Here is a 72,089-nt window from a genome sequence, read left to right as displayed (position 1 = left end):
TGCATTTACTTTCAAATTAACAATGTACCATCTGTATCATTTGCACTAAAATCATGCTCTTGGTCCACATCCCCATCCATCTGTTGTGTACACCCTGAAACACAAATCACTGCGATGTAAAAATGTTTCTGTGTCAGATGCCAGGCATAAAATAGCACAAGGCATCGCAAGGAAATATGTTTCTTGTGTGTCCGCTTCTACAGTTGACATGTTGATGGTACATGTGTGGATGTTCACAACATTGCTGTCTTGCGCAATATGGTAAAATCATGCAGGACTGTTACTAAAACGGATCATAAAGTTTTCTAAGAACACAGATAAAAGAGACCAAGGCATGTCATTATACTTATTCGTTGTGTTTGTGTGCGGATCAAGCTTGTTTTGAGGAGACATCACAGGGAATATTGTAATACAGATGACTCATCTTTTTGTGATATTGAGATTGCAGTATTCAGAGTGTTCCATAGCTGTTTGTGACATGCACTCATGCTTCTCCTCCTAACGATATGCTTCTTTCTTTATGGCGATACTGGAAGCAGAATGTGTGATACTATGATGGTGCTGCCTCTAGTTTCCCTTTAGTTCTACGTTGACAGCCAGCATGTTTAGAGAAGATTTCAAGCTTGACCTGTTAATGGATATCCGGCCTCCCTTTCCTCTGTGGTTTTGCTGCTTTAGGGTAATTAAAACATGATTTGATTTAAAGAGACCACCGGCTCACTCCTGCACCTATGTAAAAAAAAAAAAAGGTTAATAATGCGAAAATAAAATGATACCCGGTTTCCCTTTCAAGGAAGCAGTGTTCTTCAAGTTCCATTAAACTAACTTCAGTTTTCCTTTCCTGTGTTAACATATCTTCTATTAAAACAGGATTTTTGTCTTACTATTATGAGTTTACATCTCAAAATTCAGATATATATATTTTTTTCAGAATTGCAATGCACAGTATAAACTCTGAATTGCAAGATATAGACATGCAAATTTAGGAAAAAAGTCAGAAATGCAAGATAAAAAGTTGCAATGGCCTTTTTTATTTATTTTCCTAGAGAGCATTTGATGGGCACATTTTTTTTAGTACAGAATGTATATACACAGTACAGACCAAAAGTTTGGACACACCTTCTCATTCAAAGAGTTTTCTTTATTTTCATGATTATGAAAATTGTAGAGTCACAATGAAGGCATCAAGGGCTATTTGACCAAGAAGGAGAGTGATGGGGTGCTGCGCCAGATGACCTGGCTTCCACAGTCACCGGACCTGAACCCAATCCAGATGGTTTAGGCAACAAGTGCTAAGCATCTCTCGGGGAACTCGTTCAAGACTGTTGGAAGACCATTTCAGGGGACTACCTCTTGAAGCTCATCAAGAGAATGCCAAGAGTGTGCAAAGCAGTAATCAAAGCAAAAGGTGGCTACTTTGAAGAACCTAAAATATGACATATTTTCAGTTGTTTCACACTTTTTTGTTAAGTATATAATTATTATGTTGGCTTGGCAACAAGCCAACATACTGTTATGCTATTTAAACTTCTTCTTTTTTTTCTTATTATTATTTTTCTGACAGAAATTCTGTACGCTACTCCTCCTAGGGCTTTAAAGCCACGAGCCCCAAACTCGGCAGACACCTGCGGGATAGAGCGGTGCTGGTTGCTATATCTTTTCAGACTGATCAGACTTAAAGTTTTTTTTTTATTAATTTTTAAATGTAAAAAGTCATTACCCATAGACTTCCATTGTCTGAGAAAAATCGCGCCCCTACTGGTTGCAATACCCGGAGTTTTGTTTACTTTCACTTTTACATTGGTTAAAAATACAAGTAAATAATACAATTTCCCTCAAACTGACAAGCTAAACCAACATATCTGATTATTACAGGGGTCAGGGCTCATTAATAATTTATTTCTGGGCAGAGACCAGTCAGACGAGAGCAGAATCACGGCTGGTCAGCTGCTGGAGGCATTGTCTCTTACGGAGCTCACAACGAGCGAATTTATTCTTATTTAAGACCTTTTAAAACGGCGATTGCACGCAATCCACACGTTAGAGCACACCAAGAGCTAAATTCAGATGTTTCTGAACTGTTTAAAGTAATAACATGATATATTCGCGGCAGCCAAATGTCCGCGAGCTCGCGATTTCTCTGAACACTTGAAGTCCACATGACAGCCGCGTTTCGGGGCGAGATCGGACAAATAAATAGGCTACACATTTCATTCACACTGACAAGCTAAACCAACATATGTTATTATTACCGGGTCAGATCTCATTTATAAATTATGTCTCTGGCCAAAGAACAGAGAGAAAGACAAGAGAGAAATGAGCGCTTCCAAAAATAATATCACAGCGAATTTCACTAATCCACCCATTAGAACACAACAAGAGCAGAATTCAGGTGTTTTTGAACTGTTTATGTGTGCAAAATGAAATATAATTTGACAGAGTGATACAGCTTATGAATACTGGAAGGAAAAAAAGTCACGACAGCCTTTTAACTCTGGAGTCAATTAACGCATATACACGTTTTGAGTCATTTTCTCCTGATAACCCCGAAATTTACTTAAATTACACTTTCAGTTTTAATCATACAGATAAGAGCAATACATCAATCGAATCTGTAAAGGGTCTACTTTTTTTTGGATACAATCATAATAAAAACAAAACTTTGTGCACTTATAAAATAAAGATAACAAACAAAGTGCAGCCTTGGTCTGCGCTGATCTTCATTTACAAACACGTCATTAAAATGAACTGTAACTCCATGAATACTCAACGAAGAGACATGAGAGATATATCTATAGAAAGTGTGGTGTATTTTGCCGGTTCTCTCAAGGATCAAACTCAGTCAGGGATTTTTCTCTCAGAAGAAAAGACTTTATTTTAAGCAAAACAAAGTCGAGAGCTCGTTGCAAGGAGTTCTGACGATATGCTCGGTTGCATCTCATTATATACCCTATACAGGGCGTATCCAAATAGTAAAACTTTTCCTTTAGATTACACTTTACTTAAGTCCATAGGGAGGGGAGGTCCTTAATGTATGTCTAACCATATGTTATTCATTAGCCCTGTACATTCCTGCATGTAAGCATATTCCTTTCTATCCATTTCCTATAGGATTATAATGGAAAAACAACTAGCAACAAAAATGGCTAGATTCACATTGATTATTCTGGATTGATTAAAATCTTACTAATAAAAATCTTCCACATATTCTCCCCTTTGAGACTTAATAAGTCTCACATTTGATTATTTTTATCCAGAGTGCTACTCCATAATCCAGTCATATTATTTACACTACCTAGTGACTAAATAAGTCACATTGTATTATCACCAGTGACTAGATTATGAAATTCCACTCTGAGGGATTACTGGACCAAACATCTCTCTCCTAATTTGACAAGGAATGAGTAAAAGATCCAGTCTCCCTAACCCCTCTTTAATAGTAGACATTGTTAAAAGCATGAATATGCAATTGGTTCAGCATATGCCTGGTTCTCACAGTTTGTATAAAAGGCATAAAAATACATACACATACAAATACAAATCACATCACACATTGAATATCACAAGATTATAAGAGTTGATCTTCAGCTTAGATACCTTATGTATAAATTTCCCATTATTTTGATATCTTTGAATTTAATTTGCTTAACTGTGGCTTTGACTAGTGACCTCAATATAGGAAGTATACAGTAAAATAGTAAATATCCTGTCATTAATGCCATTCCTAAAAACTTTCCCTATTTAGTTATAAACTATGCTCCACATGCTCCTAACTGTAAATCAAACCAGTCTTACATTTTATTATCTTTTCCAACATTTTCTTTATCTACCATTCTTAGCCTTTTCAATTTGATCAGTTCTTCATTAAATGCTCCCTTCTATAAATACAGCATTTTCCCCAAACATAACACATACTTTTCCTTCTTCAATTTTCTATTTTGCTCCTTTCATTCTATTTGTTGCATCCAATTGCTCTATTTTCCCTTCTATCCTTCCTACATCCATATTTCCCTTCTCATAACCTTCAAATTCTTCATCTACCATTACTTAACATTCTCTTTTCAATTTTTCTTTTCTATTTGTTGGCTCATATCTGCTCCCAAGTATTTTGATCTCAGTAGCAGTCCCATCACTCTCTCATTCCATCTTCACCAGGGAGACTCTTTGCGAGTCGTTGCAATGGTCTTTCCCTCGTTGGCAAGGGTGGGTCGTTACTAGCACGCCCTTCATCCCTCACTTCATGCTGTGTGGAGTTGTTGAAGCTGGTTGGCGTATTTTAAGGTTAGAGATGTGAACTCAGGTGTCACTCTGTAACCGTTTTTCTGATTCATGCAAGGCTCTCGAGATCATTTCTGCACCCTCACTGGTTCTCTTTGATGGGGCGAAGCATTCCTTGGTCTTACTGGAACTGCTGTCACCTGTAAATGGAAAACTTAAGAATTTTTTGTTAGTGTTATCAAGCATGCTAATTTGTTCATCTTGCCAGTCGTCCTTCTTGGTGTGACCTGTGGAAATGTAATGTGGGTTGAGGGCTGTCTTGGCCCCTTTTTGAGTTTTCACAAATCCAGTGCTGTCTTTACTATTTTTTAATTCCTTTCAATTTTATTCTCAACAATTTGCTTATTTAGTTATCTTTTTATTTTGTAAACTGAGTTCCACTATATCACTGGATAATTTATCTATGTTGCTCAGTAGCATAGGTCTTTTGACCTGGAAAACACTCAACCCACTGTATTTATTTTAACAGTCAGAAAGATAATATTTCATCCTTTTGACACAATCAGGTCCATCATGATATGCTGAAAAGGAAGTTAGATGTGGGGTGGACAGAGCAAGCTTGCTTTGCTCTGCCTTCCCATGTTATACGCTGCGCATGTGTGGCACTGTTTTTCTTTCTGCCACAACAAAGACCTTGGTACTGACCAGGAAACTTAACCAAATACATTCATGGTCATTATTTTACTGGGCATAAATTTGCCCTGTGGGCCCACATTCAAATTTGTATACAGCTGTTTGGGCAAATTGATTGAATTGCCTCAGTGTCTCGTCAGACACTCTCTTTCATGCCATACAACACCATCATTCATACTTTTTCACACACTTTCACTCCCCCTTTTTTTTTTTTTTTTTTTTTTTTTTTTTTTTTAATTGCCAAAAACTTTTGTTTTCTTTCTTTCCTTCCTTTTTCAAAATCTCATAGATTAATTTGTTTAGAATATTAGGCCTAGGCATTGGGCATTTGAGAGAGCCAATTATCATTTCTCAAATGTCATGTGTTTGTCTAATTTAAAGTTTAGTCAAATACTTTTTTGTTATTGCTCATGAGCGACTCTGAGAAGAGGATTGGAGATCTCTGTAAATCTTGGATCCATGGCCATCTACATTTCCATTTTGTTATCCCCAGTGATGACAGTATATGTGATTACATGGTTTTGGATCTTTGGAATAATCTTTTATTCATTATTATTTTATTCAGTTTTACCTTAGAAAATTACCTTAAAACAAAATGGAGTGACCAATATTTCTATTTTTTCAAACATATATATTTTTTCTATTGTTCATCAAGATACCCTTTTTTATTCATTTATTTATTCTCTTCTTTCCCAAACTGCTCAGCATTGTTGTCAAGTATTCAGTTGTGCTTTTCCCCTAGTTGTTTTATGAAACTGTCTTACTATGCCCAATCCAGCTCCATGTTTATCTGATTGGTGAGTCAAGTACTCACTTCTGTCTGTCAAAATTATTTTTTCTTTAAGACATGAGGCTGGACTGGTACCTATTGAAAAGCAGATTGAGAGAGTTAGTTAAAACACAGAATTTAAGGAAGTGCTGTGAGACCAGTGAATAATGAAGATTAAAACATAGTAAATAAAATAATTAATAAAGTAATTAACATTTGAAGCAGTCTCTATGTGTTCATTGAATCTGCAGGACCTGTGCATTGAAGGCATGGAAGTCCTTCTGATGACATCATCAGGCCTGGGCTGTTGTACTGGGTCATCAGTCTGTGATGGCACTCAAAGACCTGATGTTGTGGTGTACGGTCTCCGTTGTTTTTCTGCTTCTTCTCAGTCTGGCTTCTGGTTGCTTTCTGCCAGAGTTTTGCATTTCATAATGTTCTTTTCAACCTCAGGAAAAGTCTCAAGTGAAAGATTCACCTTTTCCTGCTTGGATTCAGTCTTCTCCTTGCTGAAGTGTGTTCTTCTCTTTCAGGAGGGGAGGGGAACATCCATCAGCCCCTCCCTCTTCTTCTCTCTGCAGCTGTGTTTGCTGCTTTGCCATTCCTCGACAGACTCCATTTCATTGCTTTCCTTTGTCAAGGCACTGTTCCAGAAATCATCTGAAAGTTTAACACTCAGAGACTGCATTAATCAAATGCACCTATGTAACTTCTGACCAAATTGTTTCTGAGCAATCAGCTCTTTTTCTAATTTTCACTTTTCAACCTCTTCTTTCAGTGGTCCCTTAATAAAAACAAAATCATCTGGTTGAAAACAGCAGTTCTCTTATTCTTTGTTAGTAAAGCAAGTTCTTCATTGCAGGAAAATAGCAAGCATTTTTCTTCTTTGCAAAATGCAGAAATCAGCTACCTTTATTATCTAAATATACTGCAATAAAATAAAATAAACCTTCCTTTTATAACAGTCAGACATGCATATGGTAAAATAAAGACTTCAATCATCATTTTTCTTCTATATTTCCATAAATGATTCAGAATAATCTGGTATTGGTGAATTAATGTTTCCTAACCAACATAAAATAATGCCTATTATTGTAAATAAAATAATTAAATTTAATTCTTTAAGCAACTAGTTTCCTTCCTATTGTAAAATGCCTATAGCTTTTGAATCAAAATGTCTATTAACTTGGTCACCCAATCTTGCTTTCATTCCACATTGCACAAGTTATTTATTTTATTTTTTACATTTACACAAGCTCAATCTCTGAAACTCTGTAATGGATTAACTTTCATACTGTGTACCAGGGATAACAAGATACAAATTCTAGATGTTTTCACGTATTAAAAAAAAGTTTTAAGCACGTGCATCTTTTAAATTAATCTATTCAGACAAGTTATTAAATAATAAATGCATATCTTATTTTAATTAATTTATTATTATATCTATATTCCACCATATCTGCCATCTCTATATTAGTCCATTTCTTGGAACATTTGTATTTATTTTTCTCTAAAACAACCTTCCTTCAGTTAACTTCATTGTTTTAGGGCTCCTGCACTTATCCTTTCTCAACACCAGTCTCTGTAACCTGATCACTCTCAAGTGATGGTCCAGGAGGGGAGAGCACCTCTTGCTCCACCCATGTAATACAACTTTACTGTGGAAAAGTCCTCCTTTGTTCTCACTCCCACTGCACTGGGCTCAGAAAATTTTCTCCCCTTTCACACAGACATCCAAAATGCAAAAATCTATTATAGATCTTGGTTCAAACTTTATTGATGCTATTTTCCTAAACCCATTCACACTTGCTACACTCTTTATTGAGCCAGAGTGCTTATTCTTGCATACTTTTTCCCTTTATCTAAGGGATAATCACACATTAATTGTCCTTTTATTATCAAGGCTCATAATACATTCATCCCTCTCAAGTGGATACTAGCTGCGTCCAACTCCACCCAGCCACCCTGAAGTGACGGTCCAGGAATGGTGCGCAACTTTTACCCACCCAACACGGAATTTCTTTGTTCACACATTCATTCAGTCCGGACACAGATACATTCACACAACAAAACACAGCTCTTCCTAGAGCTCGCTCTACCTAGAGCGTCCTTAAGGGCCCATCTATTCAGTCCTTCGAGAATTTCACTTATACATTCTCAAAGCGGTATCCATGGGACTTTTCCTCGCGATTCCTTAACTAATCTGCTTATCCGTTTATCACTGTCCTACCTGGCACAGCTATCCAATAAACACAGACCACAGCATGCCATGTCTTTCTGCCTACACCATATTTGTCTTAAATCGAGGTTGCCTTTCAAGGCCTTCCCATTAATAACCCAAATATGTGCATGCAGTTATTTCTTCTGGAGTAAAACCCCTTTTTCAATTTAGATATCATATTATTTTTCTAAATTTGGAAGAGCAGATTTTAAGTGTCCTTACCACTCAGAGCTGACCAGTCAACAACACACACTAATTATATAAGCAAAAATGCTTACCTTATTCTATGGTGGCCACCACTGTGTGTGTGTTGCTCATCAGTCAGCTCAAGAGCAGTCGTCCACTCTGCTCCTTTCCAGTCCCATCTGGGGTGCCAAATCTGTGGTGTATTTTGCCGGTTCTCTCAAGGATCAAACTCAGTCAGGGATTTTTCTCTCAGAAGAAAAGACTTTATTTTAAGCAAAACAAAGTCGAGAGCTCGTTGCAAGGAGTTCTGACGATATGCTCGGTTGCATCTCATTATATACCCTATACAGGGCGTATCCAAATAGTAAAACTTTTCCTTTAGATTACACTTTACTTAAGTCCATAGGGAGGGGAGGTCCTTAATGTATGTCTAACCATATGTTATTCATTAGCCCTGTACATTCCTGCATGTAAGCATATTCCTTTCTATCCATTTCCTATAGGATTATAATGGAAAAACAACTAGCAACAAAAATGGCTAGATTCACATTGATTATTCTGGATTGATTAAAATCTTACTAATAAAAATCTTCCACAAAAGCTTGACATGTCTACTTTTAAACCAAACAAGTGCTGCCGAACAAATATTCTGTGATAAAGTAATCCATATCAAAACAACGCGATGTCCTTTTTTCACGTCTAATGTGTATGGAAGGCCAAGAGGGTCAAATACACGTGAATTTTAACGTGTCTCTGTAAAGGGTCTACTTTTTTTGGATACAAACATAGTAACAACAAAACTTTGTGCACTTATAAAATAAAGATAACAAACAAGGTGTGCTGTCTGCAGCATTGGTCTGCACTGATCTTCATTTACAAACACGTCATTAAAATGAACTGTAACTCCATGAATACTCAACGAAGAGACATGAAGGATATATCTATAGAAAACTTGACATGACTACTTTTAAACTAAACAAGTGCCGCCGAAAACAGATATTCTGTGATAAAGTAATCCATATCAAAACAACGCGATGTCCTTTTTTCACGTTTAATGTGTATGGAAGGCCAAGAGGGTCAAATACACGTGAATTTTAACGCGTCAACAACACGTTAAATACGTGTATTTCATGCGTAGACAACACGTATTTAATATTATTTATTTATCGGCGCTGCTCAACATGGTAAAGTCATTTATATATTTTTTAAATAGCTTCTTAAAATACTATATTACTCCGATATTATATCCAATATTGTTTAACGGTTAAATACGTGTTGTTTACACGTGAAAAATCAGCGGGTATTTAACGTGTATTTCACGTTGAAATACACGTGAAATACACTTGAAGTACACGTTAAAAATCAGTTTGAAGAGGTCAATGTCATTGGCTGCTGAGGACTTGGGTCAAACCACTTCTGTGAGCTTAGAGGGGTGTACCATTCATAGACAGGCAACCACCATTTAACATGCTATAGATCAGCTTATTCAGCCTTATTATTTAGTCTTTTTTCTTTTCTGTTTAGTATAGCCTATAGAAATAATATATTTAAGTTTCAGTTTTATGAAATATTTATTTTATAATAAATATTAATTAAAATTTTGTGGTGATAGTATAAAGTTTATAAAAGTTACAGTATTTTGTAATGAAACAGGACTTTTTGTTTAGCTCTTGACTCGCCAAAGTATTCTATATATAGTGTCCCTTCTTTAATTTTTCAGTAATGTGTGATAACTTAAAATATGTTGTCAGTACTATTAAAATAAGATTACATTGAATGGTATTTAGGAGATTATGGTTTTTGCATGACTTATTTCGCATTCTGCTAGACAACCCTGTCGTAGCTGTTATCATAGCCTAGGCTTTTTATTAAAAAAAGAAAACAGCAAGGGACCATGGAAAAAGACTGTTGCAGGTGTATTTTTTTATGGTATTATTATTTTTATTTTTTTGCAGCCGGGCAACTCAAGAATGTTGGGCACACAAGTACTGTGGCTCTTTTGCCCCATGGCCAAGATGGCCAAGCCAACATCAAAGTTAGTTCACTAACTTTTAATTCTAGTTCCATATATAATTCCACATGTGGTAATTCATAGTTTTGATGCCTTCAGTGTGAATCTACAATTTTCATAGTCATGAAAATAAAGAAAACTCTTTGAATGAGAAGGTGTGTCAAAATTTTTGGTCTATACTGTATATATTTTGAGAAAGTTTGCATATTTAATGTGTACATCTGAAAAAAGTTCATTTTATCAATGCTTTGAAAGAGAGTTCCAAAAGATTTGGGTTCAGTAAGGTTTTTTACTGTTATTGGAAACATTGTATGCTTATCAAGACTGCATTTATTTGATAAAAATACAGTAAAAACAGTAATATTGTGAAATTTAAAATAACTGTTTTCTATTTTAATACATCTTAAAAAAATTATTTACAAGTGATTTTAATATGCTGATTTTCTGCTCAAGAAACATTTCTTATTATCATCTATCTTCATCAATAATGTTGATGAACACAGAAGTGATAATTTGTTTTCAGAATCTATGATGTAGATGGGTCAAAGATGTTAAGATGTCAAAAAAAAGTGATTTTGTGTCCATAGAAAGCACATTAAATGTAAGTAAAATGTCTACTTTTAAGGTTTCAAATAAGTTTTTTGAGAATAAAATGTAAACATTTGGTTGAAATAATGTTCATTCAGTGTAACAGTGCAAAAATTCAAACAACATGCTTATTCTGACATGTACATACTAAAATATCTAAAAGAGTAATGGAGCATACTAAATTTTATTGTGTTTTAAATTAGTAAAAAATTCTTACTGACAAATGGGCAAAACCTAGGATAGTGGCAAATGTTAAAAATGTAAAATTACAACTCATTAGTATTTGAGGTAAAAGTAATTAGTCTTGTAATATGTCATAAATTGATTTTTGTTGTAAATATGCCTGACAAGATTGTTACACTGAATGACATTTTACTGGGTGTCTTCTGTAAATCAGGGGAAAATGTATTATATTTATTTTTTGCTCAGAAAAACAAGAACAAAATTGCAATTAAATAAAACAGAAAACTTTTTGCATTATTTGGGGGGGGGACTACAACAGTTGAAATTAGTATTACACTTTTTTATGCTTAAACACTTTTTCATCTTTGACCCACATACAAAATTTAAATACTTTTGTTTAAAATTTAAATACTTTAATTGAAATCTTTTGTAATATTATACAAGTTTTCACAGTCACTATAGATCATTTGAATGCATCATTGCTAAATAAAATTATTAATTTATTTCAGAAATATGTACAACTTTTGAATGGTAGAGTACAGCAGATCCTGATCTTACCAAGTGAGATATGTTCCTGGGACAACATCTTTGTTGACCCTGGAACAACATTTGATTAACCAATCAGATTTGAAGAACCCGTTAATAGATTTTGTGACGTTTACGCGTACAATCACTGTTGGGTGCTTGTACATCAGTGTCATTCATCTATAATTTCCTCTGATTTTAAGGATCACTCATGGTTAAGTATAGGTTTAGGTGTAGGGATATCGTCAAGACATATTTTTGAGTAAAACGTTGTTCCAGGGTCAACAAGATATGTTGACCTAGGTACACATCTAACTCAGCAATATCAGGACGTGCGTATAGTACACTAGGCAGCCTAAAACCTATTGCACCCAGACTAAAAGCCCAAAAAAATTTGAAATTTTATTTCATTAGATCTTTAAAATACATAAAGTGAAGTGACATTCAGCCAAGTATGGTGACCCATACTCAGAATTTGTGCTCTGCATTTAACCCATCCGAAATGCACACACACACACCCGGAGCAGTGGGCAGCCATTTATGCTGCGGCGCCTGGGGAGCAGTTGAGGGTTCGATGCCTTGCTCAAGGGCACCTAAGTCATGGTATTGGAGGTGGAGAGAGAGCTGTTCATGCACTACCCCCACCCACAATTCCGTCCGGCCTGAGACTAGAACTCACAACCCTTCGATTGGGAGTCCAACCCTCTAACCATTAGGCCACGACTTCCCCTAAAATACATAAAGTGAAGTGACATTCAGCCAAGTATGGTGACCCATACTCAGAATTTGTGCTCTGCATTTAACCCATCCGAAATAACCAGGGTGATTAAAAAATAAATAAATACACAACAGCATTAAATCTAAAACAGAAAGCAATCAATTGCATGACAAAAGAGGGAGCAGCCAAATAAGATAGTGTTGAATTATTTGATCTGACTGGAGGAGAATTGGACAAGAGTGAGAGCTGAACGCTTCAGTCCCCTTTCGGCTCTCATGCAGCTATCTTTGATAGCAGACCTGCTTATTCCTGCTGGGCATGTCGGCAGGTGAGAATCCAGCCAAACCGAATGGTTGTCCTGAGCCCGTGTGGATTATCAAAGACCAAACAGTGCTTCTAGAAAACAGTGTATCTGGGTTGGATACATTTATAAGCAGATAAAAAACCTTTGATGACAAACATGTGCGTCAGCACAGAGTGTTTCAGGGGGTCTTTCAGAATCAGTAAAGCACACATGCATTCACTGTTACACGCACCACACAAATGCACCCTGTGACACGGGAAGAACCATAGTCTAAAAGGAGCGTGGGCACTGAGAAAAAGAAAAGGGGCTTCTTTATGAAGTTTGGGTGCAGTCTAATGGCTCTTATTGTGTGGCCTCCGCAGCACCTTACAGCTCAGGGCAACAATTACTGACTTTTCATTTGACTCTGACATGAATAAGGCTGTACCCGCCATCTTTATCCACTACTCCGAAAAGGAGTTGTTCAAACACAGTTGGAGCAAATGGTTCTACAACACACATTTATCTGTTTAATGTGTGGCATATAGTGTTCTATATTAGTGCTCTTGTACAAAAGCTTCATAGAGTGCTGCAGGGGTGATCATTTTTGTAGGCCAAAACTCGGATAGGAACTGGCATTTTAACACTTCTGTTTCCATCCTCCCAAAGTTAATGGGTTTTTGGTTACATTCCTGAAACAAGGTCTGTTGTTAACACAAGCATGAGATATTTTATTACAATTATTTTGTTAATAATCGCCATCTTACAAACTATTCTAACTCAAATTTCCAAGGTGATTGTTTTTAAAATAAAGACTGAATGTAAGATGTACAGTGATGTTGACATTGAAGTCATGTGGTGCATAGTTCATTTATAGCCTACGTTAAGCTTTTTTACGTTAGCAATTATATACAGGCTTTAATATTCATGAACAATTATAAATAAATAAATATATTTAGACATGCTCAGGTGTTTATATTATAATGATGAACAATATTTTCTTTCATAATCTAAAAGCTAATAAAAATAATCCTATTGGGTTTTTGTTGAGGGAACCTGGTACGTCATCACTGCAGCACTCTATTCAGTTCAGAAACACGACTCATTTGGAATTTTACAAAGACAAATGCCATATGAGGAAACACTTGTAAAAAAAAAAAAAAAAAACTTCTTCTCGAGATGTTGTTCATCAAGTGTTATTGGATTATGAGGGCTCAAACTGTACGGAAGATGCATCATCAAAGCGACGTACATGATGTCTGTTTCAGCCTAAAACGTGAAAAACAAAAGAATACTATTCACATTCCCACTTTTATCAGCAGAGGAAATGTGTTTTAGTCAGAAAGCACTTGCGCTGCCTAAGACGTCATAGCAACAGCTAAGGGTGTAAACCAAAGGCAGTGTGATGCTCTCTAACAAGATGTCACACACACATGTGTAATGCACACATACGCATGCACACGCAGATTAAACAGCCTCTTCTTCCCTTTTGCGAAAATAGCTGAATGATACTACAATTATAGTCTTACACCATTTAACAAACAGTGAGTTTGTGATATACTGTATATAATAAAATGTAAATGATAGCAATGTTTAGTTAGACCTACTTACATGAAATATCTTACATTATATTTCTGTCATAAATATTTTTTTTTTCGTTTACAATAAATATATATTTTTTTAATCAATTAAGAGTTTTAAGCGTTGAATAATACCAGCCAACTCTAAAATTTATCACTGTATATGTGACTCCCTCTCCTGGGTCCTACTCGCACCCACACCGAACGGTACTTAAACACAGGTCTTCGACATGGGAGATGTGCACACTAAGAAGGAGGCTAAAGACTACAACCACCAGCGTCAGTCGCTAATGCACCTCTTGAGATCAGGGGGGTGACGTTAACCTGCACAGCACCCACCGCTGGCCTCCGTTACACTCACCCCCTTAAACCTCAATCCCATCCGGGTCACGGCACCAATGTAACCCCCTCTCCTGGGTCCTACTCGCACCCACAGCGAGCGGTACTCGAACCTAGGTCTTTGGCATGGGAGGCGGGTGCACTAACAAGGATGCTAAAGACTTCAGCAACTAGCGTCAGTAGCTAATGGGCCACTTGAGATCAGGGGAGTGAGGTTAACCTGCACAGCACCCACCGCTGGCCTCCGTTACATATACACACAGACTGCGTCATTCTCCTTATGTAAGCAGGTGGTCTTTGTCTTGATGGGTGCATCCGTGTCTGTACCAAACCAGTTCTTCTGAGTTCTCTATAGGCTAGAGTCGTTCTCAGAAATGAATGCTACAATAGACAGTCTAGTAAGTTCCAACAAAAGAAAACAATGCCTTAAAAAATACATTTTGTGTCTTGCATTACATAATTCATTTTCCACCAAATCTTTCTCATGAATTGGAATGTGTACAAAAGATTGTGGGTACTTGGAGGAAGTGAAGGTTACACTTAATGCATCCTTCAAAATACAGTATATGAAGGACGTGAAACAGTGAAAGGCTGTCTCCCAAGAATTCTTCAAACTGAGTTGGGCTTCGTTGATGATTGATGATGAAGATGACAAGACATGTGGCTTTCTAGTTTGTAGCCTTCAGTCTGAGAAGCACCTGTTTTGACTGGTGGATCTTTCTATCTGTATTATGGGTAGTGTAGTTTATTACTTGTGTTTTTTTATTACTACTTCTTTCTTTCTTTCTTTCTTTTTAATGATGAAGACACTACATTAGTATACTTTTGAAGTTAATTAATTGTGACTGAGAAATAAATTAATCCAGAGCTGTTTACATCACATTCAAGGTATTTTTTTCCTTTTTTTAATTGTATTTTTTAAGTACACACGTAACGTGAAAATCAAACCCCATCATCTCTATTGCTCTACTGTTGGAGCTACAGGTTAGGTCTTTAAGAAGCACTCAAAAAGTAAACAGCTATTAGATCATAGATTGGATTCATATTTACAAGCATTTTAAGTGGACGGTATTGGCAAAGTAGATGGACCTCCTTCTCAGAATGCGATGACCCACTGCAATTTTCCAATCAAAGGACACACTATGTTTTCCAATGGTCGAAAATGTCTCTCGATCTACACCCTTTGGGCTCCCAGCTTCATTAAAAAGGAAATTGACATGAATCTGGAAATGCAACAGAAAGACATCAAAGCACCCACTCTGCAAAATGAGCAGCAAACTCCTCATTAGATATTCACAAATCTCCTAGGATACGGCCCCCCACACAATAACCACCAAGCAAGACTATTGCATGTATTGTAAATGCATGCAACAGTGACAAGAGCATCAGTCTGCATAAGAGGATCGGAAACCATCTCCAAGCTCCAACAAAGAATCAGTATTCCTCGAAATAAAATGGCTTGAGGGCTTGATTTGAGGGCATGCACTGTACTTTGAGTGCACATGAAGATATTTTATGCACATCTCTGTATTATATGAGAGCATTGATACATTAGTATAATCTCAGAGAATGGTCTGCATGTAGGAGACGAGACACAGGAAGAGGGCAAGAACAGGCGACATAGTGCTGCAGTGAGGTTTGTGCCAGTTCATTGCTGTCACAGCCCACACATTCGGCTGATACAATCGTTGAGACACCAAATGCCATGAGAATGTCAGGCTCGCTTTTTAAAGAGACGCTAAGCTCAGGAGCACGCAATCAAAAGCAACATCCAATATTCGACACCACAACAAGTCAGGGAAAGACCGCATGCTTAGAGCACAAGCATATTCATTTCATTGTTTTGGTCTGGAGATGAGTCGAGATTAGTCACAGTGAATTAGGCGTAAAGTTGATTAAAAATTGTGATAGAACATATGCACGGTCTTCACTAGCCAGGATAGACTAAGGGTGCTTAAACCAAGCTTGAGTACAATTACATAACTGGTGAAATATAGCATAGGTATATCACAGAAGATTTACAATATAATTTTAATTCAGAAAAAAAAAAAAAACATTAATTTGATGCAAAAGTGATGTAAAGCAAAAACATCTTTTGCGAAAGTAATTATATATATATATATATATATATATATATATATATATATATATATATATATATATATATATATATATATATATATATATATATATATATATATATATATATATATATATAATTTTATTTATTTATTGCTTTTTTACAAAGGAGGTGCAAAGCATCATGAGAGACCAAACATTGTATTAACTCTTTCTCTGCATTGATTAGTCTGCAATTAATTGCACGTAGTGGCTGATTCATAGATCAAACATTCTCTGGATAATGTATCACTGAATACCTCATTTAATCTTTGTGATATTTGTCTTTTTTTCTCTATTCACACTAGCATTACATGTTGCCACTGGAGATAAAAATGATCTTTGATTTCCATAATTATATCTGTGGGTCCCTTTGATCATGTTCCACCCATTGCTATTGTTCCCATCACTGTGGTGAAATCAAATGCAACAGAACAGGCCAACATCTGCTACTTACACTATTCTACCAGAAAAACGATATTTTAATAGCTTTTTGTTCGGTAATCAATTCTTAAGCAAAATGCTTTCAGGTTTATAATGATCTACGGAAAAAAAATATTACTACCAAAGGTGTTTTTATGATTTACAAAAGCAAATGGAGCTCAATATAATAATGTACAAATGTAAAATCAGATTTGGAAACAAACCAAAGGCATTATTATAAAATATAACTGCCAAGGTGTTGCTTTAAAAAAAATATATCACAAGATCTATTTCAGGCACTAGACAGCCTTTTCTTCACTCTGCTAGTTGCTCTCTGCAATCAAGTGGTCCCCAATCAATGCTTGTCTATTTCATTTTTGTTCTAGACTCCATAGAGAAGTCTAAGCTTGCTATTAGCTACAATTCTATTTTTTGACTGAGATTTGTTTTCTCAATTTGTTTTCTAAGTGGATTTTGCCACTCAGGTTTATGTAAATGCAGCAATGGCTTTGAAATAGGCATACTCTTAATTGGACTTAGCCTCAGAAAGGTCATTCTGTGAGCAGACACTCTAGCTGGAACCCAAATCCTGAAATGATTCATTACTTGCAATGGCAAAACATTTGAGTAATGGCAGAAGAAGAGAACTGTTGGAAATGAAGATTCAAAGGAACACACCAAAGCTAATAGAAGTGATATGTACATTTGAATCGTGTGAAAATCACTTGCATTTGAGTAGTACATGAAGAAACATTAATACTCAAGAAAAAATACCACCAGTGGTCATAAATTATGTCATTCATCTTTCTTTTAAATATGGTAAACATATCATTTCAAGAGATTTAAAAGAACAGTTCACCCAAAAATGAAAAGGCATTTTTAACTTTAAACCAGTGCTTCTAGCCAATATAGGAGTCCACTACAATCAATAATAATGCAAAAAAAAAAAAATCCATTCCCTGTTTAGACGAGATAACTTTTTCACTGGAGAGGCCAATCCTTTTTCCATGATTATTGTGATGTTGTTATAAGCTGTTTGGACTCTCATTCTGACGGCACCCCTTCACTGCAGAGGATCCATTGGTTAGAAAGTGATGTTCAATTTCTCAGTTTCAATGAAGAAATCTACATCTTGGATGGCCTGAGGGCCTGATATATATATACATACTTTTATATATATATACTTTTAAACAAGGACAAACATTCAAATAAAATATTTGATGGTTAATAGAAAACTTTAAACTTCAGGTTTTATGGGCCAAATCCAGATTTAGAAATTGCAATGCTTTAACACCGTGTGATTTTGTTTCTTGTGAAAAAAAGAGTGAGAGAAAGTGAGAAAGCTGGGGGGAGAAAGAGATCGAGAGAGATATAGGGAGAGGGAGAGAGAGAGAGAGAGAGAGAGAGTGATGGGGGTTATATTTACACAGAGGCGGCGCATCAGGTGCAATGTTAGATTTCTGAAAATGGAAACAGCTCCCAAGGGGTGAGAGAACTGAATCTTGGGCACTTTTATTATTTATTTTGTATCTAAGGCGTTGCATTGGGAAAAGATGCAGGAAGATTGCTGATGTCCCTGTAGTTCCCATGTTAATGAATGTGTCTAATCAACAGAGCCCAGGAACTTTTCTACTCCACAGCTATAAAGCGCATGCCTGAGGAATCCATGCCTTGAAAGCATGCTGTGATAGGCAAACTAGCGCTCTATGCTCACATAAAACAATGCCAATTCACAGCATGGCATGCCACTTTGTAAGCCAGAAAAGCAGTTCATTTACAAAAATACACCTTACTAACAAAATGCAGATTTATTGTCATTACCAGCAATGACATGCCAAAAGAGATTTTCTTATGTGCATTCTATAAAGCATGCTAAAATCTGATAACAGACAACAGTGGGCATTTCGTTGCATCTGTTTTCCACACCACCACCCACCCTTGGTTCTGTTGCTTAACAACACTCCTCACATGAGAGCTGCTTTATATGAAATGCATAGATTTTTCTTATTTCCCTATTATATCATGAAAAACTCAAAGAGAGGTGACCCCTCACATCAGACACTGAACCTCAGGTTACTGTCCACGGTTCTTCTCTCTGGAAGCTTATGTAAAGATAAACGAAGCATGATCATTTGGCGGGAGATGCTCCGAACTACACCATTAGCCAGCAGGATGAACACAAACATGGAGACTGGCAGCGCCCTGCAGTTTCATAACTAGCCTCTGTCTCAGACATGATGGTTGGGTAAATAATAATATTCCCCTAAGTGATCAGTGCCATCATCAGCAGATAAAAGTGGGACAGTGTGTGGGAAAATAACCATTAGAACCAAAAGAACCATCGTTTAAGAACCATTGTTTTACTCCAGTGGAGCAGTTTATCAGAAAGTAAATAGCCACAGGCCATGTGTGTTATTAAAAACATGAGGAAAGGAAAGACACGGGTCAATCCAAGACAAAATTCTTCCATTTTTATGAGGTTTTATCATGAAAGAGATTCAGTGTCACAATATTACTTGGAGTAATAGTTTCATATCTTTGTTATTATTATTATTATTATATTTTTTTCATATTTATTTATAATCTGAGACCATTCTCTCACCAGCACCACAAATTTTGTCGGTCTCAGTCCGAATATGATTCTGTGCTGTCTCATAGCAACCTAAAAATAGAACTGTCCCTATTATGCTATATATGACTGAAATGGTGGAACAAGTTATGGGTGTTTAATTGCAATGCAAAATCTGACAATAAACCGTGGGAATGCTGTCATTGTCTGTAAATAGATAGATAGATAGATAGATAGATAGATAGATAGATAGATAGATAGATAGATAGATAGATAGATAGATAGATAGATAGATAGATAGATAGATAGATAGATAGATAGATAGATAGATAGATAGATAGATTACAGAAACATCTAAGCTGGCTACTCATTAAATGTTGACACAGTCTAACTGGGTGGAAACGTTATCTTTACAATTATCGGTAACTCGTATGTGTATTCTTTAAATTGAGTATATATGTATGCGTTTATGTACATGTATATATGTACATTGTTGGGGGGAGGGGTGTTTTTGAAAATGTTTGTTTGTTTGTTTGTGCTGATTATGACAACATATGACAGGTTCACACCAGAACCGATTTATTTTTGTATATTCTGACGTCAGTCAGATTCACGTTTCATTCACGAAGTGAAAAGGGAGGAAGTTATTTATAACCTCATCGTCTTATAGTGTGATTCTTGGGTGCGCAAATAGGAATGTAGCGTTGGACTGGTCTCTTGCGTTTCAGTAACAAAAGCAGTAGGTCTGGAGCGTCCTTGTGGCTGCACGGTAGGACTAAACGTAAAATAGGACAGTTCTGTTGGGTCTGAACTAAATAACTACACGAGCTGTGGTGAGGAACTATACCTCTCCAAAGCTTGTAGAGAATATTGGAGAGCATTACAGTATTCTGCAATGATAAACCTGTGCGTCAACCAGGTAAGGACATTTTATGTGAATTTTTATTTTAACGTATCCTATTTAGGTGTCTAATTAACTTAGAAAAGCATTAAACATTTGGACTAAATGTCTTTCATATTTAATGATTATGATGCATTATGTTTGATCATATCACAGTGTTAAAGGATTTTCTTTAGGGAACTCGTAATCACACGCACAGAAATACTTTTTTAAATAATAGAAAATGCAGCGGAGTACGTAAAGAGCAAAGTTCTGCTTTACACAGAGGTGGATACAACTGCATATGGAATTGTAACTTATAAAATTATGAGAGAGAGAGTTTTATTCTCAAAAGCACGCATCGCGGATGTTTACTGCTCTTTCTCATGCGCTCAGGACCATGGACAGAGCCAAATCGCTAACGCTGTGGTTACATGAAAACGCAAATATCTGTAGTCTATATGTATCACGAAGCATATTTCAGTCATTATTAACACTAAACTAAAATGCATTATAAATACATTAATTCCGTTATACTATTTCCGTTTTTAAAATCACGTGCAGTTACCATTGGATTTATATGAATATACTGTGTGCATCGAGACAATTGAGGATGACTATTCATTCCAAAGCAACTGCTTTAAAAGCAGTCTATAAAATAAATCTACAGAAACTAATAATAATAATAATAATAATAATAATAAAAGCTAAAACTGAGATTATCATTTATTTAATAACGTCGTCTATATATTAAATTTAGATAAACAACACGCAAATTCAAAGTTCCATTCGCACCTGATCCACCTGTCAGTTCAGCCCCTCTTCCAAAAACTCATCCCTGCGCATTTAGGCTGCCCCCTGGTGGCTCTTCAAAACAAACAATCTAGTGATTTCATGCAGTGTTTATCTCTAAAATTTGATTTCATGCAGTATTTATCACTAAAATTTTAAGTGTTTGTGACATGGAAATGTCTCTGGGATCTGTTTGATGACTGTAGCAGCAGTCTGCTCTTGCCTTGCAGGACTGAGGCTGATTTGGGTCCAGTCTGGGGGATGGCTGACGTGCTGGAGCTCAGGACGGATGGGAACTCTCTGCTGAAAGCAGTGTGGCTTCGGCGTTTGCGCCTTACAAGGCTTCTCCTGGAAGGTGGAGCCTACATAAATGAAAGTAACGATCAAGGAGAGACACCACTCATGGTGGCCTGCATGTCCAAACACTCTGACCAGCAGAGTGTCAGCAAGGCTAAGCTTGTCAAGTACCTTCTGGACAACAAAGCTGACCCTAATATCCAAGACAAAGCTGGAAGGACAGCCCTTATGCACGCATGCAGCCACAGGGCAGGACATGAGGTGGTCTCACTTCTACTGACTAATGGGGCTGATCCAAGCCTGGAGGACCGTCATGGATCTTCTGCTTTAGTCTATGCTGTCAATGCAGATGATAAAGAAACCCTAAAAGTTCTCCTTGATGCCTGCAAAGCCAAAGGCAAGGAGGTCATCATCATTACCACTGACAAATCACCATCTGGAACCAAAACCACCAAGCAGTACCTGAATGTTCCTCCTTCTCCAGAGTTGGATGAGAGGACCTCTCCTGCACCTTGTGCCTCACCATCAGAGATAGATCTTCATGCATCGCCATCTCCCAGCAAAGCGGAGGAGCAAGACACTGTATTCAATTTTCAAACAAAATTTAAATCAGCTTCAAACACAGCAGCCAAACTTTCCAACGGACTTACTTCCCCCAGTAAGAAGCCTGTGAACCCCAAGAGGGCTCGTCTACCCCAGTTGAAGCGTCTACAATCAGAGCCTTGGGGTCTGATTGCCCCCTCCGTCTTGGTGGCGGCCAATGAAGAGAGCAAGAGAGCCAACTCAGATGAGGATGTTGTTGCAGGTGTCAATGGACTGAGCATGTCCAGAAGAGGCATTTTGTCTCGGCATAACAGTGTGGATGGAAAATATATCTTGTTTCCAATGGTGGGAGATCAGAGCACAAAAATCTTGCCAACTTCATCCCTTCCGACATCTTCCAAAGCCTCCTATGAGAGATCTCTAGCACAGCACCAGCCCCTCGCACGACGTAGCACTGTCCCCACGGAGCAGGAGGGCTCTGGAGGAAACTTGGGGCCAGTTAGCCTCAGAGACACAATGCACCGGAGGAGACTGGGGAATGAACACTACGACTCAGACTCCCAGCTGTACTCAGATTCCAGCATGCTAGACTCTCCTAAGACACCTCTGGAGAGAAGGAAGCTCAATACATCCCCTCTTGCTATGCTTACAGGTTCACGAGAGTCCTTGGACAGCAATCCCAGTACTTCCTCCCCAAGCACAGCCAGATGCAGAGCTCCTGGCCTACTGGAGCGGCGCGGCTCTGGAACGCTATTGCTGGATTACATATCCCACACCCGCCCAGGTCACCTTCCCCCATTAAACATCAACCCAAACCCTCCTATTCCAGATATAGGGGCAAGCAGCAAACCCTCATCCCCACTTGCAGCAGGTATCAGACCAATAGCTCCCGTAGCACCCAACTCACCAAAGAGAGGCAACCTCAGGACGAAGAAGAAGCTTGTGAGAAGGCACTCTATGCAAGTGGAACAGATGAAGCAGCTTTCAAACTTTGAAGAGCTCAACCATCAATCATGAAACTCAGTCTCTGTAGATGTAGCACCTTTAAGATCATAAATATATGTCTTGGATAATGCTGAATTTTAGGTAATTTGCAATGAATGTAGCCATTTAGGGCAAAGGGATATTGTATCAACAGGTTAATCTACTTGCTACTGTAGTTTCAATTAGCTCAATTCAATTCAATTAGTTTTTTTGAAAAAGCAACTGAAAACTAAATGAATGAAAGGGTTTGTTTAGATGTAATATATGATGTAACCTTATAGTGTAAGCTTAGACTGTCATTTCCTACCAACCACAGCACTCATTTTCAAAATAAATGTTAGTGGAAATGGGATTTACAACAGTCGCAAAAATACAACAAAGAAGTGTGCAATTTTCCATTCCGCAACAAAGGTAGTGTTTGTCCTCTTAAAGAGTAGGTGAGAGAGTGTGCTATTATTCTCTGGCGAATGAAGATTGAATTTGACAGCTTGACTACAGCTAGTTCTGAGCGCGGCTCTTCTGCTGCAAACACAAACAGAGACAGAAATATCTGTGTCTTCAAAGTCTAGACATCTCTCCATGAGATTCATTAAGGCAGACAGGAGAGTGAATGCAAAACCGTACTGTCAAAATGGAGCAGAGAGGTCACCAGATCATACCCATTAAAAGAAAGCATTCCATTGGCTCCTGATTATAAAGGGAAGTCCTGCAAGAAAAGCAAATCGGGTTGAGAATGGTAGCAAGAAAGAGGAGATGCAAGAGAATTTTTCTCTCATCACTATACATACAATATGTTAACTTTTTAATGTTGATGTTAATAATGCAGATGTATCATTACAATCATATCTTATCTAAATTCTATGAAATACTGACCATGTAAGCTAATTATAGGGGAATCTGTCTCTTGTAATTGATTACATCCAACATCAGTTGCAATAATACATGCAAAATTACAAGTGTAATTATGACTTACTCCTTAAAGCAAAGATGACTCATATAGTCGTAGAGCCCTTAGTTAACCTTGCTAGGTCGACAGTCTTTACATATATAAAGTGTCAGTTCGTTCCATGACGAGTTCAAGAGATTGAATGTTTGTAGCTAATTAGTGCATAGTGCCTTTAAGGGAGAGTAAAGGGTGGTCTGCATCACATATTCCTTTTAATACAATATTATTAAGCAGCATTTGAATCACAATATTAGAATCAGTATGAAATAAGTAAGAAATCACTTAACATGAAGTATAATGATGACAATAATTGGCAAATATGGCTAAGTAATACTTTGACCACAGCATATCATAATATATTTAGGGAAAGTCTGTAGCGGAACATGCCCTGTGATAAACCAATGACTATTGTACAGACAAATGTGAACATAAGTTTATCCATTTGTCAGCCAATGTTATGTGGTAGAACTAATGTGCCCATTTTACCTTTTTTCGTGCAAATGCGAAGTGCTTCAGATTCATTGCTGCTATAATGTTTAATAGCTACATTGACTGCACAAGGCTTTCAAATAATACATGTTCTGTAGTACTAGAGTTAGCTGGCTAACTCCTCACTCATTTTCTCTGAATTAAGACATTAAACATAAGCAATCAACAGATGCATTTAGGCTTTGGGTCTGTGATTATTAAATACACATATGACATAATTATATGGGTCTATAACAATAATAATTTATAACTGCTGGCACTCATGCAGTTCAATAGTAAAAAAACTGATTATTATATTGTTACATTTAAATGATTAATGAACCCCAAATAAGACCATGTGAAAAGATTTGATCACAACTGTCTTATATTAAAACTGTGAGGCATACTATTGGTTGCGCTCATGTTTACATTGTTTGATGCATAGTATTTTTGTATGTAGTATCTTGTATATTTTGAATAAATGTCTGTAACAATCTGTATAATCTGGTCTTTCGAATCACAAAGTCTGACATTTCGCATGAGTGTGAAAGCAGCTGTTATTTTGAGCAGGACAGAGCCATTGTTGCAGCATTCAGATCCATAGTCTCCGGTATGTGTCATTCTCCCACCCCTCACTGGTCATAAAAAAGAAGAAATATGTGGGTTAAATTGATTGTAAATGTCAAAGGTGTAACAACGAGAGAGACAGGACCCTTACCTGTAGTCAACTAGTTTCTTCTTCCAGATCTTATTCACTCTATAGAGTAGAAATCTTAAAGTGCAATGAAGGATTGTAGAGGGTCTTCTTCCAAAGGACAAGTATTTGTTCAGGTGTGAATGAATGAAACCAGGATGGAAACTGCACATGGAAAGCCAGAATAGATGTTACAAAAACAATACAGATCTGTTGTCTTGTCATCTTGAACCAAGACATGTTCACTGAAAGAACTGTCACTCACTAGCTCATTTTTGTTTTTTCTTGTTTATCCACATCATTCTCTTTTAACTCTGTTTACTCTGACTGCTGTGTGTTAAAAATCCCTGGATAACCTATGGTGTTAGGTTTAGCATTTATCATATGAGTAATTGTTAACTAAGCTGATTCCTTGGTTGTTTTTAGTGCTACTAAAGCAGTAATTCCATAAATAGGTTGTTGTGAAATAACTTACTAACTGTTGTTTATAAAACTAAACCGTGATGTTATAAACCACGATAAAAAGATGTTTGTTATGGATGACAAATGACTTCACTCAAAACAAATAATCTGTTATAGACAATTCACAATACTGGATGTGAAATCTTTGTATATTACATACTCATTACAAACTGAAATAGAAATCTTTCTATCAGCGTCACAAAAAATTTAAAAATGAGTTTTTAGTGTCCCCTGGTGGACATTCAGTAGCATCTCTCCTCTAAATGGATTATAAATTATAAAAATGATAAAAATGCATTATTTAAACACATTTTTAGTTTAAGACAGTATTTAAGCCTAAAACATTCAATACAAAAATATTTTGTTGTTATTTTTACTATAACATATTGTCTTATAAATACTATTGTCTATTGGCACATTGCTATTTCTGCCCTAAACTGTAACCACATGTTCTCATCAGTACCTCGTTGTTCCGCAGTTCAATATTATAAGTACAGAGGAGTAATTCAAAAGGGGACCTGTTCCAGCTGTGAAAATAATTAGGTCTATGCAGAGTGAGCAGACCAACACTGTAAACAATTCACTGTGAACTACACACATTTCAGACCTCTGAATGATAACAGAGGTAATATTGACATGTAGATCAGTGGAGCAATGTTTGCATGCTGAATTTTAGAAAATGAAATAGATAAGACTTAAATTACAACGATGCAGATGCAAACCGGAAAGGCTATGGAATTTCCTACTCCGTCTGTTCCCTTGTCAGAATCATGTGAAGTATTTGAGGAATTTAAATTTGAACTTCCTTCTCTCTCTCTAAGATTTTGGACATAATAGACTGTGAAATTGTGATTTATTTGTCACAGAGCCAGAGAACATTGATACTGTCAACACTGTCTAATTTCAGCAAGTATTGAGAGTGTTAATTAATGTTTGTGTGTGTGTGTGTGTGTAATCTTAAATATCTTACTTTTTTAATTATATAGGCTACATATATCAATTGCATAACACAGTATTTGATCTGAAACAGAACATAAAACGTATAAAATATTTGTCAACAACACTATTATTTAATTTAATTTAAAAGGATACAACAACTCAACCTTTAACGACTCAAGACAAACTTTTAGCACCTTGAAGTGACCTGCAGTAGCTCTATGACGCATGCGCAGAATTCCATCCTTTCACCCAGTATGGTAACCCAACCCGCCTAAAATTAGCGGGGCTGCTCAGCAAACAGACAACGGAATGTGAAGAGATTATCTGCCTGTTCTGTGTAGTTTAGATAGTCTTACTTATGCCAAAATCACTAATAAAACACTATCACTTTTTACATGCTGACAATCAATGAAAGTAATTCAGAAATTTTAAGTATTTTTTTATTTTTATTTTGAGAATTTAGAATATGGAGACATTTACCAAAAGTAAAAAAAATAAATAAAAAAAACTAGAAATATCCCCTGACGCCAGTGAAGGGTTAACTGAAAATGAAAGGGAACGTGCAAAATGTGCGTTATCAAAAGTCACCGGTTGGAACATCGATGTGTTGCTTATTGGAATGTGATTGGCCATTCACCGCATCGATGATTTTTAGTCCTTACCCCATGTAATGGTGACGTCGGCCCTAAAACGGAGGCGGAGAAGAGCAACGTTTATTGCCGTGTGCTCCGATTCATTCGACCCTTCTTTCAACCGGAGTGAAGTCGGGCAGCAAGCTCCAGTGTTCTCGGCAAGAAAAAAACAAAACAAACAAACAAACAAAAAAAAAAACATGGCAGGTTACCTGAAGGTCCTCAGCTCTCTCACTAGGGCTGCCGCCACTCTTTCTAAAACCCCCGCCGTTCTTGCTCCAGCTTCTTGCCAGAGTTTGCAACAGAGGAACTGTGAGTTTTCCGCTTCCACGATTGTCTATATTTGTGCCAATAAAGCTGCATTAAGCGTGACTTTAACACCGGTTAACACCTGATACGATGGGTTTTTACATTGAAATCTCCCTGCCACTTGCTTGTATCGGAAAACGCCGGCTGCAGATTGTCGTGTTTCTTTCAGTTTGCCAACTTGCATATTTCCATCTCTTCTAGGTTTCAGTAGCGCCACAGCACAGCGTTATTTTCTCGGTGACGTTGTAAGCGCAGAGCGGGAATCGCTCGGCCGCAGGCAGAAGTCGTGATCCTTTGTTCGCGTATACAATGTATTGTAAAAAAGGAGCAACATAAAACGGCGTGATAGCTGCATTTAAACCACTTGTTCTTATGTTACGTTTCTTAAAGGCAAATCCTGTCTTATTAACATCATAACACGTTTGAAAAATTCGACGGCTTTGTAAGAGTCATTTGAGTGTATTTTTGGCGTGTGAATCCTCTGAATGGGTTGCACACAAGGACTGCGGACTTCTGAAACCATTCGCGTTGAAAATACTGCTGCAAATGCAATTATAAACATGTAACTGAACAGCTTTGTGATGTGAAGTGATTCGGCAAGCAGTTATATGAGTGTTCATGTGGGGTTTTGTCTGTGTTTTGCTTGTACTGCGTTATGGATTAATTTCAAGGTCAGCCGGCCTGGTCTGTCTCTTATTTTACCGTTGATGAGTGCAGATCATGACAGTTAAGATGTACATGACCAACATCCACATTATCTGATTTATTAAACATGATATTTGACTATGAAACTATAGCACTTTTTTTTGCCCTATTTTTATATGCCCTACTTGTTATGGAGGCTGTATTGATTTATATGGCCTGTTTGAGCAACTGTACTAACGTTTGTACTTACTGATAGATTGTGGGTTGTCTTCTGAAACATGTATCTTAGGGTGTTACTTCCAAAGGCAGGGTTTCTGAAAGGCAGTGCCTCACGCACAGCTGTGAATGAAGTGGCTCATGTCCTGCCTGACACTAGCTGCTCCCCTGTGACAAGTAATCAGTTGTCATGGAGGATTGTCCAAATGTAGGTGGTTTACTTGGCATACACCAGCCCTCGTGTCCTCCAGGTCACCTTTTCTCTGAATGGGCTGGTTCTAATTAACACCAGGACTCATGCATCACATCCGAATGACTACATGTGATGATAGAACCAACCTTTTGTGCTTGAGGCATATCAAATTAAAACATTCATATTACCAAGTTTATAAGAAGGCGTGAGACTTTGGCAATGAATGGTGTTATTATGCCTAGTTCCCTTGGGCATTTTGGGTGATTATGGGCCCATCATTGAGTTTATAATATAGGCCTAGGTGAAGTGACAGCCACATTTTATGCGATGCATAGCAGTCTTGTATCATGCATGCATTTCAGGATGGCTTGACTGACTTCAGTTCAGGCACATGCCAAGCATGAGCTACTTGCATGTTCTTTCTCATTAAAGTCACAAGGTTGGATTCGACTTTTGCCAAGAGGTTTTATGGGTTGTAAAGAGAGTCGAGAAGCCCACACTTCTCATTTATTAACATTTGTGACATTTTCTTAAAAATAACTTACTTTGATCTAGCCTATTTTATTTACACTCTTAAAAAATGCTGGGTTAATCATTAAATTGTTTTTATTATTTTTTTTTACCCAAATGCTGGGTTCAGCTTATTGGGTCATTTTGAGTTATTTTTATATATATATATATATATATATATTTTTTTTTTTTTAATCCAGGTGCTGGGTAGTTTTTATTTTTTTGTAACTCAGTACAAATGTCAGTACAATCGATGAGCCCCCTCATATACCTACCAGCACTGGGACAGTGTAACCCCATTTTTGCAAATGAAATTAATTGTTGCATTGTTGCATCGATGCAGTAATAGACCATAATCGATTTTAGCCTCTGACATCATTCGAATACACGCTTGTCACGCAGGTATTAAAAATGCACACTCTATACTACAGTTATGTTTTCAGAACAGGACAAAACATCTGATATGTGGAAATAGATCTGTGCGTGCCGTGAATGCAGTCTGTTAAAGCTGCCAGTATGAAGATGCGTGACTTGTCGTCGCTTTGTTGTATTTTATGTCAAATTGAGAGTTAATTTAGAATTATTCAGTTTTTAAGGACAATCACAAGAAATGCCGGTCAGGGTTGCCAGGTTTTCGCAACAAAACCCACTCAATTGTTACACAAAACAAGCCCAGTCCCGTTTAGAAGGGGTTCCCCTGGTAAAATTAGCCTTTTTAGGGGCTAAATATCATGTTATTGGGGTCGCATTAACTCACGGACATGAAAAACAATATGCAGCAACAGTGTTAAAGTAGCCAAATTCTGTGGGAAATTCACGGACTTTGAAACATTGATGCCAGTTTCTCCTGTAGTAGGCGAAGCTAATGCGCAAACACAATCTCATTGGCTGGTGCTCATCTATTACCTGCCTGTTTTGATTTTAGCAAAACAGTGTGAGTGAATGCTGACAACGTGATTTTAATATTCATGAAACTAGCAGCTCATTAATCCTTAGTGAGTTGTTTATTGTTAGTATAGTAGTAATTATTGGTAGTAAAATATTTTATTAATAATTATTATCTGTTTACAGAAACCCTGAATGACCAACAATATCTTAAGTATCACACTAGTCCTAAGTTCATAAATGGTTACCAGGTTTTTGTTCTAGTTACTGTAGTTCTATCATTAAATGGTGCATCATAATATAATGCTTGATTGACTGATTAAGAAGCTAAGATTTAAAAAGCTGTGCCCTTTTTACAAAGATAAGCTGATTTGTTAGAATCATATATTCTAGGGATCCTCAAATCTGTACCACGAGATCCACTTCTCTTCAGAGTTTAGCTCTAATCCCAATCAAACACAACAGAGCATGGTAATAAATGTCTTCAGATCATTAAAAAAAATCACAGGTAGGTGAGATTGATCAGGGTTGGAGCTAAACTCTGCAGCGCGTAGTACCACTGGGTACAGTACTTCTTACTTCTAGTACCTCGTCTGAGGTTCCAAGTGATCCGTACCATTACCAAAACGGGCAGTGAAGGATTGAATGCAACTTGTTTGAACGAGCGCACCTTTATTAACAACTGAAAAGTGGCTGTTTCTTTGTCTGCAGATTTATTTTTAGTAACTCCATAGCTCAGCATCTTCATAAAATCTAGTCTAATTTAAGCCACTTTCTCTCTGGGTCACTCTTGAGCAGCTTTTGTATCGTCAGTTGAAAAGATTTTTTTTATATAAGATAATTTACTCAAATGATTTGTGAGGACTCCATGTGAACATACTTATCTCATGGATTTTTTTTTAACTATTGACCTTCAAGTTTGGAGCACAAGTGTATGCTTATGTTCGCAAATATGTCTGAAAATCAGAGGGTCATGTGGGAGTGATTGCTTGCTATGTGATATCTGACCACATGCTTTGCGTAGAGGCTTAGATACACTTGGGTTGACTTGCCTTTTCCTTTAATCCTTGTTAGCCTTCTACTCCTCTACTCATTGTGGATTTGGAATGATTTAAGTGTGTAAATGACACATTTTTAAATAAACGATGTCTTTGCTGCACCGCCAGTTTACTTGGAGTTACAGCAATTAAATATTGTTGCTCAAGGAGCCATGGTGCAGAGCATGTAACAAGACATTAAATATTTTTAACTAAATACTTAAACTCCTGCCAAAACGTTTTAAGGTCAGTATGCATGTATGCGTTTATTTTTATTTATTTATTTGAAAAAAAAATATTAAGTCAAAATGATCAAAAGTGAGCGTAAAGACATTTATGATATTGTGAAATACTTCTGTTTCAAATAAATGCTGCTTCAACACTGATTATAGTAAGAAATATTTCTTGGGCACCAAATCAACATATTAGAATGATTTGTGAAGGATCATGTGACACTGAAAACTGGAGTAATGATGCTGAAAATTCAGCTTTGTGACCACAGCAATACATTGATGTTGGAAACAGAAAAAAGTTGGCAGACCTAGGCTCCAAAAATGTGTTAAGAGACTATCACACAGGTGTCATTTCCAGCAGACTAACAAATTTCAATTAGGTTAAGCATTATTGCTTAAATGGTAGTTTAAAAGCTACTATTTGTGTTTAAATGGGTTTAGAAAAAGTTCTGAAAATAGGTCATATGGCACAAGGTGGGTTCTTGTGCACTGCCAGAGTATCATCCATTACCCATGGGATGAGATTTCAGAGAAATTTTAGAGGAAACATAAGCTATCTGCAGTGGTGGTGATAGCTTTGCTGAAAATACTCTCATGTATCTTTTATATAAGGCTCTTGCATTAGTATGTGTTGCATAAAACATGTCTTCATACGTCATGCTGCAATTCAACTTGAGTAAAAATGTTCACAGGGTCTGAACTTTGACTTGATGGACATGACCTGTGGCTGCTGAAATAGATTGAAGATGTAGTTTATGAAGTGTTACATCAGTGGTGTATGGCAAATTTGTTACCCACAGTGCTTATAAATGTGTTTATGGCAAGTTTTATTGACAGCATATTGTTTTTTATGAACTCTTTGACCTGTTTTTGACCACTTTGCGGAGTCTTTAGATGCAGTGGCTCTCTAGGAGCAGGATTTTGGCAAGTGTAACAGAGTCACTTGATTCCCTCCATGCCCCTCCCCGTCCTTCCTCTTCTTTGTCCCCACTTGAGAAAAGGGGCTTGTTTTAGTGGAAATCAGTGGCATAACAAAATAGTTTGAAACCCTAAAGGTGACATTCAGTACATGATATTGCTACATATTGGTTCTTTTAGCAGCAAGCCGGAGTGTGTGGTATGAGTAATTTTTATATATTTATCATTCCTTCATGGTTTGGAAATGCCCTAGGTAAAGCAATAACTGCATAAATCCTTAACATTTTGTGATAACTTTGCATTGATAATGGACAGCACAACCTAAAATGAATTAATGAAACTAATGAATTAAGACAGAAAAATACTAGAACTATTTATAAAGCATCTCTGAACTGTGCTCTAATTGGTCTTTTATCTATTAACCTTAATTTGCAATCAGCCAGTAAAGCTATAAAAGTGTACCAACCCAATAATCTTTAAAAATTAAACCTGGGCCAGTTTAATCCAGTAATCGGGCATTACAGCATGCCAAAGGTGGCACGTCTTTCTATCAGATGTTTAGATTATTAGCCATTATCAGGAATTGCAGTTCTTCAATGATTATTGCAGGTTACTTCAATGGATTTAAGAAAGGGTTTATGCTCATATTGTCCAAAACTTTGTCTAAGGTGTTTTTGAAGTTTAAAGGGTCCTACATATGTGAAATAACCATGGTCTAATGACTTTATTTTTTGTAACACTTGAGTTGAGATGAGTTGTACTGTCTAGTTCTAATAGGAAGTAACAAAAACCACAGTGCAAACTGTGAATATAAATATCAAGAAATTGTATAGTTCATAATAGGGATGTAACGATATTGACGATATCGCGCTATCGCGGTGGTAAACGTGTCTAGATATCGTCGTGGTTGGGTTACAATATTAAAAGGACAGGTCTCTGCCAAAAAGCAAGAGGAATAAACACAGTCCCGCGGAACAAATCATTGTTAACTACATATACCATGATCCTTTGCGCTGCGTCGTCACAGCAACCGTTGTTAAGCCAATAGGATTGCACGCTGTCCACACAAGCTCACAGCATGGCCGACAGCGATACTGGATGAAAACAACAAAACCGAAGTTGAGATCGTGCCAGCCCCTGCAGCTTTTAAATCAGATATCTGGAAACATTTTGGTTTCGCCGTGTCAAAAAACGCAAAAGGAGAGAAGGTGGTGGACAGACAATGGACTATGTGCAAGCACTGCCACAGTAAACTGCGATACAACACAGGAAACACAAGCAACATGAGTCAGTTTGGGGATCCCGAATCATTTGAATCAGTTCGGGAGTTCGTAGCGGGTTCGCGAATCATTTGAGTCAGTTCGGGAGTTCAAAGCGGGTTCGCGAATCATTTGAGTCAGTTTGGGGATCGAAAATCATTTGAATCAGTTCGGGAGTTCGGAGCGGGATCGCGAATCATTTGAGTCAGTTTGGGAGTTCGTAGCGGAAAAGAAAGTTTCTAAAGAAAAACTTGAACATTAGCTAAAGGATAGTTCAGTGTTTTTCTGAAGGCTTTTTGCCAGACTGTTAAGGATTATTTTTACTGTTTTTTTTTTCTTCTCCCTTGCAATGTAGATATTTTGATCTTTCTGATGAAAAACGTGAACATAAGCTAAATGATAGGTCAATGTTTTTTTTAAAGGCTTTTTGACTGACTATTTTATTTAAGTTTAAGTTATGTTCCTAAATACCAGTTTTAAAAGACTGCTTTTATTTGCCTTGCACATTTAAACCTGACTTAACTTGTTCTTTGTTTGCACTTTAAGTGAATTCCCTATTGTTTACAATTGTTCTAGTTGCTTCTTAACTTGAACATTGCACAGAAGAATCAGTTATGCAACCAAATATTATAATACAGAATATTGATGTTCCTGACTACAACTTGCACTTTAAAAGCACTATGTGATCAGGGGTTTATGTTGTCATGGATCCATAAATACAACAATAAATTACCTGTTGACTGGCAAAAGCAGAATAAATGTCAGTATTTTTTCGCTATTATCATCATAAACACTATCGTGAGCTATTTAACAATACCGTGAGCTTTTACACAATATCGCAATAAATATCGTACCGTGAGGTCAATATCGAAATTGTATCGTACCGTGAGATTTTGATATCATTACATCCCTAGTTCATAAGTAGGTCAACAGCCTACATATTTTTTTAATGATTTTTTTTTTTTTTTAGAGAAGTCTCATGCTCACAGAGTCTGTATTTATTTGATAGAAAAAAGCAATTAAATTATGATGTTGTGAAATATTATTTACATTTAAAATAGCTTTACTATTTAAATATATTATATAAATCAATGCCAACTGTGATGGCAAAAGAAAAAAAGACATTTAGCAGCCATTACTTCAGTGTCTCATGATCGTTCATATATCATTCTAAAATGCTGATTTGGTGCTCAATAATTTATTTAATTTTATTGTTACTGTTAAAAACAGTGCATAATATTTTTTTGGAAATAGTGATTCATTTTTTAGAATTCTATGAATAAAAGTTCAAAAGAACAGCATTTATTTAAAATTGAAAATGTTTGTGACAGTGTCGCTTTTGATCTATCTAATGCAACCTTGGTGAGTAAGAGTTCAAAATCTTACTGACATCAATCAAACCTTTGAACGGTAGTGTATGATGTGGTAAGAGATGATAATCTTAAGAATTGCCTTGTATTACAAAATTGGTTTAGATTATAGAGAGCAGTGTAACATACACTGTAATTTCACTGTTTTATGTATACCTATGACCATCCACAATGTTAACAAGATGATGCAGATGCATGCAACGTATTATTATTATTATTATTATTATTTTTTTTTTTTTTTTTATGAAAGACAATTTTTGAGTGTATAGACCCATATAGCATTTGTACATTCAACACAGGTACATGGCGGCAGTGGTATAGAGCAGGTGTTGATTTTTATATATCTGTGATGTGATGAATTATACATGGGTGTAGTTTATACACAAGCTCTTCCCTCCATAATACAGAGATTATCAGCATAAAAGTTGTCAGTGTCTGAATAAAATTACATTTTAGTGGTGGTGACCTCATGACTTTTTCTTGGGCAACCAGAACATGGCGTGCCTACAAGCAAACACTCGGTAGTCACTGGTGTGAATGGGGCTTTATATGTCTTTATTATCCTCCTCCTTGAGGAACCACTTATTTCCGGTTGTCTCATGAGTGGGAAGAAAGAGTCCCTTAAAGAAAAGAAAAACCGGCTCATGGAAAGATGTTTTTGTTCTATTTGACAGATGCTGATAAACGAATCAAGGTGTCGAAGCCGGTGGTGGAGATGGATGGAGATGAGATGACCAGGATCATCTGGGAGTTCATCAAAGAAAAGGTGCTTAAACGCCGAGTGTGTGAGTGAGTGAGTGAGTGAGAGAAATGGGGGTGAGGGGGGGGGGGGGCAGTGTCTGTCTGGTTTATTTTTAAAATGGTGACACACACACACACACACACACATACAGACGGACAGACAGAAACAGAATGCAGGAGGGAAAGCTGTAGAGGCCAAAGGAAAGAGAGAAACAGGAGAGTGAGAAGCCTAGACGGGCACAGACAGAACGAAAATTGGGTTAGACAAGAGTAGAAAGACAAAAGGAGATGGAAATTGGAAAGGGAATGTGACAGTGTCTCTTGGGAGAATTAAACCGATGAGGATGGAGTTGGAGGAGTGATTGGCATGTTACGCAGATCTTCTTTTTAAAAAGACAGTGTGGTAGGCTTACTGGGAGAGTGTTTACACATGAAGACTGGGGGATTACGGCTGCGTCACGCAGGGGCAGGGCCAGTGTTGAGGTCATTATCACTGACTGGACGTCTGCCTCCCTGAGAGAAATGGCAGATGGAAATTATTCTGCCAATTCTGTGGAGAATCAGAATGGGCTTACTATTTATAGCCAGGAAAACAATGATCGAAATCCCAAGATTATTATAACTGGTGTTTAGGCTCAATCAGAGTTTAAACGAACACACGTAGAGTCATTTATTGGGGAAGTGTAACATTTCTGCATCATTAAACTGAATATTAAGATGGGATAGGAGCAAGTAGTTTAGAAAAATTACATCACCCTTTTAGGATAAAATTACCAAATGACTTTCTTTACTGTATTTAATCTGTGTTGTTTGACTCTGTTTATACAAAATTGTTGTGTGCAGCTCATTCTGACCAATGTGGATGTGGAGCTGAAGTACTTTGACCTGGGTCTTCCTTACCGTGACCAGACTGATGACCAAGTCACAATCGACTCTGCATTAGCTACCCAAAAATACAATGTTGCTGTGAAATGTGCCACCATTACTCCTGATGAAGCTAGGGTCGAGGGTACGGCACACCTCAGAAACACTTTGTCTTGATATTTGCTCGATAATGATATGTATAGATATTAGGGATGTCAACGATTAATCGATGATCGATTAATTGTCGATAAGAGATGCAATCGATTAAGGCTGTCGATGGTCGGTTAACCGATTCAATGTTGGCCTGCGTGCGGCTCATGCGCACTCAACACGTGCGAGCGGCTGTGAGTGACGGTGACGATATATAAAAGCATCATCATTCATTCACAATGTACAAATTAAGCTTTTAATGTGATTTAAACTTTAAAGTACATTAAAATAGAAACAACATAAAAGTTCTTCAACATTAAATGCAATAGAAATGTAGTTACTAATCATTTCATCAGATAACTGTTTTATATCGTGCGCTTTGCAGGGCTGCGGGACACAGTGACAGGACAGGTAGTCTATTCATTCCTACAACTTGTTAATTCATTCCTACGAATTATTAATGTGGCAATTGTCCATATTTCATTAATTTTGTTCCCTAAATAACCCATGATTTAAGTGAAATAAGGGAACAAATTAATAAATCGAACGAATTCTTAATTCATGAAATCTTTAATTTCCCTTCCCATGTTTACCACAGTAAGAGATGCGAAAACAGTTATTAAAAGCGAAAGATAATAAAATAAACCTGGGAAATTAGAGGGTTAGACTATGAAGATTTAGGAAAAGAAACAATGCCTAAATATACTGAATTTGTGGAAATTCGTGACCAACCGGCAAACCAGAACAAAGCCGCGTAAATGAAGACTATGGGGTCCAAAAGCATGGTCGCGATCTAACATTTTCCAGTTAACCTATCATTCCTCTAATAAACAAAGCTTTTATACCACACTTGTCATAATCAGATATTATCATTTCTAAATAAATAATTGCTGGATTCAAAACAGCGATTAATAGGCGCTGTGACCGACACATTCCTGGAGCATTCACTGCTGTCACTAAACGATGACGCCGAGTATCGTTCACAAGTTTCTGCATGGACCTGACTAGGGCACAGGTTCTAAGCCCTGGGACAAAATGGGATGCTTTAAGGAAAATGTATAGCCTACTAAGTAATAGGCCCAACATAAAAATAACAATTTGTTTTCATGTTTTTTTTTTTTTTTTTTTAAATAGGCTATGGGAAATATATCCGACTTAAATAGGCTAATTAAGATTAACGGATTTAAAACAGAAGTGTGGGCGCTCCATAAGTTCACAAAAAAAAAAAAAAAAAGGATGACAACGCATTCTGTTTGTTTGCTTTATTTTACAAGAGCACAAATCTTCTGTTTTTATTGTGAGTGTGCACAAATGAAAGTAAACACTTTTGCGGAAAATATATATTTTTTTAATGTCTCAGCTGTTTCGATCGCGCCGGAGCCTGCTGCACACGTATATTCTAGCGATTCAAACTTACATCGCAGTCTGTTCATTATCAAAATAAAATGTCAACTAAACATTAAAAGGTTACACTGGTCAGTTTAAATAGACCGTAGTATACCGGTCCACTCTGCTGTTATGCCAAGGACGTTTTTGCTCATATGAAGAGGATCATCTTTTCCGTCTATATGCGAATGCGTGTTAAGTACAAGCCTAGTTTACATTATAAATAATAGTTTAACATTCAAATACATTGCGAATATGGAAACATTTCGCATGCACTGTCACGATCTAATGCGCTGTATGCCGGATTTTTAAAAATCTGACATTTTCTAGGACAGAATCCAGCAGGATCAAATTAATGTGAGCAACTGTGTTTTGGTGCAGCAGCGCCGATGTAGTTCACTTAATGTGCAGCGCAGTCACACGCGCTCCACATTTCGGATAATTTTATACAATAATGTCAGTTGAAAACATTGCAATTGTGCTTTAAAATACAACAATGAGCACCACAAAACCATTTAAAGATGCGCGTTCAGCGTTCTCCGTGCGGGATTGGAAACTGTCAACAAAGTAAAATGACCTCAAAAGTATGGCGCGCTCTCTTCATTTTATCAAATGATCATAATTGCATCTATTCATTTTAAAATCCTGCTACTAGCATATTATTCAGACTAAAACCTCTTTAATTCAAGTGAGAAAGCGTTTTGTGTGTGTGTGTGTGTGTGTGTGGCTTTTGCACATCCTGCCATACCGCTGACTGCGTGCCTGCAATAGACGCATTTTGCAGTATTATGGTTAACGATTAATCGATTAATTGATCGTTAATTTAAACGACGATCGATCATGGAAATAATCGAAATTTGACATCCCTAATAGATATATATATATATCTCATCCATGCTGTACAGTTTACCCATTTCGAAGTAATTAACATTAGCTGATAATTTATATTTTGACAACCTTAAATGCATTCTGTAAATCTTTGTCATCATTTACACTTGATAGAGTTCAAGCTGAAAAACATGTGGAAGAGCCCTAATGGAACAATAAGGAACATTCTGGGTGGCACTGTCTTCCGTGAGCCAATCATTTGCAAGAACATTCCCAGACTTGTTCCTGGCTGGACGCAGCCCATCACCATTGGTAGACATGCCCACGGTGACCAGGTTTGCTTTCTTGGATAATCTGGGTGTTTTTTTTATTTTTTTCCCCCAATGTGTTCTTATTTCTGCTGAATTGCAATCCTCTTGTTTCTTTACAGTACAAAGCAACAGACTTTGTTGTGAGCCAACCAGGCAAATTCAAATTAGTTTTCTCTCCAGCCGATGGAAGCAAAGCCAAAGAGTGGGATGTGTTCGATTTCCCTGGTGGTGGCTGTGGAATGGGAATGTACAACACTGACGAGGTCGGTGCACATATGCATAGAATTCATTTTTTTAACACTGATTGAGTATCAAGACATCATAAGCAATCATATAAAATAACTATTTTCTCATAATTGGTATTTAAGTATTAAAAGCATATATCTAAATTTAAATAACACGCATCCACAACAGTGTTCAAAATTTTGGGGTCAGTCTCTTTTTTTTTTTTCATAGTATTATTTTGTTTTAGCATGGAATAATTTAAATGATCAGAAGTAACAGTGACAACATTGTTCCATTTCAAATAAATGCTCTTCTTTTGAACTTTGTTCATCAAATTTTATATATATATATATATATATATATATATATTGTGACGAGTCAGCTGCCTCCTCCCTGATTGTCACCGGCACCCCGTCCTAAATCGCCGCCCTTCACCAGGCTCCCGACTGGAGTGGGTGTGTGAGAGGAGGGGCGCTGGACGAGTCAGGGCTGGCGGCGTGTGATGGGGCACACCTGATGTGAATGGAGCCTCATCCCCGCCGCTGTTTAAAAGCCCAACGCGCCTCTCCTCGGGAGACCGGTCTCTTCCCCGTGCATGCACACTGGTGTCCTCGTGGGTCCAGGAAGGGTGCGTTGAGGGACTCCCGCGCCACAAGAGACGTGAGCAGCCGGACCCGCGATCCGGAGGAGAACCGCACCCGTTTACACGGCCGACGGGCCAGGATGCCGGGCCGTCCATCCCCTACCAGCGCCGCGGCCGACGAGAGAGATGCGGCCGCTAGAGGAAGCCGCCGCCCCTCGCGCCCCGGACCAAGGAGGGGAGCGCGTGCGGCCGCCGGACTCCGCCCCTTACCTGGACCCTTCCTCCATGAACACTGCCCGACCCACACGAACCCCGCAGCACAACGAGGACACCAGATTCCCTGTTATTTTGGACACTTTCCCCTTTTGGCCACTTTTATTCCCTGTGTTTTATGATTTCTGTTAATAAAAGCCTCTCCGAGGCCTGACGCCACGCCCACTGTGTCTGTCTTGTGCTCCTCCCGTGACACTGGTGGAGAATGCGGGCAGGCGGAGCCTAGACAGCGCAGTTGGGAAACGTCTGGTGACGTCACTCCCTCTCGCTTGCAAACGTTCGTGAGAACCCAGACTGGGACGGAGGAAAACTGGGGACAGCCTCCCAGCCACACAAGGGGTAAGTGACTTTTCCATTGTCATTTTACCCTTTGGTTGGTTGAGGCTGTCACTAAAACCCGGTTTCTCTGTCCCTGTTCTGGTGCGCTGCGAGAGGGAGGACCGCCCGGAGAGGAATCCCCGCCCACTCCGACCGTTTGGAGTCTGGTTGAGGATGGTAGCACTCCCGTGTGGGTGGCGCTCTGGGGACGGGGATGTCGCTTGGGAGGGGGAATGTGACGAGTCAGCTGCCTCCTCCCTGATTGTCACCGGCACCCCGTCCTAAATCGCCGCCCTTCACCAGGCTCCCGACTGGAGTGGGTGTGTGAGAGGAGGGGCGCTGGACGAGTCAGGGCTGGCGGCGTGTGATGGGGCACACCTGATGTGAATGGAGCCTCATCCCCGCCGCTGTTTAAAAGCCCAACGCGCCTCTCCTCGGGAGACCGGTCTCTTCCCCGTGCATGCACACTGGTGTCCTCGTGGGTCCAGGAAGGGTGCGTTGAGGGACTCCCGCGCCACAAGAGACGTGAGCAGCCGGACCCGCGATCCGGAGGAGAACCGCACCCGTTTACACGGCCGACGGGCCAGGATGCCGGGCCGTCCATCCCCTACCAGCGCCGCGGCCGACGAGAGAGATGCGGCCGCTAGAGGAAGCCGCCGCCCCTCGCGCCCCGGACCAAGGAGGGGAGCGCGTGCGGCCGCCGGACTCCGCCCCTTACCTGGACCCTTCCTCCATGAACACTGCCCGACCCACACGAACCCCGCAGCACAACGAGGACACCAGATTCCCTGTTATTTTGGACACTTTCCCCTTTTGGCCACTTTTATTCCCTGTGTTTTATGATTTCTGTTAATAAAAGCCTCTCCGAGGCCTGACGCCACGCCCACTGTGTCTGTCTTGTGCTCCTCCCGTGACAATATATATATATATATATATATATATATATATATATATATATATATATATATATATATATATATACATATATATATATATATATATATATACACACACACACATATATATGTATGTATATGTATATCTATATGTATGTGTATATATATGCATATGCAGCACTTATTTTGCACAAAGAAATTCGGTCTGTGAACATGAGACTTTTTTTCAAATTAAAGTAATAAACTTATTAACTTTTGAATGGCAGTGTGTATGAAATAATTTAAACCAAAATTAAGTTCATTTTTGAACTATTTGATCGGTTAGAAATCATTTTTTGTGAATTCAAAAGTAAGTTGATTTAAAATCCACTAATCAAAAAAGACTTGTAAATACAGAAATTCATTGGTTAAAGGTTGTGGGACCTCTTGACTTTTGCCCTTCCTGAATTACAGTATCCAGCAGTGTTAAAGTGTTCACAGCATTAAAAAAAGCCTATTCTTAATTTTAACTGAAATAAATAAATAGGCAAATGGTAAATATGAATTTGAAAAATGTCTTTTTGTTTCTGTTAACGAGGTTATACTCTGGTGATCTATCTTGAAGGTGTAAAAATGAAACCTTAAATTAGATAATTTTTTAGACGGTCTCGTGTATTCCAAGTTTGTATAATTAGGGCCTTTTGATTCAAATTTTGTTATGTTCTACTCTTACACCTCTGGATGGATGAAGTCTAGATAAAAGATGACCTCGCTCAGCTCATGTACCTGCGGTGAAGCCTGATGTCCTGAAGTCTTTGTTTGTAGTCAGAGGAATGCTCTGTTTTGCCTTACAACAGATGATGTGTCTGCCTTCAGGCTGCTCCAGAGGTGGTGCTGCTAGTGGACTTTTTTTCCCCCTCAAAAGAGATTGACTGAATGAAGTGTCTGTTCATTGTAGGCTGCAAATTGATAGTGCTGAAATTCATTTTTTACACCATTTCCCCTTCACATTTGAAGTGAGTGATTTTTGCTCACCCTTCGGAACTATACAGCCAGCGTTTCCGAATCCTAGTTGAATTCCCCATTGTGAAAGTGGAACATCTATTTTTCCCGCCTGTGTGACATTCTGTCTTTCGTTTCTTTCTAACAGTCCATCACTGGCTTCGCTCACAGCTGCTTCCAGTATGCCATTCAGAAGAAATGGCCTCTCTACATGAGCACTAAGAACACCATCCTGAAGGCTTACGACGGCAGATTCAAGGACGTTTTCCAGGATATCTTTGAGAAGTGAGAAGAATCCGATTTATGGGTGTCTTTTATTTACGCACTTCCACCGTGTGTTTTCTATGAGCTTGTGTTGATGTGTAATTATGAGATTATTGCTTTGTGATGCTGTCAAAGCGGTGACATGTGAAACTATGCTTTTCTTCTAAAGCAGTTTCAATGCAAAATACTGAACCGTCTTTTTTGTATTCCATGATAGAAACTACAAGTCAGAGTTTGACAAGCTGAAGATCTGGTATGAGCACAGGCTTATCGATGACATGGTGGCTCAGGTGCTGAAGTCATCAGGCGCCTTTGTGTGGGCCTGCAAGAACTACGATGGAGATGTACAGTCTGACATCCTTGCTCAGGGTAAATAACAGAAAAATGTCTATTAAAAAAAAAAGTCAGCCTTATTATATTGTTTTATCATATTGCACCTAATTACAACATTATCTATTTTAGTAGTTTTTGGTTTTAGCACTTCAAGTTATAGATTAAGTCATTATCATACTCTAGATAATGAGTATGATAATTTCTAAACAAATGCGATTATGTAAACGGCAAAGTGAAAAATCATGTTACTGATTTTTAAATGTAAATAGTGCTCGTAAAGTATAAAGGAGGATATTTGAAATAATTGAATACCTGGTTAAAGGATGTTGAATATTGTCTGCAGGTTTCGGTTCTCTGGGGCTGATGACCTCCGTGCTGGTGTGTCCTGATGGAAAGACCATTGAGGCCGAGGCCGCTCACGGCACAGTAACCAGGCATTATCGTGAGCACCAGAAGGTTTTTGTTTGTTTCTTTGTATTTGATTATTTTGCTATGTTTCATAAACCACCTACAAACTTAGATTTGATACAGAAAATTTTAAATCGTAAAGAAAGAAAGAAAAACATTAAATTGAAAAATAAATGAAGTAAAGCAACCGGGAGGTTCCTCAAATTGATTTTTTTAGATGCCTTATGCCATCTTGTGGTGATAGGAAAAAATTACAGCCTTTAAACATTTTTTTTTTTTTTTTAAGAGCAGGTGCCCCTGAGTTAATATGTCTAAAAAGCTATGCTTATTAAAAGCTAAGTTATTGTTGCTGTATTTCAGAATTTTAATTTATTAATTATAAATACTGGATGTTTTGATTAATTACAAAATCCTTCAAATCCTTTCAGGCCCCAAGGATATTAAGCAGCACAACTGTTTTCAATGTTGATAATATTAAGAAATGTTTCTTGAGCATCAAACTATATATATATATATATATATATATATATATATATATATATATATATATATATATATATATATATATATATATATATATATATATATATTATATAACAATAAACATTATACAATGGCTGCATTAACTTGATAACAAAAACCATTATAAACAGAATTTAGAAATAAATATTAAATTTAAAAATATATTTGTAACTTTCCTTCAGAAATCATTATAATATGCTTGTTTGATGCTCGAACATTTCTTAATATTATCAGCGTTGAAAACAGTTGTGCTGCTTAATATCCTTGGGGACTGAAAGGATTTGAAGGATTTTGTAATTTATTAAATTAACTCTAGCTCCTCTATTTTTGTATTCTGTCTTTTTTATTATACATATAACAAAAGCAATAAAAGGCATCTAACACTAGCTTGCTCTTTTTTTTTTTTTTCCTATTCTATCTTTTTATTTATTTATTTATTTATTCCATGCTTTTGCTTTATTATGATTTAAAAAAAAAAAAAACTTGCTACGTGTACTGCATTAAGCTGAGACTTGTTATAGCACTTGAATATAATTGCTCTTTGTTGATTTAGATTTTTTTATTTTATTTTAATAAGGGACAAAGCACATTAATAATACATAAATATGTAAAATGTGCCAGATTTAGCAAACACTGGCTAATTTTCATTCGTAGTCCCTTTTAGCAGGTTGTTAAGGACAGGGCAAAAATATAAACAAAGAATATTTATACACCAAATAAAAAGAAGAAGAAAATAGTCAAGCAGGAGAAAAAAATAAACTATGGACTATGGAAACACAAAATTACGGACTACAATACCATATCCATAAATCACAATAAATGATCACAAATTTGATGGGTCAATAACCATATTTTCAGCTTTTTCGAGAAACCACAGTGTCCTCCTGTCAACTGTTTTAATTCTTTCAACTCTACTGAGAGTCTATTCCACTCGTGTTTCTCTAAAAGCAAAAGATAATTGACCAAAGGTAGTTTTTCCTTAATGGCACGTTACAATCACCTCTAATCTCTGATCTATGTAATCCTTAAAAACAGGTGGAGCAAAACCATTTAAGATCTTAAAAATAAGTTCCAAATCAGCAAACTTTCACAACTTAAAATAGAAAACTTAGTTAATATGATTGTGGAGCCTGTTCATGTACATGCAAAACAACATCATCCGCATACATCTGACAAAAGACATCTGGAGGACATGAAGTTGTTAAATTATTTACACACATACTAAACAATAATGGGCCTAAAATAAAATAGTGTAATTGGTAAAATAGTGTTTACTTGCTTTTACCTTGCTTTTATTGTATTTTATTTTTCTACTCTGTACAGAACTTTGGCCAACAAAGGTTGAATTTAAATGTGTTTTTAGAAATAAAATTGAATTGAATTAAAACCAAATTGCATAGGGTGAAGGTAAAAGGCACTATTTTTCAGATTGCTTCCATCGTCCTCATTTGTAAGTCACTTTGGATAAAACCGTCTGCTAAATGACTAAATGTAAATGTAATTATTATCGTTTTATAATGTACTATAATTCTAATATTTTGTAATTGATAAAATGTATTAAGTGTAAATATACAAAAAGCAGGGTATTAGATGTTTTTATTCAGTAATTTGGTGCAAATTCCAGTTTTAATTATGCATATGAAACGTCTACAGTGTGGGGCCTGAACGTGCTGCCAAAATTATAATAATGAATCATAATTTGTTTATCAGAATTATCATAGTTGATTTTTGACTTTTTTACACAGGGAAGGCCAACTAGCACTAACCCCATTGCCAGTATCTTTGCTTGGACCAGGGGACTGGAACACCGTGGCAAACTTGATGGAAACCCAGACCTGATCAAGTAAGCTCATTTATTACTGCCAGTCTTCTGTACTGTTTAATTGGCATAGTGTGGCAAGTTTAAGGGAAGTTTTATTTTCAATGTAGCAGCATTCCTCTCATATTGGTAATGTTTAAACCGAAGTGTAACTGTTAATGGTTGTCCATTGTTGTGCAGGTTCTCTCAGACTCTAGAGCGGGTGTGCGTTGAGACTGTGGAGAGCGGAGTGATGACCAAGGATCTGGCTGGATGCATTCACGGTCTCGCCAAGTAAGTCAGCATATTACTCAGAGCATATAAAAAATGAACCAAGTGTAATGTCTTTGACCTCCATTAAAGGACTAGCCCTAATGATAAAAGTGCTGACATCAGTTGCGTTTTTCTCCAGCTAATGTCTCTTATGTCATTAACATTTGTCTTTGTGTGACCACAGCTGTAAGCTGAACGAGCATTACGTCAACACCACAGACTTCCTGGATGCCATCAAGACGAACCTGGACAAGGCTCTGGGCAAATGAAGGACATCGGCCCGGAACACTGTGGAGAGTGTCTGTCTTTTTGTACCTCATTTTTAACGTAAAGGTCATGAATTCAACGTAACATGTGAAGGGAGGAGTATTAATAACATAGTGATGTTCCTAGCTTTTTTGTTAGACAATCCTACTGATGAGTGATCCCATCTCTTCCCGTACCTCCAGGGGTCTATTTTTGTAAACTGAAGTACTGTCTGGCAGATACTGTATAAAAACACAGGAGAAAAAGGAAGTTCAAGCGTCACGTGAGAAACCCTCTAATAAATCTCTGCCACCTGGATCCCTGCTCTTGTGTGATTCATCACAGTATACACACACACACACTCCACACGTTTAAAGGTAAATAAATGTATTAATTTATAATCATGTCCATAGCACAACGTTTAACATTTATCAACATCATATTCACATCAGTGTGCAACAAAAGAATTGAAAGCTTATACAAAACTAAAAATCCTGCCTAGCTTAAAGCTAACTGCCCAAAATGCAAGGACACAACCAGTTAAAACAATAAAAATGCACCAAATCTTATGTTACACATTAACATGAGTTGCCTAGCTAGATCGAGAATACATGGTGAATTTCCCCAATCATTCTCTGCTGGGTCTCGAGCCCTGTCACGTCGGACGACTGTCATTCATCACTCCTGAGCTCTGCGCAGGAATGATGGATGAGACACTCTCTTGCACACACAAGGGCAGTTAATATTTTTATCCAGTGTTTTTAGGGCATCCTCGTCAAAATTCAACCAGTATTGGTGACTTTGTGGAAGATGCAGTGCACGTTACAAGGTTTTAATGTCCAAAGAGATTAAAATGGATGTTAAATTGGATGAGGTTTGGAAGGTCATTTAAGCCACACCAAAAAACTGATGCTAGAAGATTACCACATTTTAAAAATGAAATTAATTTAGCCCACATGGTTAGCTAGTACATAGTACACCAAAGAATAAACTGCAAGCTAATAAGACATTTCTAATATTTATGAATGTGAAATATTTAACTGTTTTTATTTTTTGGCTGATGCATGGCTCTGTAAAATATGGAACGCTTTAAAGGGACAAATCTTAGTTTGTATTATTACATTCATCAAACAAAAGATGGAAAAAATATGTAATTTAGACAGCGGATTATTGTATTTTAGAGAAAATGGACCAAACAATGCTCTTGGGTAAATAATGCAATTACACTCAAATTGAACTAAACCCATGGCTTAGGCTCTATAATTTTTAACTTGAAATAAAGTCTGTCCATCTGGAGCGCTGGCAATGTATTTACACTAATGAATGCCAAGAACATTGAGCAATAAATACTATTTGCAATAATGTAAAAACAAAAATATCCAGAAGGCCATACAGTGATCAAATGCCATGGTCTGGCCTATTATTATTTATATATGCAATGAAAATCCATAACACGAGCTCAATCAATCCACTGTGAGCAACAAACTACAAATGCCCATCGAAAACCACAAACTGCTGAAAAATAATCTTTACAAAAAGTCACAGTATGCTTATCAACTAAATGCTGGGAAAGTTGGCATGTAATGAGAACTATTTGCACTTGGTCAGCTTTGGTTAAGTCCTATAAAGTGGTATCTAACTTGCTGGACAGTAAAACTACCAACAAAATTGGAGGGAGAGTTCACCCCGAAAAATTGACATTTTGTCAACATTTACTCACTCATTGTTCCTGTACGAATTTCTTTCTTCTGTTGAACAAACTATATTTTAAAGAATGTTGGTAACCAAACAGTTGCTGATAGCCACTGACTTCCATAGTATGGAAAGAATACAAATAAATACTAAGGATGTTAGTGGTTACCAGCACATTTTTGGTTATCATCATGAAGGTGAGTAAATGAGTACAAACTATTATTTTTGGGGGTGAACCAACCCATGCCTTCGAGCTTGTTTGTCTCTGTTTTAAAGATCTGTGTGTTGTCTGTATAGATTAAGTGCCTTCTTATATCTGTGCATATTTTTTTTCAATGCACCATTGAAAGTGACTTTTAAATGACATCCTTCTCAAGAATTGCTTGTTGAGGGGCAAAAGTGAAACTTATAAAAAAAAAAAAGATTAGCATCTACATACACAGTCCTTTATTCTTCAGGATGGTTTCTAATGTGTAATGACATTGTTAAAATGAAGTTTCAGTCTGCTATCACTTGTTTCACAGAGCCAAAATGGCTTCCAGTGCACATCCACTTCATGATGGCTATTTCCTCAGTGACTCATGTCAGAGCCAAGAGTACTACAGAAATGACCTCTACAGTCATTTTTCCTCTTAAACCATATTTTAGTGTCTCAGTCAGCTGCTTAAGTTGTGTTGTAGCGCGCAGCAACCTTAGTGTAGTTGTAGTAGCTCATTTTGGCGAGTTTCGCCAAATCTTGTGCATTGTTGCTGGCTAGATTCTCCCTCTCACTGTAATCAAAGCTTTCTTCTTCATAATCTTCCTGACCCTCCACATCAGGCAGAGCATCTGAGGAAGGAAATGGAGACACACATAATATAAGCCTGGCTAATAGCACAATTAGCTTTAACACTTTTAGATTTTTCAATATACACACAACGTGAATTCAGAGGGTTATACTTCATAATGATACTTTATCATTCAGTGAAATTAAATCATTGAAAAAAAAAACCTTTGAATCAGTCAAATGTATTTCAAAAGTCTTGGTATTCTTCTTTACACTTGGAGGACATACATAAGCCCCTTTCACACTGCCATTCCGGCAAATGTTACCGGGTCGCTAGATTTTGCACTTTCACACTGCCAGTGATGACCCGGGATATGTGCATGCTTTCACACACAGCCCGTAAAGATCCCGTAAGGACACGTGACATCAGCGCGTAACGTGTAATGTACGAGTCGAAAACACTAGGCACGTTATACTATCACCGAAGCAAGCGAACGATCTCTGCTTCAAAACGGAAAGTGAGGAACTAACTGATCTCTGCTTCATTACAGTTTGCACATATTTTTTCGTCGCGAACGTTGATCTTCTTTCAAAACAGCCGGTAAAAGAGTCGCACAATAACGTGCGTCATCACTTCGACACGGAATTCGATCTGGCTTTTGTTCACACAGCGCTCATCCCGGGTTGAATCTGGCAATGTTACTAGGTCCCCTACCCGGGTTCAATGTGGGAATCAATCCCGGGACGTGGTTGCTTTCACATAGAAGGCGACCCGGCAATGTTCCGGCAATATGACGGGTCCGACGTGCAGTGTGAAAGGGGCTATAGAAAAGCAAACTCCTACAAGCATCAGAACTTACTTCCGCCCTATAAGGCCACAGAGAGGCGGAGTCAACCAGTTCTATAAACCTCTAGGCTATACCAGTCTTGTCATTTCTCATTTTCTTTAACACTGAGAACAGCGAGAGTCACAGGTAAGTATAATCTGAGGTCAAATTTGCATATTGTTACCTTGTCCTTCAGTTGAGGTGTCCAGGATTCCATGTTTCACCTTCATGTGACGACTCAAGTTGCCCTTCAAATTAAACTTGCTGGAGCAGTAAGGACACTTGAAGGGTTTGCTACCGGCATGAAGGTGCATGTGACCCAGCAGGTTATACATTCTGTTGAAGGATTTCCCGCACACCTTCAGAAACCAATTCGGGAACTATTAGAGGTCTATAATGCGCAGCTATATCAGGCAGAAAAATACAGACTGTCTGGAGGACTCCAGCAGGGTTATACTAGCATGAAAGATTTCTTTGTACCCACCTTGCACTTAAAAGGTTTCACAGGCAAGTGGACAATCATGTGTGTTTTAAGAGTCTGCTTCTGAACAAAGGTCTTGAAGCAGACGTGGCACTGGAAAGGGCGCACACTGGTGTGAATCAGCATATGTCGCTTCAGGTTGGCAGACAGGGTGAATTCGCGAGAACAAACATCACATTTGTATTCCTTCATACCCTGAGAGACAAAGACAACAGCAATATATTTTACAGATGATTCCATTGCGACCATCACTTTAAAAGTAACTTTTGTAATTAGTGGTAGACTTTTTTTTTTCTTTTTCGTTTTTGAGAGTGGGTGGGAAAATGATTTATCACTGGCATCAACCGAATGAGGAAAAGTGGTTAGTTGTCATAAGCGCAGCTGAATCCATCAGTAGGGTGCCTGTCTTGCTTGCTCACTTGAATCTATAATACAGAGCAACAAATTCACACACACATACTTTATTCACTGTTGTTATCGCAATGCTGCAGGGTAAATAGATTTGTGTATGCAGTGCAGTGCGAGCTCCGATGCTCCACCAAGCTAAAACATTAACAAATGAAGAGGGTTAAACATTCTCTCGCCTTAACAATTTGATTATTCAATGAACACTTCCAGTGTATCAAGGGAATACTGCTGTCCTAACACACACAGAAACACTCTTTCCATTTAAGAATGTGATAAGATAAACAACAATTAATCTAAATCACTAAATGGCCATAAGTGTGTCCGTTACCCCTTTAGTTTGGCCCCTTAATTTCAGTGAGTACAGTTCTAGAGAATTATGTGCTTCCAACTTTGAGGTAATAGTTTGGGGAGGGCCATATTATTTGCACAGGTCAATAAATACACAGTACTGAGTCTGATGTGGAAAAACTTGACTATCCTACACACACACACACACACACACAAAACACAGACATGAACCCTAATAATCTCTGTTGAGGCAAATTAGAATGGCAAATTTGACCAGGCCACATCACCTCAAGATCAGTGCCTGATCTGTTTGTGTCTGAATGGGATCAATTTCCTGTTTGCATTCCCACATCTTGTAGAAAGCCTTTCCAGCAGATTTAGGAATGACCAGCTTCCTATTACTGGGATTTATAAACCACATACTGAAGCAATGTTCAGGTGTCCACTAACTTTTGGCCATATAGTGTACAGGAAACATCTAGTGTTCAGATACTGACAGTCTTTAACTCTAATAGCAATAAATCTAACAACAATGTTCAAACTACACAACTGTTGATGTAAACGCTGAAGAAATGACTAACTGCCGATGTGTTTTTTGTTTATAACCCTGCTGACCTGTGACGCATTCTGTTTACTGACACCGCAGTCATGACGAGATGAATCATACTCATGGAGAGTGAGAAATGAAACGAGGAAGTATCAGCTTGTGAGACACTTCACTACACAAAGCACACACAAAACAAATAGCTCATACTAGTGCAAGGGACATGGAAATGGGATGGGATGAGTTAATGGCAGGGTAGGAGGCGGATTGGATGGCTGGAAGGGACTGACAGAGACGGCTCCATTTACACAGAAACTTGTTGTGGCAATACCCGAGACACAACTGAAGATGATACACTAACCTACAGTTTTATGGAACATATAGTGGTGGAAAATGTCTGGAGGGGTCTGGATCTGAAAGCCACTGGGGAGTCAAGTCTAACAGGATTGTTGCAGGAAGATTACGAAAACTAATGAGGTTTAAGTACCTTGTGTTCGAGGGCCTGCTGTGTCAGTACCTTGTGTGTTAGCATGTGCTGCTTCAGGTGATGGATCTGCACGAACTCCATGCCGCACTCCGAGCAGACATAGGGACGCACATTCTGGTGCTTCATCAGATGGTTCTGGAGCTGGCTACGGTAGGCAAAGGACTTGTGACATTCGGTGCACTGAAAAGTCGTCGGGCCCTGGTGGCTGACCTGGTGGCGCTTGAGGTGGGCGTGAGTGGGGAACTCCATGCCACACTGCGTGCAGACATGACAGTGGCCGCTCTCATGCTTGGTCTCATGAGTACGTAGCTCACTGGGGTATGCAAATCCTCGGCCGCAGAAGCGACAGCTGTAAGGCTTGACGTCGCTATGCTGCAACATGTGCCGTTTAAGGTGACTTGTCTGGGTAAAGGCCTTCTTGCAGACAGTGCACTTGTGTGGCCGGGTCCCCTGGTGCGTTAGCAGATGCGTCTGAAGGTGGCTGGGCTGCTTGAAGAGCTTTCCACAATGCAGACACTCATGTGGTTTGATGCCATTGTGACCAAGGATGTGCGTTACCAAGTTATACTTTGAAGTGTAAGACTTCTCGCACATGCGGCACTTCCAGCGTTTCAGGCCTTCACCCACATCCACACAGTATGATTCGTCGATTTGCACATTAATATCTAGGCGGTCGATCTGCATTCGTCTACCCAAGGAGTTCTCACTCTCCGTCCACATCATGGTCTGGCCAGCCTCCTCATAGTCTCCCGGTAGGCCCATCTCAGCAGCCTCATACGCCGTCACACTGGACTCATAGTAGTGCCTCATTGCTGGGCTCACATCCTCCTCTGTGGTTTTCAGGTTCAGTGCTCTCTCCTCCACTTCCCCCTCCTCTTCTTCCTGTTCCTCCTCCTTTCCCTGTCCTTCCCCAGAAGACTCCACCAAACCTTTTCCATGCCCCACAGGGCTTTGGTGGGCTTGCGTCTGAGTGTCAGAGTCAACCTGTTGGCTGGCTGACTCCCTCGAGGGCTCAGGGTAGCCTTTGTTACACTGCTCTTCTTTCATTGGCACTCTTTGAGGCGTTAGGTCCAACACTTCTGGATCATTGTCAGTTTGCTGGGGATTCGAGAGATAACATGGGCTAGAGAAATCAGGCCTCTCTCCTTTAACCTGACTCTGTGTACCCAGAGACCTATCTGTGGACTCCTCTGGTTCTCCTTCAATCAAGGACCTCTTGATCCTCCCACAGGGCCCTGGACGCCTGCGTTCTGCCCCGCAGAGCCCTACTGGCCTCCTGTTCTCCCCCTGAGGCTCAGACAGATAGTCTCCATTGGCTCCAATAAGCTGATCTGCATATTCATACTCCATTGAGTCTGCGGGAGGAGCGGGGCCTTCACGTCCCTCTCCTGTGTAGAAACCATTTGGGGCAATTGTGGCTCCGAAGATTTCATTCTGTGATATGAGTCCCAGCACAGCAGCCTGGGCCAGGGACAGGACCACCACTGGGTCAGTCTGAGTACCGACATCCACTGCATGCTCCATCACTTTAGAATAGCAGCGAACCAGAGAAACTTCCTGCTCTTCCTGTCAATGGAGAAAACAACAGGTCTTAGCAATACTTCATAAAATCCGAATCAATGTAGAGTAAATCTGCCATTGCGAGTGTCAATACAGTACAGTCGTAGAAACAAAGTCTGGCTGAGGCTGTCATGGCAACAGTGTCGCTACAATAGCAATGAAGTCAGTGCAGGAGCATCACATCTACATGTGTCAGAACCACAAAGCTGACTGATGCGGGGCAACAAATAAGAGGTCTTTAAATAGTGTTTGTGGATTTGCTTTAGAAATTAAATAAATTACAGGCAATTTCTGGCAACATGGCAGCGATATTTTGTTTTAAATCGTTCCTTTACCAGACCTTTTTCTGTCAAATAGTGAAAATTCTCTTTAAAAACATAAATATATAATTTTTCATATTTTCACAGCAGTAAGCAAGAGACACAGCCTGATAATGCATTGCTTTTGTGTCCACCAGAGATAGCTTTAGATAGAAGAGATAAGACAGATCTGTTCGAGCGCCATGCTTCCTTCCTTTACAGTTTTTAAATGAACGCAGAGCACAAAGCGTGTCTGGGTCCGAGCGGGAAGCCTACATCCGTGGACTATCCACGGCATTTCCTGTGAGGTCAAGCCCTGCCACTGCTGACTATGAAAAGGATGGACAGTGAAGATTTAGATGTACCAGAAAGTCTAGTCAATATGCAGACTTCACAGATTGCCTAAAGCCAATGTGATCCAGTTACATGCAGCACGTATAAGAAAAATTGTTCTTTGAGGCTAAAAAAATCACTGTCATGTGCACACAAGTAAATGTATGTGTTCTCAGAAAGTCGTTAACACACATTATCACCTCTAACGAGCTGGTACCTTGATTTGTTCTTGAAAAAAGAAAGCTACACAATACAGATTTAAGCTTAAGCAAAAACAAGCATACACAAGGGAAAGAGGGAGGGAGAGACTGACAGCTGTTAAACAGAGGAAGAGAGACAGACAAGAAGAGACAGGGTAAGAAAAAGAGAAGTGGGTGGGGGGCAGAGAGAGAGAGAGGGAACAAGAAATGAGAAGGGGAACCTGGATGCCCTGATAACCATGTCATTTATAATTACTGCTTTTAAAGCAGTCAGACAGAGTGAGGGAGAAACAGACAGAAAATAAGAGCGAGTGAGTGCAGAAACAGGGGGATTGAGGAAGCAAGTGAAAGAAGGAAGAGAGAGGGAAGGGGGGACTGGGGGATGAGAGATAGACTGGGAGACTGGGTGAGGGAGAGGAGTGAGAAAAAAGAAAGATAAAGAGAGATAAAGAAAGAGTGAGAGGAAAAGAGGAGGGGGAGGGAGGGGCGGCAGGGGATGAGAGAAGGAAAGAAACTGAGTGAGTGAGAGAGAGTACAACACAGAGATAAAGAAAGAGGGAGGGGTTGTGGGGAGTGAAAGACTGAAACTAAGAATGAGATAGAAAAAGAGAGAAAAGATGAGGGTGAGAAATGAGAAAGAGTGTTAAGACAGAAAGACAAATGAAAGGGAGAGTCTGGTAAGATAGCAGCCGTGACTGTATGAGAAGAGCTGAAGTGAATGTAAAAATAGATTAAAAAAAAAACAAAAACAAACAAACACTAGATGGTGTAAAGAACAGCACAGAATGAACCTGTTTGTGTGTGTGTGTGTGTGAGAGAGAGAGAGAGAGAGAGAGAGAGAGTGAGTGAATGTGAGATATAGAAAACAGGAGAAACATACTGCATTGGAGGCAGAGAACATGAAGCTCGACTGAAAAAGAGAGAAAGGTTAAAGTATAAATTGCACTCTTGCAGTTTTCTGTGTGAGAGAAAAAAGTTATTTCATTTCCCCAGTTTAAAGTTGCAAACTTTAACACCGCAATTAACCAACAGTTCCATTCAATATATCAACACAAGCCGCTTCATGCAGCATGTATGTTTGGGTTGAGCACTCACCACATTACTCCTGGTGTGATGTTTGAGGTGTTTCAGGGACCTCATCCTTCAAGTGAAGTGAAAGGAGCAAAAAACACAGGCTCCTATTTATAGATGGAAGAAGCAAAGGGGGCGGAGCCAAGCTCATCCTCCTCCTACTGTTGCTGTTATCAGAACTGACTGTGCCTGCCTCTCTCACACACAAACCTGTTTCTTCCATTCTTTCTTTCTTTCTTTCTTTCTTTCTTTCTTTCCGTCTCTCTGCCCTCCCTTCCTCACACTCCCCCAACTCTTTCTCTTTTGTTTCTTTCTTTCTTTCGCTCTCTCTCGCGCATTCACTATCTCTCGTTCTCACGCACATAAGGCTTGGCCCCACAACAAACATATTTCGTACTAACAACAGCTCACTTCTCAACACACATACATCCTCTCTTCGCTTAAGAGATGATGGCAAACATGTTTCAAGCCACACACACACACACACACACACACAGAGTGATCTCTAATCACCGGCTCACTGGAGGTGTGTCTGTCGGTGTCAGACAGACAGTGAGTGAGATATGCTGAAATGTTTCCCGAGAGGAGTTCTACAGGTCTATTTATTTGCGCATCTCAAATAAATTAAGCCGCAAGACGCCCATGCGATGTCTGAGAACCAGTGTGCACACACACACACACAAAAAAAAGAGTGACAAAAGAAAGAAAATGAGAAAGAAAAGCAGTTTGGAAAGAGAGGGAGGGAGGGAGACAGACATGGGGGGAGAGAGAGAATAAGAGGAAGAGGGAGGGGGACTGAGACAGAGAGGTATAAAGAGTAAAGGGAAGGGAAGGGGGGTGAATGGAAGAGAAATAGAAAAAGAGAGAGCGACAGAGAGAAAAGAGGTGGGGGAGGGCAAGAGAAGAAGAGAATGCAGCAAAAAAGGAGGAAGAGAGGAACTGGGGGAGGGAGAGCAAAGCATAAGAAAAGATGAGGTCAAAGAAAAGAGAGAAAGACAGAAAGAGAGAAGAGGGAGGGGGGATGGGGACTGAAGGAGAGATGGAAAGAGAGAACGCAGTGAAAGAGAGAGTTTTAACAGCCTGAGAGAGAGATAGTAAGGAAAAAAAAAAGGGGGATGGTGGAGTGTGAAAATAAAAAAGAGGAGTCCATCAGCAAGAGAAAAAGAGGGGGAGTGGAAGAGTGGTGGTGGGGGGTGTGGGGGGGCAAGGGAAAAGAGAGGAGAAGGGAAAAACAGCAAGAAAAGATATTAACTATTAAAGTTCCGGTTGCTTCTGTCAGGAGCGCATGGTAGTCTATACCTGTCCACTCCACTGTCGGGTGTGTGCTGAGGTGTTCCCGCTCATCCTCGTTACGGAAAAGGTATGGGATTAGTCTAACACTTCCCATGAGCTTATTAACGCCGGGATATAGGCTGGCCGTCCCACAAAAGAGCCTCTATTATGGAATGGAACACACCTGAGTGAAGGACTGAAGGACTGTGCTGTATACCATCAGTGTGTGAGAAGAGAGTGGAGGACATTTTTCATCAGTGAGCGGGAAAGAGCAATCCATGAAAGAGAGAGAAAATCAAGCATTGTAGGAGAGTCAGTATATGTGCGTCTGAGTGAGAGAAAGATGTGTGTGTGCGTGTGAGAGATCGTGAGAGGAAAGGAGGGAGGGGAAAGAGAAAGGACAGGGAGAAAGAGACACAGAGAGAGAGAGAGATAGGGAGCGAAGGGAAACAGACAGAGATAAAGAGAGATTGAGGGAGGTTGTGAGTGAGGGGGAGAGATAGCAGGAAGTTGAGAGAAAATAGAAAGAGTGCAAGGGAAGAAACAAAGAGATAAGATGCAAAAGACAAAGAATCCACGTGGAAGAAGAAACGGCCAGGGACGTGTACATAAAACAACATAGAGCTGCCCGCCTGTGGGGAAAACGAAGAGAAGGAGACAAAAAAAGTTGGGAAAGAAAGAATATGCTGGCCGGAATACCCATCCAGGCCCATGGGTTTTTCTCCCTCCTTGTTTTCTCTCTCTCTCTTTTTTTTTAAATGGCTAACCTAACCTCATTTGCCCAGAAGTGTCAGACTTGTGTGAACCAGTCTTAACACACACTCTCACTAACTCACTCACTCGCTCGCTCACTCACTCACTCACTCACTCACTCACTCACTCACTCACTCACACACACATGAGGGGAAGAATACTTGATGAATAATAAACGCCTACTTGTTTCTTCTGCATGTGTGTGTCTGCGTGTGCTTCTCCACAGGTTTCTTTAGAGGGGTGTGTGATTTGGGAATCCATCTACAAGTTTAACCGGCAAGTGTGCATATGTGCACATCACGTGACACTTTTACTTACGGTTTGTGTTATTTCTTCTCCATCTGAAAAGGAGCAATAGGGAAATTGTGTCTGCATTGTTTTCTGCAGCAATGTGAACACAAGATCCTGAAGGAAGTGGGCTTGATCCGGTTGGTTTAGTGGCTGAGATCTGACTGGGATGTGTGTGCATGTGGTCTTTTTCAAATTTCAAAAGCCTAATGTGACCTGAACAGGGACTTTTACACTAGCCCACCGCAGGTGATGCAATGGGAAATATGAAACCCTCCACCAGAACATACGGACACCTCCTAACTCCAATGTAATGCAATGAAGGTAAAGGGGTGTAACAAAAAACACAGTGGTAATGGTTTTCAACTGAAAATGCAAGAAATAAAAAATAGAGAGTGGTGTAAACTGTGCCATTTATTTAATTATTATTATTTAATTTTTTTGCTGAAGTTGTCCTCTAGACAAGGAAAACTGACTATTAATTCAGTATATATACTAGGAATTTATATATGTGTATATATATATATGTGATATATATTAATGATATATGTATTAATATGTATATATATATAATTTATATTGTGTGTGTATATAATAAAATATACAAATGCACAATACAATTATGAAGTCTTATTTTGCTGCATATTATTAATTTTCTTTTTAAGAAAAGGTTTAACAGAATATTTGAATGTATGACAGTATTTGAAAGAGCTTATTATATATATATATATATATATATATATATATATATATATATATATATATATATATATATATATATATATATATATATATATATATATATATATGTTTTTTTTTTTGTTTGGCCGAGTTTAAATTTTTAGACATGGATAAGTTTGTTTTGACAAACTTCATTCTACACACCACAGAAATAATTCACTGTGCCATAAAACCCCCTAGAAAAATATTACTTTCTAAATGTTTGCTCTCTCTCTCTCTCTATATATATATATATATAATGACATGACAAAAAACTGCAGTTTGCTAGATTTCATGCTGTCATTATATTCTAAACATATCTCCATGATAAATGATTTTTTTTTCAAAAGACTTTAATAGAACAAAACAAACATGAATTAGCACAAAGCCTGTTTTTCAGGCTGCAAGATCATGACTCTGTGCTACTGTGAGTGAGATTGGGTTTAGCGGAGCTCTTGAGAGGCGTCAAAGCGAGTACAGCCAGGCTTCAGCTCGAGCTCCCTCCAGCACTGCCACTCATTAACCACCGAAACTCAATGGACATAACCTTTGACCCCAAGCCAGACATAACTGCCAGCAGTTAGTTCCTTTCTAAATTAACTTCCAAATCATTTGTCCACTTGTGTGAATACTTTATGAAGATAGACTGCGGGAGCTAGTTTACCCAAAACACTGAGTTACAGCACTTGTCTTAATCTCAGCCAAGCAAAATTGAACCTCGGCCCTGATGATCCTGCGCTCTTTATTTCAATGTTTGTGTATTTTGGTTGCAGCCTTTCTGAGAAAATCACGCTCAGATACGTGAGCGCACACACAAACACAGAAGATGCAAAGAAGAGAGCCTCTCCAAATCCTGAATAAAAGATTACCCCCCTCATTCAGCATGGGGGTTACAGATAAAATGTTGGACAGAATATTGGGCAAGAAATGTTTCTACGGAGAGGAAACAGAGTGAATAGAAAAGAGAAAGACAGTTGAGGGAGGAGAGCATTCAGCACAGGATATAAAAGGAACAGAGAGAGAGAGAGAGAGAGAGAGAAAAGAAACAGGAGAGTGGGGGAGAGAGAGAGCGAGGGAGAGAAGAAGAGCGAGAAAAAGGAGAAAGAGGAGAAGGGGGAGGGAGGATGAGCGAGAGAGAAAGAAACAGAAAGAGGAAAGGGAGAGAGACAGTGAGAGAAAGACAGGAGAGAAGGGGGAAGGGAGGGAGATAGAAAGAAAAAGAGACAAACAAGAGACTCAAAATCCACATAACAAAAAAATGTCTGGCTTCGGCTTCATGAAGATATACAAATATGAATGTAAATAGGAGGCTGTATTGTATGCATCTGAATGAGGCGGGAGTCCACACCCTGCAAAACTCAGCTGAAAAAAGGAACAAGTTCATTGTGTGGGGCCTAGAAGCATTCAGGAGTGCCACTCCTCCGCATGTGTGCGTCTCCCTGTGGTATGAGGTTGGGAGGTCAAAGCCTCGGCTGACTCCCGCCGCTGCCTTCAAGAGAACAGTTGCCTCCTGCCTCCCATGCCGTTTCATCATATAATCCTGCTAATGGCAGTTAAATGGGCCGACGGCACGAGTCTGGCTGCCTAGCTTCACATCTAATTTCAGCGTCTATCTACGTAGCGGCCCGCGCTCAAATGAAGAGGCCTGTAAACACTAGTGGGTCTGACGCCTGACAGCAGGCAAAGTCTCATTTGCAGGGCCTCATGAACTGCATAGAAGAAACGGCCGTCCTTCTGCAGGCTCGTGCTCTTTTGTATTTCTCCCTCACCTCACGGTAACAAATTTCAACCTGAATTACTTTTTCTTTCTCCCAAGTTTCATTCTTTTAAATCAAAACCCTTTTGTCTCTCTCTTCTTTTGTACCTTCTTCTTGTTTCCATGGTTACCCCTCTCTCTGCGCTGTACACTATCTATCTCTCCCTTCGTTTCCCTCTCTGTCTCTCTCACTCTGTTCTTATCTTTCTCATTTTGCTTTCATCTCTGCTTCCCTTCCTCCTGCTTTATCCCACACCCTCCTCACTCTGGCTTTTATCTCTTTTCACTTTCATCTGTCTTTCACCTTTCTCTCCCCTTCAAGCCTGCCATTCCATCATGCTGTTTTTTTTTCTCTTTCCGTTTCTTACTCACGGAGAGCGAGAGAAAAGTTTCATCTGTTGCCCTATCTATTCTACATTTTTAATCACTTTGCCTGTTTCGTGTCCACTGGCACAATCTCTCATTTACATGCGTGCTAGACAGAGTGGTCAGTTCTTCAGCTGCATCTTTGTTCTTCAAGCTTTCGGAAGAAGGTCTAGTGTGCAAACAATTACAGGATGAATCGAACCTGATTGTGTGTGTCCTCGTCTTGCTGCGGTTACTTCAGCATGGTGTAGATGTCTATGTGACGTGTTTATGATTAAAGTCAAAGTGAACTGTTGTTTGCAAACCATTTCACTTCTATAATGTCTTCCATCGATTGGAGTGTGAAAAGTGAACATTACATACCTAAGTTGCTATGTGGATATTGGTTAACATTATCCAATAACACATTGCCTGAGTGATATGAGTGGAAACAGAAGTTGTTACAGTAGAAGAGTAATTTATTTAAAGATTAAAAAAGCCCCTTTATATATATATATATCAAAAAAGTAATTTTTTTTTTTTATCAACCTCGTTTCTTACAATCCTAAGAACGATCTTCTCTGTGCCAGTGTCTCCTGTGCATACAGTCCTGTGTCTGATTCACAAACAAATTATGAGCCAGTTCTTTTTAGTGAATCAAAAGCCAAGCAAACAGTGCAATACAATTCAAACAAAAGACTCTTTTTAAACTGGTTCTTTTTGGTGAGACATAAACGTGAAGTGCAACCAGTCTAGTCCAATTCATGAACAAAAGATTTCTATAAACCGGCTCTTGTTACTCAATTACAAAAACATGCAGTGTAGTCAGTGATTTACGAGCAAATGACTCTCACGATCTGGTCCTTTTAATGAATCATTGAGACAAAGACTTTGCACTTTACAGGGGAATTTACAACCGAAGTCTTCCTGAGTTTGTAATTTTATAATAATTTTACACAATGCAACATTAACAGTTTCACACAAGATACAAAATTTATCTTTTTTTTTTTTTTTTTTAATTTACATTGGTACACACAGACCTTTTGGTGTTGCTTTTTATATATATATATATATATATATATATATATATATATATATATATATATATATATATATATCTGTGTGTGTGTGTGTGTGTGTGTGTGTGCATTGGACGAAGTTAGAAGGTAACCTGTCAAATTTACAGCATTGACTAACAGTGAATTTCTATAGACATTATGGTTGAAATATGGCCAAATGAATTAGAATAGAATTTATTCTAAGCTTTATTTTTTAATTTAATATTTACTTAAATAACAAAGAGTGAGATTTTCTATGCTTTACCCCATCTAAGGTTCTCCTCTATCCCTTTCTTATGGCTACTAGTGAATAACATGTTATGTGGCAGGACATCCTGTGGCCTGTCAGCTCAGGGCTGTGATGAAGATGTCCCTAGACACCTCCAATTAGGACATAACTGTACTCTACACAACTACAGCAGAGATGTATATCAACTCTGACATCACAGAAAACCAATAAGACAAAATATACAGTGTTTGATTAGGGCTAAACCGGGTGCTTTATGTAAGTCAGTGCACGAAACGCACTAAGAAAAAGTCCCCAGCACAGTCTGGCTGAGACTGACTGCAGTGGAGGAAGTGTTGTGCTTCAGATCTGACTGAAACTAACCTCCCTCCCCTGCTCCTTCCCTTTCCCCTTTCCCTTTAAGTACCACAACTATTCAGAAAAGAGAAGAAAGAAAACCTGAATAGAGGAAGAGAAGAAATAGAGGTCCCAACGAGCTAAAGAAAAGCGAGGAAAAAAAAAACAATGAAAAGAGAAACAGGAATGAAAAGCAGCCAGAGAGAAAGAAAGAGAAGAAAGAGGGACAGCGAGAGGGAGGGGGAGACAGAGAAAAAGAAGGAGAGCAAAGGCTAGCGCTGTGCGAGAGAGAGAGAGAGAGAGAGAGAGAGAGAGAAGTGAGAGTGAGGAAAAAATGTCTTTTTTTCCATTTCTTTTCTTTTCTTTCTTTTTTTTTTAAGAGATGGATTTAATGGCATAAAATATCAAATTAATAGCACAAGAAAACCTTAACCAGCCTAAACGATGAGGGCAGAAATGAACCTATTTATCCAGTGTAATTGCACATAGCTATAAAGTCCTTCTCCACAACACAGCGGTCCCAGGATTACATCAAACTCCTGACAGATAAATCTGTGATAATGGCAAAGAGGAGGGTTTAATTTGAACAACAAAATCAAAACTTTATACCATTTTAAGTCTTCCACATTAAGTCAGTCTAAATGATTCATTTTGGGTAGGATAAGGGGAAGATGGCCTCATTAAGAGCATTATGCATATTTTTAAATGTTAACATATTTACATATAGATAGTATGTGCAGGATAATGATGCGTGTAGATAGATAAAAGTAGAACTAAGTATTTTAATATTCGTAGAGTACTAAACCATTAGCCTATAGGTTTTACTGAATGGAGAATGGAGAAAAATGTACATATAATTATAATTAAAATAACTTAAAAATAAAATGTACACTTACAACAAGTTACTTGGGACCTTTTGTGCAAATTTAATTTTCTCACTTCAAAATAAAAAAAAAAAATTTTTTTTTTTACTCCACAAATCCAAAAACAAATGTGCCCATAAATCCCATTTTAACATATAGACTAAAAAATCTTTAATATTGTAATGTCACAAATTACAATTTTACAAAAGTAAGTGAAAATAATCCCAAAGCTGTTTGAAATGGCTAAATCTTACAAATGTTTATATTCAGATGAATTTACAAAACTAATAAGATTATTAGCCATTCATCAAACGTGCTGGGGTAATATTTTGTTCTATGGTCAAGAGAAAAAAATGAAGGTAGCAGGGTCATCTTGTCCCGGGGGGCATCTTACCCCATTGTATGAACAAAAAACACTGCGATATTTTGAAATATTTTCTTTTATGTTCCACAGAACAAAGAAAGTCATACATGTTTGGGGCAACATGAGGATCAGTAAAATGATGACAGAATTTTACGTGAACTATGTCTTTAAGTGTGCCAATACTTCTAAAAAAAAAACTAATGAAACTACAATAAAACATTAGTTCTATTCCAATATATACAGTTCCAAGCCTTTGTGTTGTAAGGTAACATATTTGTCCCAGCTTGCTAGTAAAGCTTGTCAACCATATAGTTTATTTTCTCCTGCTGGCAGACATGATGTCAAGATAAACAATTTGATTCTGGATTTCGAAGATGCAATCTGTAATTGAAAACAATGACCTTCCATCCGCACGCCCGCTATACCGTATGCGACTACCAATAATAATAGATGTTGGAAGATAGAGAGTGTAGGAGCATTGTACAGTGTGCAGAAGACTACCTATTTAAGAAAAGCACAGCAGGGCTGTTATCCCCATATGATCTCACATAACATAACCTAATAAATTATGAACAACACAAGATCTTGGTGTGTTTTGTGTGCGCTGCGGTGCAGGTGATCCTGATATGTGGAGATGGACTCTAAGGAACACTCTAACAATGCCATATCAATCACCCATGATACCCTAGCAACTGCAAAGCAACATGCTATAACCACAGAGAACACTAGCTATCACATGACAAGGTCAATGTGCAAAAACAGCTAATTTCATGAGTCTCCCAAAAAAATCTTGAAGCAGTATACTTTGCACTTAAATTTAAACATGGCCAAAAAAATTAAAAAATAAAAATAAAATTAAACTTGAACACTTTAGCATTATAATGCCCTGCATAGCAACCACTCAAAACATCACTGCTCCTATGTTTTATCAGATAATGCCCTCGTGCTTTAGAGTTTACATAAATATGAACTGACAGTTTTGAAATTATACATTCATGCCCCCTAATATCATAATTATGAATGGGAATGTCGGACATGCCAGGCATGCTTGTCAAAAGAATTTATTTGCCCTTTCTCAAGTCATAATTACATGTACATTATGCTTTGTGGTTTGGGAGATCAAAACAGAGAATGAGAATTTTTTTTTTCTTAAATAAAAATACAGCTTTATTTATTTCTTGTACTTTAGAATGTTTTGTTTAAACAAAAAACAATAATTTAATACAGCTTTATGTGTTCCCATAATGGGTTCTGTTTAAAAAAAATCATTTATCATTTATTTTTATCATGATTTATCATAAAGACTTACAGTAAATAGTAAATATATTACAGTAAATAATATACCAATAGTACATAACAAAAAAATTGTCAGGCATTTTTAGAACGATAATTAGATGACATTAAAAGACTCCAAAAACCTAATTAACTGTAATTTTAAATCTTTACCAGTCTTTATCACTATCTATTAAACCACTAGGTTTTACACATTTTAATATAATGACATTCAGTACAATCACTTTTTCTTTTATATATTTAAATAAGTTGTTTCGTTTTTACATAAATATATCGATTTAGCTGACCGACAACAGAACATTATTTGACCCATATTTTGATATTTTATTTTTATATTAAATAACTAATGTAAATTGTTGATGTGGATACCAAAATGGGACGTCTTGTCTCTGACCCGCGTGTCCCTTTCTTTGTGTACATTATGTACATTACACAGAACTAATAACTAAGCTTTACTTTGGAAAAAAAAAAAAAAGACAACTTTCACGACTGAAATTTTCTCTTTTCCACCTTATTGAAAGGATATGGGTTAACCAAATGTGGTCCCTTGAGTCTCAGTCAGGTTTTATTACTGCCTTCAAGTGCATTTATGAAGCTTGCATCTCCTAGTTGGGCATTCGTTATTAGCAATACAGATTGTTTTCCTGATCTTTCTCTAAATAGATCAGTGTTTCCACCACATTTCAAATCAACAAGCTCAGAACCAATATGAAGCAAAGACTACAGGCGTGCTGAAAATCTTGAAAGTGATGATAAAATTGGATACTTACTAAAAACAAACAGCTCTGAGGATAATATGCATACTTTCATATACATAGGCTGGTAGAAAAAACAGAGTAGCATGTCCAGTAGTCTCAGCCTTAGACGTCATGCCCACGGACCGTTGGCTAAACGTCTGATGCACATAGGACATAAAAGTGGAAACACTTCAGGAGTGTCAAAATCGTCATCAGATTGGTTGAATTATACAGGATTTCTGGAAGACATGTGAAGCGTTCTTTAATGTTTCACCTGAAAACAAATATAACGTGTCGCCAAACCCCTTCACAAAAGAAGAAAGCTGTAGTGTTTACTACTGTGTTTACGAGCTCTTATCAGGATCAACTAAACACTGAATTTTAAGTTTGCGGCATAGAATCCTTAAAATACGTCTGAGAGATTTACACACCTGTCTGTTATTGTGGCAACATTTCCATGCCTTGAAATGTGACGCTGGATGAAACAAACTGTGATTGGTTGTTTGACATGTCGGTCAAACTGCCTCATGGGCGAGCCTTTGCCAAAGAAAGCTGCCATGGATTCCAGACCTTCAGTTGTTAGTCTGAAGGTCTGGCTATGCGAGCCTACATGTCCAATTTCGTAGAATTCATAAAAATGTAGGCAGAAAGTTCCCAGATGACTTATACTTTCGCAGAGATTCTTAAGTGTGCATCCAATGGACACCATCCTTTCAGTAAATGATCGATGAGCCTCATTACAATGGCAACATTGTACACACATTCATGCTATGGAGTACATACTCTTTTAACAGTTGTGAAGTTCTTATTTAAAAAAAAAAGCTATTTCGAAGACTGCCAGTGATTCAATGATCTCCAGCAAAAGTAGTAACGAATGGCATCTAAATAATCTTTTTTCAAACACACACACACACACACACACATAGCGTAAGCTTTACATTAGTAGACTATAACTATTAATTAAATACAACAATTAATTAAATTAAATTTGAAATGTATTTATTACCATCAACTGCAAGTTGCTTTCCGACATCTTTGTTATAGACACGCCCTTTTTACAACGTCACACCTCAGGTATCACGGCCAGGGGTCTCCTATAATGAACGCCTTGGTCACTCGTCTGCACCTACCTAGTCGTCTCCACCTGTGGGCCTAATTCGACTTGAAGGCAGAGAAAAGTGCGAGCCATTAGCGAGCATGGATCCAGAGGCAGTTTTCTGCGGCTGTCACTTAATTAACCTCGGCTCACCCCACCCGAACATTCAGATACAAGTTTACCATTGATCATTATGTATTATGCGTTGATTTCTTGGTATGCACGAAATGAGTTAAACTCTGGGCGAATGAGTGGGAAAAAAACGAGCTAGTTGCACGTGGCCGCCATATTGGATTTCCAATAAGCGAGCCGAGTGCTGGCATGAACAATTCCAATTTTGCTAAACGCCAGTGAAGTGAGCTGGAGAAACCTGATTATAATATTTTATGTATGTTTACAGGATTTATACTATAATTTAAATTATAAATAAGATCTATTACCATATTTGTTATACTATTCACTATATATATATATATATATATATATATATATATATATATATATATATATATATATTGGGAACGTTTGGCTGAGCCCCCTGTCAGAGAGATCTTCAACTCCCACCTCCGGCAGAGCTTCGACCGGATCCCGAGGGAGTCTGGAGATATTGAGTCCGAGTGGACCATGTTCTCCACCTCCATTGTCGATGCGGCTGCTCGGAGGTGTGGCCGTAAGGTCTCCGGTGCCTGTCGAGGCGGCAATCCCTGAACCTGGTGGTGGACACCGGAAGTAAGGGATGCTGTCAAGCTGAAGAAGGAGTCCTATTGGGCCTGGATGGCTTGTGGGACTCCAGAGGCAGCTGACAGGTACTGGCAGGCCAAGTGGACTGCAGCCCGGGTAGTTTTGGAGGCAAAAAATCGGGCCTGGGAGGAGTTCGGTGAGGCCATGGAGAAAGACTATCAGTTGGCCTCGAAGAGATTCTGGCAAACTGTTTGACGCCTCAGGAGGGGGAAGCAGTACCCTACCAACACTGTTTACAGTAGAGATGGGCACCTGTTGACCTCAACTGGGGATATCGTCAGGCGGTGGAAGGAATACTTCGAGGATCTCCTCAATCCCTCCTCAATCCCACCGACTTCTGTTCCATTGAGGAAGCAGTGGCTGGGGACTTAGAGGAACACTCGTCCATCACCCGGGCTGAAGTCATCGAGGTAGTTAAAAAGCTCCTCGGTGGCAAGGCAAAAGGGGTGGATGAGATCCGCCCCGAGTACCTCAAGTCTCTAGATGTTGTGGGGCTGTCTTGGCTGACACGCCTCTGCAACATCGCATGGCGGTTGGGGACAGTACCTCTGGACTGGCAGACCGGGGTGGTGGTCCCTCTTTTCAAGAAGGAGGACCGGAGAGTGTGTTCCAACTATAGGGGGATCAGACTTCTCAGCCTCCCTGGGAAAGTCTATGCCAGGGTACTGGAGAGGAGGATTCAGCCGATAGTGGAACCTCCGATTCAGGAGGAACAGTGTGGTTTTCGTCCCGGTCGTGGAACACTGGACCAGCTCTATACCCTTTCCAGGGTGCTGGAGGGTTCATGGGAGTTTGCCCAACCAGTCCACATGTGTTTTGTGAATTTGGAGAAGGCATTCGACTATGTTCCTCGCGACATCCTCTGGACCCCTTAGGGCTGTTCGGTCCCTGTACGACCGGAGCAAGAGCTTGGTTCGCATTGCCGGCAGTAAGTCAGACCTGTTCCCGGTGCATGTTGGACTCCGGCAGGGCTGCCCTTTGTCACCGGTTCTGTTCATAATTTTTATGGACAGAATTTCTAGACACAGCCAAGGGCCGGAGAGTGTCCAGTTTGGGGACCATACGATTTTGTCGCTGCTTTTTGCGGAGGATGTTGTTGTGTTGGCCTCCTCAGACCAGGACCAGGACCTAATAATAAGTATTATTATTATTATTATTATTAGTAGTAGTATATTTTTTTAAATATATTAAAAATATATATTTGAACTGAAACACATATACAAAATCTCCAATACCCGTTTTCTCAATTCTGCGCATACATCAATTTGTTCCATCAACATTTTTACATATTTGAACATTTTACATTAACACAGTTATCTTTGCATCAAACATATTGTCAGATGAAAACACAGGCTGTAAAAAGATCACCCTAACAAATAGCCTAGCTACGAGTTTAAAGGTTTCATTTTAGGTAGTTAATGCAAACAATTGGCAAAAATATATTGTATTCGCTGATTATAGACATAATATAGAGAATGATTCCTACAACAGATGCTCTTAAACTCGTTTAAACACAAAACAGATAGCCTAAAATTAATAAAAACACAGATAAATACAAACATATACAGTTATGAATTAGGTTACCAAATAGAGTTAATAAAACATGCATTGAGTCCATAATGCAGGTTGAAATCTCTTGAGCATCTCCTTTGACAGTCGTAAACCTTCTGATCTTATCAGATCTTGGTTGTTCTAGCACGTGGAGAATGTACAGATCATGCACCCAGCAGTCAGGACTAAATCAAATTTCTGAAAATTTAGGCTACAGTTTGTGTTTGAATGAAGATATCCCCGTGGATACTCACTAACCACTGACGCTGTAGCGCAAAATCAACACAGAGAGAGAATGAAGCAATCTCTGCATTGTATCTTGTTGAATTACTACCACACAGAGGTACGCAATGACGTAACGAGGGAGTTTTCTCTTGTCTTTGATATACCACTATCCCCTATTTCATTTGAAAAACATAAATTGTATCTATCCAGCTAAGTTTCCTCTTACAGTAGTCTAAACTCACTCACTCACTCAGTCCATCTGCGTTTTATATATGATCCATTGCCCTCTATAGGACAGACGAGGTACCGTAAGATAAACGACTTTTACATTCATTTATTAGCTATATTTTAAAAGAGACTTCCTGAACTAAACTTCCTGAAGACGCTTAATATTTGTCTTAAGGTTACTTTGTGATAAAGTTATTATAGATAGTGTTTGAAGAGGAGCAAGCCAGGCAGTGTTAATTTATATTTTATTTTTTTATATTTTTGTGTGCTGCAATGACACTTGTATCCGCAAGATGGTGTCTTGCTCCTTCAGGGTTCAAAGTAGCTTTGATGAAATAAAAAAGAACCAGAATCAGAATTAGCTTTATAAGGATATAACTATATACATAATTTCCTTCATTATTTTTTTAATTTTTATTATGCCTCATTTCCAGTCAGGCTGTTTGCCAAATTTCGTTAATTATGCCCAGAGCTTGATTATACTTAATATAAGATGATACATTTTTATATAAGAATGAATTTTAAATAATAATGAAATATTTTTTAAATAAGTATGCTTAAATGCAGGATTTTCTTTTGATGCACAAAATGCCAAGTAAAAAAAAAAAAAAAAAAAAGAGTTTAAGCGTTGAACAATTATTGAAGTTATCTTGAGTAATAGATAACTTATAATGTGTATAAAATGTTTATATTTTATAAATGCTTGTTTTTTGCATATGTGCAAAGTAGACAGGTCACTTATTTCAGTATTTTTTTCCTGGTTATCAATTTGTCTCATAGCATTTTTACACTTTTTACCACTAGATGGCAGTACGTTCATTTGGCTTCTGCATCAAAAAGTTTTGCAAGAGTTCTTTCTTTCTTTCTTTCTTTCTTTCTTTCTTTCTTTCTTTCTTTCTTTCTTTTTTTCTTGATGAAAATAAACATACTGTTAATTATAACTATTAATCAGACAGTACCAGATCAAATGTATTGTCAGTCTCTTCACAGTTTCTCACTTTCAGAGAGTCCATGAGATAATGTCCTGACAGACGCTCTGAGATGATCAGACTAGTGCTGGCCTGATGCTTTTTGTCTGGCTGATGGCGGTTTAGATCATTTCCTATCCCGAGTTTCCCATGAGCGCAGTGAGAAAGTCCAGGCCTCTGATACTCTTCTGTTTAAAGGAAATGACGGCCTGAAGGTTCGGTGATGGCTAATCTATGTGTTCAGCCCTGCAGATGGATCAGCTGTTTGCGTGCATTGAGTCAGTACTGTCGTCATTTGCTGCAACTGCCTCCTTCTTTACCTCTTTAGGGATCGTATAGTTGTTCCTCCAGCAGGAATTTCTGGAATTCTGAGCTAAGACTGCTTATGTAACAGAGCCACTCCCCACAGAAACATACAAATAGGGTGCCATCTGAGTAATAAAGAACTGATGTTTTACATGTGTGGAATAGGAAATAAAAGAGCTTCCAGATGGAGTCCTACGTCATCAGATGTCCCAAAATGTGTGTGTTGCAGTCTAGTGCTTTTAATCATATTTTCCACAGTTACATTATTTAAACTCATCATTTTATTGTCTTAATTAGTTAATATAAAACATTTCCACTTATGAATGGAATAGTTCACCATTATGAACATTTTCTGAAAATTTCAAACCATCCAAGATGTACATGAAGTTGATTTCATCACAACAGATTTGGAGAAATTTATGTGAATGGGTCAGGAATAGATTGGATTACTTATGGATTATTGTGATGTTGGGACTCTTATTCTGATGGCACCCATTCACTGTATAGAATGCATTGGTGAGCAACCGATGTTGTGCCAAATCCCTCAAAATTTGAAGCTATATTCAGAAATTACACTAAAACCGTGTGCATTTATGTATAGCTGTGCTAACAGCTAACAGAACTAAACCAAAGGCACATATATCTGTGACACAATTAATCTTGCCCCACCATGATATAAATTACAAAGCAATTTTTTTTATAACATAACCACAAAAAAGAAAAATTATGTCTTTAGATAATTTTTTAATTTCTTTTCTCATCATGATTTATTATTCCAAGAAGGCTTTACTGGTAAAACAAATGCAGACAATGTTCATTGAGCGATTCTGAAACCTGTAGGAAGGAAAGCAGTTTCTGTACTTGTTCAATGGTGTCCAATAAAACCATGTAAAGTTTTGATTTCTCAGTGTGTCAGCCAAACTTCGCAGCAATTCACGGAACCCACAGGTCTGTTCATGCTGATTCTGAGCTCTGTCTCACTCACTGGATAGTTTGAGGAGAAGCTTTAGCCTAAACCTGCGTCTCTTGTTTACACCTTCTTTATTGAGCTGCAATGAATCCATTGTACGATCTATTTTTTAGATCTAGATATAAGCATCTATTTACTTTTTAAAGGTTAAACAAAATGTAATAATATTTTTTTTACTTCTGCTGAATGGAAATTTGGGTAAATATTTAAATCTACCTCTTACATCTTAATCGAAATATGTCTCAGAAAGAATATAGTTTCAAATCCCACTTCTGACTAAATCTATTCTGATTTTAATAGAATAAAATAACAAATATAATACTAATATAATAATTGTACTTCTTTTTTATTGTATTAATATAATAATTTCACATAATGCTGTATTATGTTTTTAAAAAGAAGTCTATGCTCACCAGGGATGCATTTATTTGACCAAACACATAGTAAAAACAGTAATATTGTTAAATATCATTACAATTTAAACTAAGTGTTTCTATTTTCTATTTTAATGTATTTTAAAATAGAATTGATTCCTGTGATGACAAAGCTGTATTTTCAGTAGCCATTACTTAAATGGTTAGTGTCAGATGATCCTTCATTAATCATTCTATTCTATTCTATTCTATTCTATTCTATTGATTTACGCATAAATCTGTAGGGAACCTGTTTATTTTCTGATGTGACAGAAACATTATTTAGTGTGTTAATTAATCATCCTTAAGTATTTTATATTGTGTGCAGTTGGAAGAACTAACTTAATTAAATATACCTTTTTGAATGTATTATTACATTTAGCTGGGACTTAGGCCAACAGTTTCAGAGGAGCAGCAAAATAAACATCTACACTTATGAGAAGCACCAGGGGATGACTGTGGTGTCCAAACCAGCTGCTGGTTTCCTGTGGTGTCAGGTAAAGCCCTACATCTTGTTCTTTCTTGCTGTGCCAATCTTCCTCTAGTCAAGGACTGTGCTGCACTCAA

At 38.2% G+C, this 72,089-nt stretch overlaps 3 protein-coding genes across 4 annotated transcripts; 2 read left to right on the top strand and 1 right to left on the bottom strand.

Moving 5' to 3' along the window:
- Positions 1–21,357: 21,357 nt before the first annotated feature.
- LOC127934203 (ankyrin repeat domain-containing protein 34C-like) lies at positions 21,358–24,584 on the top strand. Its single transcript, XM_052531430.1, has one exon. It carries the CDS (start codon positions 21,358–21,360, stop codon positions 22,951–22,953), a length of 1,596 nt encoding a protein of 531 aa, XP_052387390.1. The 3' UTR covers positions 22,954–24,584.
- A 2,525-nt stretch (positions 24,585–27,109) lies between these two features.
- Positions 27,110–46,354, top strand: LOC127934204 (isocitrate dehydrogenase [NADP], mitochondrial-like). The gene is made up of 11 exons (XM_052531431.1): positions 27,110–27,373; positions 35,311–35,402; positions 36,221–36,386; positions 38,780–38,940; positions 39,036–39,179; positions 42,341–42,477; positions 42,674–42,825; positions 43,133–43,245; positions 45,465–45,562; positions 45,719–45,811; positions 45,975–46,354. Exons 1-11 carry the CDS (start codon positions 27,262–27,264, stop codon positions 46,057–46,059), a joined length of 1,353 nt encoding a protein of 450 aa, XP_052387391.1. The 5' UTR covers positions 27,110–27,261; the 3' UTR covers positions 46,060–46,354.
- Positions 46,355–46,446: 92 nt separating this feature from the next.
- Positions 46,447–55,166, bottom strand: LOC127934202 (zinc finger protein 710-like). Of its 2 annotated transcripts, none has more exons than XM_052531427.1 (5): positions 55,017–55,166; positions 51,530–53,095; positions 49,806–49,997; positions 49,506–49,680; positions 46,447–48,556 (listed from the first exon to the last, which is right to left on the bottom strand). In XM_052531427.1, exons 1-5 carry the CDS (start codon positions 55,059–55,061, stop codon positions 48,393–48,395), a joined length of 2,142 nt encoding a protein of 713 aa, XP_052387387.1. In that variant the 5' UTR covers positions 55,062–55,166; the 3' UTR covers positions 46,447–48,392. The 2 variants fall into 2 exon arrangements, with proteins under 2 accessions (XP_052387387.1, XP_052387388.1); XM_052531428.1 differs by having other exon boundaries at positions 46,448–48,556; positions 51,560–53,095.
- Positions 55,167–72,089: the final 16,923 nt, after the last annotated feature.

Source organism: Carassius gibelio, chromosome A18, assembly GCF_023724105.1.
Source record: "Carassius gibelio isolate Cgi1373 ecotype wild population from Czech Republic chromosome A18, carGib1.2-hapl.c, whole genome shotgun sequence".
Taxonomy (NCBI): Eukaryota; Metazoa; Chordata; class Actinopteri; order Cypriniformes; family Cyprinidae; genus Carassius; species Carassius gibelio.
The sequence above is the reverse complement of the archived record's forward strand: the minus strand, read 5'-3'. Positions and strand labels throughout refer to the sequence as shown.

Coding starts and splice junctions, on each gene's coding strand:
- LOC127934203 (XM_052531430.1), top strand. CDS start 21,358: ATGGCTGACGTGCTGGAGCTCAGGACGGATGGGAACTCTCTGCTGAAA.
- LOC127934204 (XM_052531431.1), top strand. CDS start 27,262: ATGGCAGGTTACCTGAAGGTCCTCAGCTCTCTCACTAGGGCTGCCGCC. Junction 27,374..35,310: donor GAGTTTGCAACAGAGGAACT/GTGAGTTTTCCG, acceptor TCTATTTGACAG/ATGCTGATAAACGAATCAAG. Junction 43,246..45,464: donor ATTATCGTGAGCACCAGAAG/GTTTTTGTTTGT, acceptor TTTTTTACACAG/GGAAGGCCAACTAGCACTAA.
- LOC127934202 (XM_052531427.1), bottom strand. CDS start 55,061: ATGAGGTCCCTGAAACACCTCAAACATCACACCAGGAGTAATGTG. Junction 53,096..55,016: donor ATCACACCAGGAGTAATGTG/GTGAGTGCTCAA, acceptor CTCCATTGACAG/GAAGAGCAGGAAGTTTCTCT. Junction 49,681..49,805: donor TGAAACCTTTTAAGTGCAAG/GTGGGTACAAAG, acceptor TGGTTTCTGAAG/GTGTGCGGGAAATCCTTCAA.